At 41.9% G+C, this 71,646-nt stretch overlaps 4 protein-coding genes across 5 annotated transcripts; 2 read left to right on the top strand and 2 right to left on the bottom strand.

The window, feature by feature from the left end:
- Positions 1 to 24,429: 24,429 nt before the first annotated feature.
- On the bottom strand, positions 24,430 to 41,487 carry wdr43 (WD repeat domain 43). The gene is made up of 18 exons (XM_080480495.1): positions 41,208 to 41,487; positions 39,831 to 39,965; positions 39,279 to 39,400; positions 35,862 to 35,982; positions 34,009 to 34,127; positions 33,814 to 33,916; positions 33,335 to 33,399; positions 33,059 to 33,218; positions 32,776 to 32,862; positions 32,558 to 32,683; positions 31,349 to 31,498; positions 31,145 to 31,231; positions 30,983 to 31,014; positions 30,704 to 30,767; positions 29,189 to 29,302; positions 28,006 to 28,072; positions 26,720 to 26,778; positions 24,430 to 25,420 (listed from the first exon to the last, which is right to left on the bottom strand). Exons 1-18 carry the CDS (start codon positions 41,412 to 41,414, stop codon positions 25,292 to 25,294), a joined length of 1,947 nt encoding a protein of 648 aa, XP_080336621.1. The 5' UTR covers positions 41,415 to 41,487; the 3' UTR covers positions 24,430 to 25,291.
- Positions 41,488 to 42,964: 1,477 nt separating this feature from the next.
- Positions 42,965 to 47,259, top strand: trmt61b (tRNA methyltransferase 61B). The gene is made up of 7 exons (XM_080479663.1): positions 42,965 to 43,735; positions 43,808 to 43,910; positions 44,721 to 44,911; positions 45,005 to 45,096; positions 46,433 to 46,635; positions 46,713 to 46,790; positions 46,892 to 47,259. The coding sequence occupies exons 1-7, from the start codon at positions 43,103 to 43,105 to the stop codon at positions 46,924 to 46,926; spliced, it is 1,335 nt and encodes a 444-aa protein (XP_080335789.1). The 5' UTR covers positions 42,965 to 43,102; the 3' UTR covers positions 46,927 to 47,259.
- Positions 46,876 to 52,145, bottom strand: spdya (speedy/RINGO cell cycle regulator family member A). 2 transcript variants are annotated; one of them, XM_080479665.1, is made up of 9 exons: positions 52,010 to 52,145; positions 50,723 to 50,839; positions 50,531 to 50,588; positions 49,363 to 49,624; positions 49,229 to 49,287; positions 49,069 to 49,154; positions 48,779 to 48,950; positions 48,333 to 48,657; positions 46,876 to 47,477 (listed from the first exon to the last, which is right to left on the bottom strand). In XM_080479665.1, the coding sequence occupies exons 4-9, from the start codon at positions 49,565 to 49,567 to the stop codon at positions 47,422 to 47,424; spliced, it is 903 nt and encodes a 300-aa protein (XP_080335791.1). In that variant the 5' UTR covers positions 49,568 to 49,624; positions 50,531 to 50,588; positions 50,723 to 50,839; positions 52,010 to 52,145; the 3' UTR covers positions 46,876 to 47,421. The 2 variants fall into 2 exon arrangements, with proteins under 2 accessions (XP_080335791.1, XP_080335792.1); XM_080479666.1 differs by having other exon boundaries at positions 49,363 to 49,621; positions 52,010 to 52,126.
- pcare1 (photoreceptor cilium actin regulator 1) lies at positions 52,133 to 57,303 on the top strand. Its single transcript, XM_080479662.1, has 2 exons — positions 52,133 to 55,877; positions 56,651 to 57,303. The coding sequence occupies exons 1-2, from the start codon at positions 52,519 to 52,521 to the stop codon at positions 56,772 to 56,774; spliced, it is 3,483 nt and encodes a 1,160-aa protein (XP_080335788.1). The 5' UTR covers positions 52,133 to 52,518; the 3' UTR covers positions 56,775 to 57,303.
- The last annotated feature ends 14,343 nt before the right edge of the window (positions 57,304 to 71,646 follow it).

Here is a 71,646-nt window from a genome sequence, read left to right as displayed (position 1 = left end):
GTCATCTTCCAATCCTAATATTGCAGGTCCAATTTGTCAAACTGTCTTTGGGATAGACACTGAATCCCGTTGTGGTCCCAAATGGTGTGTGAGCACCTTGTGTGGCAACCGCCACCGTTGGTGGATTTGTCAGATTTTGTAAAAGCCCATTGGGAATCTAAAATGTGCTACGTAATTAAATTCATTTTAGAATACAAGTCTAACCCAGGAATGGCTGTGATTCAATTCAGACATCCGCAAGTGTGAATCACTTTATGAACAAGGAGTTACAGCTTGAGAAAGTATGTCCGCTTGTGAGCTGCTCTCGCACTCCGCAGCTTCTGGCCATAGAAGAACAATCCTGATGTCTAATCATTTATTGTTGAAGAGTACTTCCTGACAACTTGTTATGGCCAATAATGGTTTGTACTTATATAGAACTTTCTTAAACTGCTTCATCAAATTCACTCATTTACGTGTCATTTAGGAAAACTGCCACACAAGGTGTTCAACCTTTGGAGCAGTTCAGAGTCTGAAGAGTGAACCCGGTTTAGTCTTGGAATCAGCAACAGTTATGATTGATGTGTATGTTTACTATTAATATTTAACTGTATGAATCAGGCAGCAACTAGATTTTTCTGTCTCACAATTACACATCGAACATGTCATCATGTTGTCCCCTCCTTTGCAATTCCATGTAATAATTTGCGTATGATTGCACCAGTTATGGCCACATTATGGTTCTTGTAGTCACTTTAGGCCTTCGGCCACCATAATCTAGATGCTGACTTACAGTATCTATCCCACACGTCTCCTTCTAACCATTTCGCGATCCGTCAAATCATAGTTTACCACGTGTCAGTTTCTTTTCTGGGATACCTGTACTATCACTGTTTTTTTGTGTACTGCACCATGTTTCATCATCAATAGATGATGTGATGCGTTAGATTCCTGGTACTGTAGCCATGTCTTTTGTGAGAAATATCAAACACATGGCTCAAAGCAGAGTGTTTTTCTGTCTTTATACTGGTCAGAAGGGAATCTTAAAGAGTTGGGTTTATATCTTCTCTCCCACAATTTTCTTTTGTGACTCCCTCATTGCCTGTAGCCTTGTTTCTTCCATTTACAGGAAACATTACCTGCATTATTGAAAGATGAGTCACACTACAACATCACACATTAAATTGTATGCTGCATCATGAAGTGTCCCAAATTTGCCTCTCAAGGCATTTAAAAAACCTTAACCCTGTTTAGAACTATTTAAAAAATAAACTGTATAAGCTGAAACACACCAATAAAGGTATTCAGTGTCTGAATCCAAATGACTCAAAACGAGCATTAGATCCGGGAGGAAGCCTAAATTATAATTTTTTGGGCATCCAAACCTTAACAAACAGTGACAACCTGTGAAAGTAGCGGCTGTTCAAACATCAACCAACATTTCAAAGTAATTCTGGCAATGTCTTGAGAGCTTTCATCAGTACTCATCTGGAATGAGATGCGGTGACATGGAAGGACGTGGCCTGTAATTGACATTTTGTAACTCGCCCAAGCATTCAGTGGCCCTTCATGTGCTGTTATACAGTCGTTTATTCATATATCTCCTCTAATTCATCACTGCTGTTTACTGGATGTTGTTCAGACCAAAGCTAGGGAATGATACATGCGCTCGTACTTCCCTTCCTCAGTTGAACCTGAGTGTTTTTGTCCCTCTCACCCTTGAATCCGTCATTATCTACTCCTGTGCACCCAAACTCCTGCAAAAATCCAAACACACTTGGCAGTGTGTTATTCAATGTTGACTCCCGGTCTGTTTTGAAAAAAAAAAGAAAAAAGAAAAGAAAAATCTCATTCCATTAAAGGAGGAGGATAATGTCTTTACTTCTGCAAATTATTCACTCGTTCATTCATTCCCTCTGCTTCAGCCATCCCATCTTTGCAGAGCATGAGAGCTGTAAGCAGGTCTCCTCTGAAGTAATTTTGTTTGAACTAATGAGTGGAGAGAGAGAGAGAGGGAGGGAGAAAGTGATGGAGAGAAAGGGAGAGAGAGAGAGAGAACCAGGAACCCGCTCGCCGCTTGCTTTTAAGCGCCTTTTGATGAATGACTGCTGTCCCAGTGGCTCACGCTGTCATTAGCCTGACACCAGATAGAAGTGAAGTCCTAAAAGAAAATGGAAAATTGATTTACCTCAATTTTCATCCGGAGCAAACAGTTCATCCCCGTAATCCCACGCGACGGTGCACAGAGCGATTAGAAAACTGCCGGCGTGTGCTTCCTGCCGCGCTCATGTGGAAAGGCGCCATTCTAATCAGCAGTTATGCCATCATTTCACCGCGCTGCGCCACTATTAATGTGATAGAAAAGACAGTCACCAAAGCCTGAGTCTAATTTGAGCGACGATTCAGTGGGATTTATTTGGAAAGCTAGTTTGACTCTAATTGTATTATATTAGAGCATATGCTCTGAGCCCCAGTGAAGAAAACATTTGGCGGATTAATAAAAAAAAAATAAAAAAAAGCCCGTTACATGATTTTCTAATCACGGACTAAATGCTTGTATGATTACATGCTTGTATTTATCATTTATTAAAAGTCATGTAAACATGAATAGAAGACAGAAAGTATTATCGATTACTCACAGATGGATAGAGTTACCGTTCCAGAATGGCGCATTTTCCTTAAGGCTGCTCCAAGTACAAACTAATATTGATCTAACTCATATTTTGCGTTGCAAGTTTACAAGCCAAAACAACAAGGGAAGCGACATTCAACTTCAGAAACCCAAACAAAAACAGACACTCCCGATGTTAATTCCACTTCACAACAAGCCACTCGTCAACCACAACGCCAACAAATGCTCGTCCTCTGTATCTAATACAACCCAAGGGAGCATTGTGGCCACAGCTAAATATCTAACTATATGTGAAAATGCTGTGGTATATGTTTTCTTTTATGGGTTGACTGATGCCCAAGACGTATTTCTGATAGTTCTGACGTACTGGTTGAGGTACCAGACTTTCACCCTTTCCCATTCACCAACAATTCTTGACCGTCTGTCTTCTGGGAGCTCTATTCTGCTCAGGCGTGGTTCACACCAGACACGCCTTACTTCTTGAGAACAGCAAACTCCAAACTGTTTTTTTCTTTTTTTTATAGGGCAGGGCAGCTTTAACCAACACATCCAATCTCATCACATTGTTTGGACTCCAGGTTGGCTGAATCCCCAGCTCCAATTAGTGCTTGGAGAAATCATTAGCCTCAGGGTTCATATACCTTTTCTACCCTGCACTGTGAATGCTTACATGTTGTGCTTGATGGAAACAGGAAAACATAAAAAAATTTTGTGCAGTATTAGTTTAAGAAGTTTAATAAAGGTCTTTCATAATTCCTCTATATCAACTTCTGTTGCAGCTTCTGTCCGTCCACCAACTGGACGCCATCGAGGTGGACCCACCGACTAATGCCCCACTCATCAACCAAGGCTGTCGACCTCCTACTCATCCCCCCGGGAGGGGCTCATTGTACGACACTCACTGAACCTTCTTTGTCAACATTTCACTCCCACATTCTCTCTATAAGTTCTTTTTTTTTTTTTGGAATGCCTGGAGTGAGGCATACGTTAAAACTGAGTTGCACTTCTGTATCTTTAGAGATACTCTTCATTGTTGCTGTATATTGTTCATGTGTCTTCTCTTGCTGCCCAAAAAAAAACAGCTATTGGTTTTATTTCCATCTCCCACCCAGGCTTATGGAAAGTTTTCCACAACAAGCAACAAACAATCTGAGGGGGTCCGGGTGGACGGTCCTAACATGCAACTTTTCATTTAACTCCGTCAGCCTCTTGCCATTTTAATCACCTGCCAGTCCCTGGTCCACCCATCTGAGCAGTTCCATCTTCTTTGCCCTCCTCAAGACTCTGAACATGATTCCAGATCAACTCTTTGTTATTCTTGGACTACTACCCTCCTCCCCCAAATCTATTCAAATTGGACTTTTTCGTATTTTAGAAATGTCTTCATAGAAAGGGGATACTGTCATGGTGCTGTTGCTGGTTGTTTATAATTTGCCATGTTTTCAGTTTTTTGGGTTATTCTATGCTTCCAGATGCCATGTTGTTGCGAGTTTAAATTTGTCGTATTAGGTCCCAATTACACGATGTTTTCAAGTGAAAACAAAACCTTTTCATTGCATTTTGCGTGTCCATTTACACAGCAAAGGTGCTACCAAACAAATACCCAGGCGGTAACAGGTTCATTGGTTTTTGTCTTGACTTTATAAACACTCTCTTTAAGAGAGCCCCTACCTTTAATCATGAATCGCTTGAGAGCAACAAAACATGACAGGCTGGGCAAAACACGAAAATACCGGAGCCAAATACCCGCATTTATTTGGAATAATCTAACATGTGTTGCTTCTGTCTATATCAAAAGTAGCATATGATTAAATGCAGATTTGTTTGATTCCCGGGCTGTATAGATACCAATGTGGGCGTAACCAGCAATCACTATGGATATACAGTATGTGGAAATCATCGCAACGGCAGCAGAGAAAAACAGATGGAAAAATACAAAGAGGTTAGGCTAAACAAATGAGATTATAGCGTCAACCTAAAATATGGCAAACATTACCAATATTGTTTTTACTGCATATTGGCTGCCTTTGCCATCTGCTTCCTCTCAGTTTTGACTTTATGGATTTGGTTATCAGCCTGAGGCAAGGTGCCATTTCAATGCAGACAGCTCATCTCGAGGGGTGACAAGTGTTGAGGAGTGAATGTGCTACAGCATGAAGTTAAACTGTCACTAGAAAGAGGAGCCCAGCAGCTGAAAATCAATTTTCACAATAAATCAATCAGTTTAGCTTTCATCTTACAGATCGAGTGCTGCAGGAACTCGGCTCCCTCGTGTTTTAGATGTCCTCTCGCTTTTTCCACATCTGGATACTTTGCAAGCATATAAACTGTTCATTCATCATATAATAACTGAAAACAAAGTTCATGTGACTTATTACACATTATAATGACTACTTTGTACAGACTCTTGCTTCTTTTTAAAAAGTAGTGGAGTAACCTTGCAAGTCACTGACTGAAAAGTAGCACGATACCAGGAGAAAGTAACTCTTGCGTTGCTTCGAATAGACTCTGACAATAAGGTCAGTCTTAAAAATATATAGATGACATTGAGCGACGTATTATCCCATCGATCAACAATAGTTGGCTCAGTATTCTGGCTTTTCTTGCTGAGTTCACTCATTATGGTCGGCTAAAATCACAGACTCGCATCAACTTTAGTGGCTGTAAAACTTTTCTGCTTATAGTTTGCCTCAAAGGAAGGCTGCAGATCTCCTTGCCAATATTTCACGTTTTTTTTTTAACAAAAGCAGGAGCCTCAGCATTCAATGTCCGCTCTCGGCTCCAGAAAATATCTTCTTATGGCTGTCTTTGACGTGAGCCAATCAAATGTTCCCAACCTGAGGAGCAAATATAGCCTTAGGACCGCTTGTGATCTCTGGTGTCTCCTCAATAGGTCCCAGACGCCCGATTTGGAAACCTGCTATATTTTATGACCTGAATAGGACCCTCGATGCAGTATTTCAGACTGAGAGACAAAGGAACTGAATGTTAACAAATATTTTTCAATGGAAAGATCCGCATTAAAAAGAACTTTAATCAATGGATGAGGGACTGATATTAAGGCTGGCTTATGACTGGAGATGAGACCTGAAACACAGTCAGTGACAAAGCCAACATAAAGGCAAAAAGACCCACTCTTCAGACTCTTCAAGAACAGAGTTGTTACCACTGTGGGAAACAGACAAACACTCGGAATAGGGAAGAGACTGCCGATACCCAACAGAACCACTGGAACGTCCTCACAACTTTGACAATCTGATCAGGAAAAGTGTCTGAACTGCATGACCAATGCAGGGATTGTCCACAAAACTCCACTTACCCTTTGTTTCACGCATGCAGGGTTTTGATATGTTCTTGCCTCATGATACTTTTGGCCCCTGGGGGTTCACCGAAAAAGACTAAACTTTCTGCATCCGAGTGTAACATTAAGCCCCATTACCCTATGTCTATCGGCCTGATAAAAAAAACCCAACGATGGTCATTTCAACCCACCTGCCAACGTTAGGAACCTCTGAGCCGCTCGTCCTGCAGTCGAGGAAAACCATGTCAGCAGTCTCCACTTTTTGTAAAACTGACTGCATTGCCAGCTCAATCAGTGAACTCAAACGAGGTGATTCACACATGATGGCTTGAAAAGTTTTCAGCCACAGGTTTGCGCCATCAAGGAGAAATAGGCGACCCATTTGCTAAAGCCCCCAGCATCCCGTTCTGCTCGGTTTCACATCTTTTAACAAGCAAGAGGCCGTCTGGAAACGGAGCCCATGCTGCATCTGCTGTGTCACACGAAGAGTACATCATAGCCATCGGGAACTTTAAGATAAGTTCTGTTTTGGAGTCTCAGCAGGACGGGTAGTTAATTCACTTTTTTACCTTCTACTTTCGCTCAACATGTACACAAGTTCTTCTTGCTTTCTTGCGGTAGCCATTAAGGGAACGTTGTGTCTTCATTGCTACCATGTACGGAGGGTCTTTTGTGTGCTCTCGTCTCCATTACAATGCACCTCACCTTACACTCTGCTGCCTCAGGCCAGCAGTCATTGTCTCCGGCACACAAGGACCTCAGCTGAAGGAATCAGTGTGCATGACCGCCTGCTACTTTGACTTTAATTAAATGTCAGGGATGTAAAATATATCATTTCAACAGTTTTATACATATTAAAGCTGGTTTTGTTTGCCATCTGAACCTAAATTCCCCAAATGAGCCTCTTAAATATCAATTCAATCCATTTTTGAGATGATTTAATGGGCATTAAATAAAATGAAACAAATCAATGTTGGTTAATACCGTTCCATCACTGCTGTGAAGCTTGAAGCGATCCGTGTTTTTGTGACCTCGCAATCAGCAGTTTGAAGGGAAATCTGTACAAACAGAAGAGCTGAGAAAAGGTTCTGTCAACAAGGCTGACAGGAGACCTGGTAAATAAAAAAAACTCTGCCGTTCCACTGCTTGGATTGTTTTTTGTTTTTTTGTCGGTATTGATCAATAAATGAGTTACTGAGCAGAGAGATAGTTGGGGCAACTCAATTAATGATGTGCAGAAAAAAAAAAAGAAAAATAGTTCTTATAATCATCCATCAGTGATGGTGAATAAAATGTTGACATTTAAACTGAAAGGTGTAAATGGACTTCGCCTGTTTGGACTGTTTGGAGAGCAGTCGCCTCAACGTACACTGAAACACAAATGGACTTCACTCATGTAAAGTATGTTCACCACTTCAGCAGTCTCTAATGGCTTTACGCCGTATGTCACATTTCTCCACTCACTGGAACGGATCCGGACTGAAACCTTGACACCCAGATCACAGCTGTTGTAAAGTCCAGGTTTGTTTTTTTTCTTTGAAACCTGCGGCAGCTGGCCAGAATAAAGCCCCTGCTCTCAGTTGCAACGCTCTCTATGTGGGGGTGATTGTGGCTGGCCACCTCCAGATGATGCAGAATGCCGCTGCGGGTCTCTTTAACTGGAACACATAGCAATGACCATATCCCTCCAGTTTCAGCATCTTTGCACTGGCTGCCCGTCCATCCTAGGAAGTGATTTATTTTATTTGTTTTATCTGTATATATTTTTTTATCTAATTCAAGTAAACTATAAACTTATTTATTCTTTCTATTGAGCACTTTGGTCCATTGTGGTGTTTTTAAATTGCTTTATGAATTAAGTTGCTTGCTTGGGTACTTACACACGACGACGGGTGCCATGTGAGGCGATCAAACTCAATTTCGTTCAGTGTCTTAGCCGAGAACTCAGTGAGACGGCGGGGTTGAACCACTCCACTGAGTAACGGCTCCCACAAACAGAGCTACTTCGAGTCATCTGAGACCAAAGATCGAATCATGAGAGAATCGTTGATAAAATCCTGGTTCGCGGCTCAGGTCAGTCGGACTTTATGCTCAGTTCTAGGACGGCCAAGGCGTCAGCCGTAAGTCCGGTGCCACTATTGAACTGTGTGATATTTGTGGAGTCGTAGCGGCAGCTGCGATCACATCAGCTTGAACAAACCAATAAAAATGCAGGATGACATGACGTACTTATCGGAATGCTAAGGTAAAATACTGGCACAACGCAAGAACTTGTTCTCGTCTTCCTTTATTCGGGATTTTTCTCTGAACATAAGAATAACGCCAGGGCGAGAGTTCTGTCCATGTTTAGCGCCTTTATTTTTCCTGAATGGATGACGCAAGCTCATGACGTTTTATCTCACGCTGAGTCGGCACAGATTCAGCTCGTACAGTTTGCAGATAAGATTTTCTTAAGTCGTCTCGCACAATTCCTGAACAGTGTGAAGACTTTGACGACCCTGACGGCCGAATATCCTGCCGTTTGTAGGAGCCTTAAGGAGTAATGTAAACATGCCAAAATATGAGCTTACCAGCGTTGAGCAGGATTTAAAAAAAAAAAAAAGTCTGGAAACCGCTGTGGTTGCTTGTGGATTATCGCTACAGAAGTAAAGAAAACGCTGAATTGAAATGACCAGTGAGCAACACAGGCTGATTTGTCCAGCACTTTTTTTTTTTTTTTTTTTTTTGGGGGGGGGGGTGTTAATGTGCCAAACCATTTCTCTGATTGCTGCCTCTGCGTTTTGTTGCTTTCCCTTTGTCATTGTGCATTATCACTTTCCTTTTGGATTAATGGCATCTTGTTATTTCACAAAACACTGGCGTTTGAAGATCATTATCTCACCTCCATGGACACTGTTGTACAACAAAAGCCACAAATAAATGATTCTGATATCAGGATGAATATTGTTTGTTTTTGTGTCTCCGGCTGCTGTTCATTTATTTATTTATCTATTTTTGCTATTCAGACTGGAAGATTTAAAAAAAAAAAAAGGGTTCTCTGCCCATTGAGGTCTAACTGAACTGATGTCTGACATCTGACAGCTCCGAGAAAGGTTTGTACAAGCAAGAATCAATTTTTGGTTGTTGTTGTTGTTGTTGTTTTCCTGGATGACAACATCTGCCCGTCTCGTCTGTCTGCCGGAGAAGTGAGGTGGCACATCTAAGAGGTACCCTCAGCGCTGCAGGTACGCCGATGCGCTGTACGGGAAAAGGCCCGCACACAATAGTAAACACACCAACTCAGCGAGCCTTGGTACAATTTATTTGCACTCCTTCGTCGTCCATCGTCTGATTTCCGGAGGGAGGGCCGGAGGGTGCATCAACAGATCAGGCTGCAAGATGCTAGATCACACGAGGACCAAACAAGTCCCTTCCTTCCTCACCCTCATCTTCCATAAATCACCTCAAGTCATAAATTAGGCGACTAATTTCTTGTGGGTTTTTTTTGTTTTTTTTTAACTGTTGTTGTGCTCGCCAAGCTTTTTGTGTTCACAAACAGGTTGTTTATACGGCTTTGTCTTGTTTAATGTCCCGGGGATTGGAACAGATTCAAGCTGACTAATCAAGAAAGCTGGATGCAAAATGGACAGGTCCCCAATCCATCGCACACACACACACACACACACACACACACACACACACACACACACACACACACACACACACACACACACACACACACACACACACACACACACACACACACACACAGATTTTGTGTCATCAACTGGCTTCAAATGCATGTTTTTGTACTACGAAAGAAGAAGACATCCGTACCTATAGAAAACGGATGCATGTCCACGCCCATAATCCCGGTCTCAAATCAGGGAGATTCTCACTGTGAGGAGAGAATGCTATTCTTACATAGCGCCTATTAAGGCCACATCATGAAAGGGTTATGGCGCAGGGCGCAGATGTGTACGAACAAAAAGCAATGTTTAACGTTGGTATACCAAAAGCTGAAGTCTGAAGGACAGTGTGAGGCTGTACAGACAGAAGGAGAGCGGAGTTATGTAAAACTGCACACTATAAGGTGAGACAACAGAATCAAAAAAGAAACTGAAAATCAAACTGGGTTGCTCAGGACTGCAGTCCAGGAATAAGGGAGCCTGAAATAAGGCTGCTTGACAAAGCAACAATGCAATATGCAGTGCAAAACAAAAGGACAACAACGCGACACTATTTTGTATTGTGACGTTTGTGCATTGTTGTGCTGTGTCCCAGTGTCTTGGGGTGCTGGTCGGTTTTCTAAGATTTCAATTCCATCCCCAAATATTAATTTCCTGGATGCATAAGAAACCATTTCATACTCTGGCTTTGGGTGGAGAGAAGAATTCAGCATGCAAATTAAAGGCTACCAAAAAACACTGGCACATTTATTCTACAAAAACAACGCATTAAAACATTCAACTTGCATTGTATTAAAAATGTATAAAAGCCTACTGCTTCAGAATTGTCAGGTGAAATCAAAGCAAGCTTCCAAATTGAAGAAGAAAAGTGCATTGATGATGCGAACCCTTCGCTTCAAACCGCCATCAGTCTAAATGTGCCTCCTCGTACATTCAAGTGTGGTTTGTGAAACGTTTTCAAGTGAAAATGGAAAATTCCCATTGCATTTTGGTGTCTGTTTCCATGACAACGGTGCTCAGAGCCACAGAGAACACAACTTTTTTTTTTCAAAATGGTGGCTAACGCTCTGACTCTTGTAATGCAACTTTTTCTAAAAAAAACCCTGCTACTGTGCACGCTCACCACTGCCATAGTAAATAGTGCCTCGCAGATGGACCATAACAACAATGGAAGAAAAGAAAACCTTTGACAAAAGAGAGCGTTTTTCCAGAAGAAGAAGAAGAAGAATAACTGCATGACTCCTGCGATTTGGTAGTTTTACAGTTGAGAGTAATCTGTAATAGTAATCTAACTTTGTCATCTTGTTCATCAGGTTTTGTTCTCTGCATGCACGTGTGTGTGCAGTTTCATCACGAAAGCAAACAACAGTGCCAACTTGTGTTCAAACCGTTGCTGTGTAAACGTGAACCTTTTGTGAATGCGAAAAACAATGTGTATTCACTTGAAACCTCATTATATAAACAGGGTCCCAGTGTCAGTGTTTCTCTGCAGCGTCGCCAACATGCCAAACCTTCAGCCTCTGGATAGATTGTGTCATCTGCATGGCAAAGTGTATGTGACAGTCACAGCTGAAGGGCTGATTAGGCCTTGGCCGAGGCTCGGATTCTGCCGGGTGTTTTCCTGCTTGGCTGGTGAATTTGGATCACATCTCAGCAGTTTACGTAAGGAAAAAAAAAATAAAAGAAGAAGAAGAGTAAGAGAGAGCGAGAGAGAGAGAGAGAGAGAGAGAGAGAGAGAGAGAGAGAGAGAGAGAGAGAGAGAGAGAGAGAGAAAGCAAACACAAAACCTGGGGTCGGTGGAAAGTAGGTTCAATCAGCATTAGCGAGGAGGCACTGATGATCGCCGCCAGATTCAACATGCAGTGAGAGCCGCCATCGCTGTCTCCAGGCGGCGAGCAGGACCAACGGAGGAGCGGCTGCACAGAGAGCTGGCAAGGTTACACACACACACACACACACACACACACACACACACACACACACACACACACACACACACACACACACACACACACACACACACACACACATCAAAGGAGTGACATGTTGCCGGAGTCGTCCTCCGGCTGCCCGGGAGAAGGGGGGAGTCTTTTCATTCCGGTCACTCTGTAGCTTGACCTTCCGCTTTGTGGCAGCTGCTCTTATATTCAGATGAAGGGGCTCTGCCGGCTGCTGTGATGTAGCGCCACGGTCACGTGACGCTGCACCTGACTCACATTATTTACTGTGAAAGGTTTAGTTAAAAAAGTGCCGGGTGCATCCAAATCTTCTCGAAACGCAGCACCTTTTAAAAACTTAAACAATATTGACATCTAGTGGTTTAAATGTAATTAATATACTGTCAGGTTTCAGTGCAGGGAGGCAATACAAGTAGTAGATGCTTGGGCTCTGGTGTAGCTGCGTTCAGTGTTACAGAAACAAGACCGAAGAAGGATGATTTATTAAAAAAGACCATTTTCATCAAGTGACCTGACCTGAAGAGATCGATGAGACCTGAATGATGTAAAAGAGAGAAATACTGAAATACACTGAGAATGATAAGAAAAAGAAGGTTTCAAAATAACAAAATCTTTTCAACAAACATAGAAACTAAACCAAAATGAACTGGAAAAAAAACCCTACTTACATGAACTGTAATATTGAGTGAAATGAAAATGAAAAAAAAAAAAAAAAACAGGGATAAAATGAGTGAGGACTTAAGTTCTGTATAGCGGAAAGAAAAAGAAAAAGAAATGGAGGGGGAAAAAAGCTATGAACTGCTGTCGTAAAGTGGATAAAATAACAAGGAAAATTGGAATATGATTAAAATGAACTGTTGAAAAATTGGACAAAATGATATTTTGAAAATGAAAGAAGCTGAAGAGTGAAGAAACGGACAACAAATCTCAAGAAATCGATTCAAACAAAATGGGACAAATGCTGAAAACTGGGGGAGAAGTGAGACTTTAGTCAATTCAAAGCAGAAAAAAAGGCCTAAAATCTGTCAAGAATAAAAAAAAGATAACTGATAAAAGAGTTGAATAGACGAGAGTGGGACTGTGAGTTTACGTTGTAGGGGTCACTGCATCCTCATGAGGAAAATTAACTGCGACGGAAAACGTTCTTCCTGTGGCGTTCGCGGGTGACTAGATTGTCAAGGAAGAAGTCTTTTCAATGAAAGCTTCACTTTCATCATGAGTACAACAGATCGACTTCCCATGTCTCACAAAGCCATTCGGCGCGCAAACATCAGCCTGGTATCTGTAAAACTCCGCAACGCAAATGTGTGATTCGTGAATAAAAATGTCAAATAAGTAATGAAACGCGGGTAGGTTTCTTTTTTTAAGCCGCTGCCTGTGCACTACTATGTAAATAATGAGGATGTCGGACTCAAAGCAGAATCCGCCCGGCCCTCTCCCATTTACGAGCCTCAACGTCGGCGCTGACCGAATTACCGGAGGAATGTGATAAAAATATGAAGGGGCCTGCTCTTGTCAAAAAAAATAAAAAAATAAAAAAAGTGTACTGAAGGACTCGATGAGATAAATTTCCCAGGTAGCGGGGAGGCTCTTTCTCACATTCTGCATAATTCTCTGTGGACTCAGCGGGACGGAGCGAGCTCGCCACGGCGCCCATCGCTTGTCAAGACACTCAAGAGGCTATTTGTTATTCCCGGTCTGTGAGAGGGGGCGCTGACATCTCTCATTGGCAGTTGAGGCACATGCAGTGGTGCCCTCTGCCCCCGTCAACTCCCCGCGGCTTGTTGGGCTGAAATGGGGACGTAGCTCGCGGGGGCTTATAGAAATTCACCGGGGGGGGGGAAGAGGAAACTCCAGCAGGACCACCGTGTCCAAGGGAGGGGAGCTTCTCTGACAGGTGCGCTGTGGCATTGTGGGAACCGCCATCGCCTCGGGGAAACTGTCGGATTCACCTTATTACATTTATTTCCACAGGAAATGGAAGAGCTCGAGATAATATTTGAAGCCGGCAAGGCGAAGTTAAAAGTTCCTCATGCGTGGACACATGCTGAAGAAATCAAATACTACAGTCTGCGCTGGGCTGAGAGTCTGAGTTAAGGGTTTTCACGCTTTTCCGGTCTTCATTATGGAGAAAGACTCTTCTCCAATGGCATCATCCTCCTCAATTTACATAATTTCACTTATGTTTCAGTTCAACGCCGTGATCAGTTTAAACCACGTAACTCACCAGAACGGACATTATTTGTTCAATTCACATCAAATTCCAGTAACTAACTCGGAATATGAGATGTTTCCCTGGGGAAATTAGGAGAACTGAGTACAATCAGAGCTTCCCATAAAGAAATGTACTTGTAGATGACAGTGCTGTAAAAAAAAAAAAAAGTACTCACATACTTTGATAAAAGAACAAAGAAAAAGCAAGTAAGTACAACTTCTGAAATGTATGTGAAGGAATAAAGATCAATTCATTTTAACTATATAATGTGACACGTTATAAACAGTTGGTAACCATATATTGACCAATGACAGTCAGTTAGCGTTTCATAATTTAACTTTTGAGATCTCTTTAGATCTTTATCTATTAGATATTGACACAAAATACAATCGAGGTCACAGTAACTGAAGTCATTGACTTGTGAGACAGATCTGACTTTTTTTTATGACATTTTCACAACATTTCAATTTTAAAGTGCATAGTTTTATCATATCAGAAACCTTTTGTGTTTACGTGCCAACATCAAATGCTGAAAACAATGTAGTTGCCATGGCGCTCCACTAGTGGGTGCTGTTCTTTGGTTTTTGTAGTCAAAACCACACACATTGCGCAGGAACATCAACAAGAACGCGGACACTCGTATGTAGATGGTCGCAGCGTTTTTTTATTTGTTCATTCTCTTGTGAGTAACCTGAACCCGGACTTTTGCTTTTTCCTGAGCTGAGCTCAGTGTTTTCCTCCAGCCTTCTACAGTTTTTTTTTTTTTTCCTTATCCAAAGAAATTCTAACTGCAACCAGAAAAGGTCAACTGGTAGAAACTATACATTCACCTGCAGGGACGAGCCGCTGCGATAAGAACATCGTACAAACTGTACGCCTCGGTTCTCCCCGGGCGGGGAGAAAAAGAAAGAAGAGTGCATGGAAAGGCACTTCGCACTCGACATATTTAATAGAAGCTGCAATCCTATCCAGGAAGATTCCAGTGATTATTTTTCCAGTGATGGTGCAGTGTAATCACCGGCCACCGTTATGTACGGCAAGTCTCTGTTTATTTCTTCTTTTTTGACTGAATGAATGAGGCGTGACATTTACGAGCAGTGCTGGAGTCAGCAGGAGGTCTGCTGGAGAGGGGGGGGGGAGATGGACAATGCATAGAGGGAGGGTTGCTTTGGGAACCATTTTGTTTTTTAATTTTTTAATTTAGATGTCTTTGGCATAAAATCATCCTCTTGTCAGTTCCATGTTTCTCCAAAAAAAAAAAAAAAACTTCATGTTAAACATCTTCATTACTTGAGTCTTTAATTGTTTCAGTGCAATTTTGAATAGATCAATATCTGACGCTGACAATTTCAGAAGGATTTTATAATTAAAGGGTTATTTTGAATGTGCGCCAGCAACCTGCTTCAAGCCTCATTAAAATAAGACCTTTCTTTTTTTTGTCTACATTTCTTTTGAAAAGTAGAAATAACTGTATTTTGCCAAGATCTCACACGTTCCATGTCACATATCCAAAGAAAAATCTCTTTTATATCAGTTACAAAGTCCTGCTGGTGTCCAACAATGTACGTGACCTAAATATGCATATGTTGGAGAAATGGTGCCAAAGAGGTAAAAACACAATGGTGTTTGTTATTATGAAATTTATTATGAGAAGTGTAAAAGAGCCTGATAGTTTTAAGAATAGAGGAAGAAATGCGGAAGTTAGGAAATAAAGTCAATTGTCATTAAAAAAAAAGGTTCCATTGAAAGATTTATGTAAATATTAACTCATCACTCTGATGACACTGTGTTAACAAGAACACACAAGTCACAACGACACTAATGCCAACAAACTCAGCTCATCTTGGAATGAGCGAACACATAGATCTGATGATTTTCGGGGATTTACAAAGATATCAAAAATCTTAAGAAGCTTTCACATCAGGATAATCCCAGGAGTCATTTCGATTGATCGGAAATTTACTTTCAAGCCGCTGCTACAAGGCTGTGCGGTTAACACAGCTGCTTTATTGAGGGACTCTTGTCCTAAACTGACTCGGAATTTTAAAAAAAAGAAAAGAAAAAAAAGCACAGACAAGAGGAGAATCAGACTCATTGATTAGCCAGAAAAACGTATTTGTTGTTGTCGGTTGTTGCGTCTGCCAGATTTTAAAGGTAAACGTGTTTTACAGCCGCAGTACAATTTCATCTGGTGGGAAGCGCCAAAAACGGCTCTTTGATCATAAAGGTGGCAGACCCCAAACCTCGAATGATGTTTTTAAAGCAGTCCTATTATACAACATTAACTTTCTAATAGTTTTCCAACAGTAATATGTCCCCCGATACCTGGGAATGACGCCCCAGAAGTGAAGACAGTCTGTCCTCTCTCTCCCTGGTTTGTTTTAGTTTTTAAAAAGTGTGTTGCCCCAACCAGCCAATCAGAACTCAAACCCTATATAGTGTCATCGGGGGTTCAGCCAATCCCAATCATGGTAGGCCCTCCCTTTGACTCCTCCCACAATTAGGCAGCTCTGCTCTGGCACATGGCACCACGAGAGGAAGTACTTCCTCCTCTTCCCAAAATGGGTATGTGTGGGCGGAGCCAGTCCAGCTCACATAGACACAGCAGATTCTGAACGTAGCTCCTATGATCCAATATTCAAATGGCTGGAAAATCAAGAAAAAGTGGAATTTGGGGCAATAAAACTTTGAATACAAAGTTTTTGAACCAATGAGACCCATGTGGACGTATTGAAAAGCTTTAGAATATGACCCTTAAAGTTATGTTATCTCATGGACCATTGTAGGATCGGATGTGACCTAAAGAGAACTCTGGCCCGCATCAAACAGGAGAACGTGAACGTTCTAAGTGGACCAGAATTCGTTTGCTCGGTCTTTGCCAGAGTGCAGGTGAGCATTCCCAAAAGGGATCTGAGAAAATTAACAGAAGTAGAACCAGAAGTAAAACCTTTGAGATGCACAACAGAAGGAAAGATGTGAGAAAAAAACAACAACACCTGATTTATATCGCCTCCCAATTATCGAGCATAACAGGTTGGAAAATTGGCTGAGCATGAAAATAACATCCCAGAGAGGTTGAGTCAGAAGTGAAGATAAGAAAGGATTTTCCTCTGAAAGGCTGCAGGTGAAAAACGCATGAATAACCTCTCAAATTTAAGTCAGCATTAAAACACTGAGAGAATCTTGAGAAAACAACAATAGCTGTGATTCCCAGGTCTTCAGACAGCGCCGCAGTGCCACCGTGGAGAGGATTATTCTATAATTGCTGACTAATGAAAAGCGGGTTCAGACTAAAACTCACGCTGAGACCTTTCTGTGTTGAGTTTGCATGTTATCCTTCGCTCCTTGGTAAGTTTTCTCCAACTAATCTGGCCCCCCAAAGTAATCCGAAGACATTCATACGTGGTTAATCCAGTGTTTCTCAAAGTGTGGCGGGAAGAGCATTGAAGTGTTTGATTAATAATAATAAATAAGATGCTATGAGTGAGTGTGAGTCTGAGTGACGTATAAATGGTTAATTAGTGACTATAGCTTGGCGACAGCGAGAATCAACTCATTGTAAGCATGTCTTTCTTTGAGATATAGTTTTTCACTAAGGGCCTACGGGTTCTTTTTTTTTTTTTTTACCCGTTTAATCTGCAGATGGCTTCAAAGTGAGGGCTGATTGACTGATTTATAATTGATCTCATGGGCTTACATGGCTTTTTTAATAACAGATATAAACAAATACATAAAAAAAAAAAAAACATTTAAAAACGATGAAAGTCGAGTAGGAAAGTCATAAACAGCAGCCACATTGAAATGGATTACCTCATTAAAAGGGCAAACTCATTAAAAATCCACAGGCAACAATCTAAGTCAATCTATCTGATGGAGTAATACTCTGAGCCGGAGCACGTTCAACCAGAGGTAATTTGGGAGTGGGAGCGTTTCTGAGTCGATACCAAGTCTTTTCAAGTTCGACTTTCATCAAAGGCCGATGCTCAGAAGGCATTGCCTGCCTTTTGCCAGTCATGTCAGTAATGTACCCAAGATAGTTTCGTTATTTTTATTTGTTTTCTCCACGTCTGGATTAAGAAACGTTGAACAGCAGTCCCGGCGGGTGCAACATTTTGCAATCAATTCCGTGGCCAGTGCTACACAACATAGTGTGAACGTGTTCGCAACGATCCCAGGAGATTAGGCCGGAGGATTATCAAGGTGAGTCTTGGAGGCTTTCCGTGAGGTGACCCAACAAAGGGGACGCTACACCAACAACTCAGATAGTGCAGGCAATGTTCCAACACAGCAGAGACATTCAAGTTACTTTATCACGATCAGATTATGAACACCAATATAAACTGTAACCTTCCGCTGTTTTCCATCAAGGCAACATATGGACATAAGGACATTTCCAAACGATCAAATCAAGTGAGAAGCTCTTCAGACGGATAGTGAAGGAAAACGTTCCGTGGGACTTTAGTCTGATGTGAAGTGTTGTGTCTCAAAAAGTGCTCCTGCTGCTAAACACGTGTTTGTTGGTGTTTGACTATACCACAGACTCTAAAGCAACAATCTTTAGGCTCTCAAATCAAATGCAAATAAAATTGCATCTTTATTAAATTACTATCATTTTTACAAAGGACTTTTATCTTCAGGCTCAAAGGAGTGAACTAATCTTAAAAATCTTCAGAACCCCCTGCAAAAAGCAAAAACAGTTAAGGCCCGTTGACATGACAACGTTTCAAGAGGAAATGCATTGTTTTTGTGAATTTCACACAGAAACAGCGGAATTACTGCAAAACGGTGTCGTTTGCATTTTCGGCCACTAGTTGGCGTTGCTGTGAACAGAGAACAGTACGGTGTCACAGTGTTTTCAAAAAGTTACATTTTCCCTCGTTCCCATGGAGACGAGGTCGGATGATTTTCAGAGAGTTTCTTTCCCCCCGGTTTTCACGGAGACGGAGTTGGAGCATTTTCAAAAAGTTGCATTTTGAGTGTCTCCGTGCAGTGTTGTGTAAAAGGTACTTAAAATCATTAAAGAAACTAAAGTGGCTAAAAATAGAAAATAAAATTAATAAAAAAAATAAATTGCCACAAAAGAGGATTTTAAAAAAACACTCCAAAAATAGGTAAGATGACTATTGAAAAAAGGTAAAACAGTCGAAACAGTCAAATTGAAAACAGCTGAAAAATAGAAAACAGTTGAAAATGTTTAAAATGGCTACAATAGTTTCAGCCCCAAAACCAAGTAGAAAGGAAGAAAATGGCCAAAATGGCAAAAGTTGTAAGAAATTACAAAAAAAGAGAGAAAGAAACTGTAAAAAAATGTAAAAAATGTAAAAAAAAATTTAAATTGAACCAATGGCCAACACTTAAAACAGCTGAAAATATATGACAATATCTAATGTTCTAAATTGTATGTGTAAATCTTTATAAATACAATCCAGAATGTGAATAGCAAAACTACATATCGAACTGTGTGAGCTGTTTGATCCTCAATTTGAAGGTTTTAGCTCCAGTTTAATGATATTTGGTGGAAAATCAGCGTAAAGCAGCAAACCTCTGGTGTAATGTATCAAGTACAGGGTTAAACTCTGGAAATGACCTTTCCTGAGCTAATTAAAGTTTAATTATTTACTGTGTCACTCTTTGCCGTTTGGTTACGACACTCCTTTGCGCCTGTCATTCTTTAATATGTTGCTGTCCTGTTAAAAAAGTTTGGACTATTTTGAATTATGAATTATGGATGCCTTTTATTATTAATGCACAGGCACAAAATGCATTATTCAAAAGCCCGATGCCCGTTTACAAAATTAAAGCTTCAGTGGAGCAATGATGTTTTCTGCAGTTCAGCTGCCGATACCGGGGATTCTGGGTAACGGTGGCTTCTGACTCCCGTTGGAAAAAATCAAAAATAAAGACGGCCTTTTCCTCTTCCCTCAGATGAACCTGCCTCACGCCACAAGCTCTTTTAATGAGCTCACCCTTCCCCTCTGAATTATCTCCACTCTTCTGGCCCACAAGTGGTGTCAATAGTGTGATGGGAGGACATCTCTCTCGGGAGCTTTAATGAACAGACTGGACAGCGCTCTTACGTTTTAGAGACCCCCGGGGGCGAACCCAAGGACAAACACAATGCGGCCCCACCAGCCAGTAAATGTGACGACGGAAGAGTCCCATCATGATTTACACACCGAGGTGAGATTATTGCTTTCGGAGGCCGGGGCAAAGGCTGGGACAAAGAGGGTCTTACATGTGGACTGCCGGAGCCGTCAGCGGCGGGGTCAGAAGTGTAGAGAAGTGACGTGTAGGGCGCCTTTAATGAAAGCGCAGCTTTAACAAGAGCCTCGGCCATTTAGGCTTGTTGGCCCAAATAGGTTATCTTCTTCTGTCGGAAGCACCGCACGGGTTCAGGCTGTGCCATTAACGGCACGTTGTGAGGCAGCAGCATCACGCAGCTTCTCTCCAGCTGAACTTATGGCGCAGGCATTAGTCGTTACTTTAAATTAACTCTGCTGTTATTAGTGGGGAAGCCATCAGGAGTCATTCAGGGAGCAAATAGGAAAAATCCTCATGTCGGAGAGGAATGCAAGTCCTTCGGTATGTCCTACCAACACTCTTGATATTAAAAAAGGACACCTGTGGTAGCCCTATATATAAACAACAATGACCCAAAATGTTATAAAATATAATGTCAAACCCAAATTGTTATAACTGGTTGATAATGTAAAAACAGTGCTGAGCCTGAAGTGTAATAAAACATTTTTTTTAATAAAACCAGAACTGTAATAACCAGTCAATGACATAACAAGACACTCAACCCAAAACTTAAAACCTTTTTATTATTACATTATGGGGCAGGCAAAATATTTTCCCCCTAATAGAGTAATAATCTTATTACAACATAAAGTGAGTCAAGGGTTTCATGGACGTGAGCTACTTCAGTTTGAATAACACTGAAAGAATGAGTTCTAAAAATGTTGACTATTTGTTTATACTTATATCTTTATACAGTTTGTGGTATTTATTTATGATTGCTTTTGCCCAAGTCATTTCTAATTTTCTGTTCTCTATTGTGATCTATTTCTCTAATCATCAGAACAAAATAATGTATAATAATCAAACACATTATGATCACATTTAATTTCTTGTTAAATCTTTTTACATTATTGACCAGTTATTACATTTTGGGCTTTTTTACATTCCATTTTATAACAATTCGGGTCAGTGTTACATTTGGATCCTTCTGACTTTTGGTGGTTTAAGCAAGAGGTGGGAACGTGAGCACTTTTACACCGCCGTGAGACATGTTAGTTTTACCCTATGTGTCGTTGCAATAGTATTTGTGTGTGTGTAGTTTCATTACAAAAACAATCAACAGCACCCACTAGTGGTCTGGCATGCCAACTACATTGATTTCAGTGTGTCTGCCGTTTCCATGTGAACGGACATCGTTTTCAAAACGTTGTTGTGTAAACAGACCTTGTGTGTGTTTCAGGAGTAAAAAAAATGAAAATAAAAGCAGAAATTGTCCAAACTGATCATCAGCAACCTTCAGGGTGACGGGAGTCCCATTGTAAATTCAGCTCTCCTGGAAACCTTCTAGTATGTTTGGTATAGAGAGGGTTTTGCGGACCGTGCATTTGTGTGTTCACATACAAGAAAAGATAAGAGGGATTTTATTTTCTCGACAACTCTAAAAATGTTGTCCTTCTCAAAATGTAATCACAGTACATAAAGGTTTTATTTTTCATCGCTTTTCACGAGAATTATTTGGAAATATGTCATTCCAGACCCCCTCTGGTCTCTCCTCCTGCATGCGGCTATAGCAACCTCGAATACAAAAAAATAAAATAAAAATAGGTCATCATATAGGTGGTTTGACCTCGACCCTTTGGTAGAGCTCATATAGGAGTGCTCCAACAGCGGGAGACTTACTGCAGGCAAAAGTGAAAAAGAGGAAAAAGGATGGCACACAATTTAACAGCATGAGACGCTGTTGGTCTGAAGGATCACAATGGGCTTTGTCAGAGTCAGATGACCTTTTGATGAACAGAGAGAGAGAGAGAGAGAGAGAGAGAGAGAGAGAGAGAGAGAGGAGGGAGAGGGAGAGTCTGTCTGTCTTTGAATCTTTCCGATGTCTGATTTGTAATTGTGTAACAGAATTTGTCGACGCGAACTGGAATCAGCAAAAGTCATCTCAAAATTTGTCTGTAAGTAGGTTTTCAAAAAGATCTGCTAATCTGTGTAACAATGTGTAGGTGTAATAAGATTTCATCAACGCGTATGAAGGTATTCAAAGTCGAACAGTCTACTTATTTGGCTGCGAGTGTCAAAAACAGAACAGAGGATATGCTGGAACCAGCAGATGGCGGTAGAACAACATCACAGATGCCAACTGCCTTTGAACCCAAGAGAAGAGAAAGAAAAAGGGAAACAGTCATCAGGGATGAAAAGGGTGCTGATAAGAGAGAGGGGGAAACAGTCATCAGGGATGACGAGAGCAGTGGGAAACGTAGATATATTGAACCAGCAGATGGCGGTAATGCGACTAAAACCAGAAGAAGCAGCAGAAGACGACAGCCAAGACAACCCTCCATACGCACTGACAAATAGTTTTATATGTTCATCCTCAGACTTGACAAGTCAGTGCGAGTTCTTCACCGTTTTCCCTTTTTGCAGAAATGAACTCGTGAAACTTCAGTTGCTTCTGGCTTTTGTACAACAACTTTGAGAGGTTAAATCCTGGGGCAGACGGCACATTAAACCAGCAGCGGCTGCAATCGGCTTTCTCTTCAGTTGCGGCGAACCGGGTTCGAGTCCCCGCTCTGCAGCGGGTTCCTCTGACAGACAATGGAACATCAAACATGCCGTGACTGCACCCTCCCTCGCTTCCCGTTACACACTCCTGACATGTTGGTATGCAGCCCGAGCTCCTTCGGAGGACAAAGAGCGAGTGGCGAGCGAGCGAGCGTGATGGATCGTCCTCCCACACTGTCCAAGACAGTGGGGACACTTTGTGGGACAGTAGGAGCGTCCCGTCCGTGTCCTCGGCCTAAATCACAAAGAGCGACGGGAGTACGGTTCTGACATCATAAATTCCCTCCATTTTCCAAATTGAACTCTGGATACATTTGATCGCTAACAGGATTGTCCACTTGGAGGAAATGAAGCTTTTTCTCTGCAGGTAAAAGGTGAAGCACACCGTCAGAAGACTGGATGTTTAACCGAGTCCAGACCCGTCTTTGAATGAGTGGTGGTGGTACATCTTTGCCAAACTAAGACTTTTTGATTGCTGTTAACGAAAAGCAAAAAAAGATTGACAATGCAAGCAAGAGTCACCGGCACCCATGAATTTTAAGGAGTTTCCAATTTCCTATCCGTAGTGGTGCAGAAGCTGGAATGCATCAACTCTAAAGATGACAAGGTAATCAGCAAAGGCCCTGGAAAAGCTGTCAATGTTTGAAGACTGAACCGGGATCAAAAGCTTTGTGTCAATTTAGCGGTGGTGTTAGAGAACATGCATAATACAGCAACTCCAGGATTGCAGTGAAATTGTATTAAAATTCAATTGTGTGGTGTGATTTGTTAGTTGCAAAACTTTTTAAAAGTAGTTCCTCCTCGAAATGAAGCATAAAGACACCGTCTTTTGCCCCAATGTAGCAAATAGTGCAGTTATTTCATTTTTTACCATCTTAGATGATGTAACCACATCAAGTCAATGTTTAGCTATTTAGAGTGAAAACGCGTGCTTTAAAAAAAGTTTTGAAAACAATTTCTAATACATAAAAGCGAGTGAGCACGTCAGGCTACGAGTGGCCGCGGTTTGTTTTTGTAACGAAACCACAAACATGCAGAGAATACACTAACAACAATGGCGAGGACACAATTTTGCATGGACAGATGAAGTCTGATTACTATCCTGGTGATTCAACTACAAAACTACCGAGTCCCAGAAGACTATGGACTGGGAGTCACGGCTCTAGAGGAAAACATTGTCCACTGACTCGAGCATGAGTAGTAGCAGTTATTCAGAAACGCTGATTTGCCTCATTTATATAGTCGGGAGCATTTCCCGTTTCCATGGAGACGGACTGCGCTTTTTTTTTTAAACGTTCCACTGCGGGAAAGCAGCGCTTTCAGTCATGTGTAGGCGGAGTCAAAATATTGATTGAATCACTGAAGACACACTGGCGGTGGTACATTTACATACTTGGTGATATCGCTTCAGAAAATGTCTTTTTCGCAAATTTAGACTTTAAGGGATTTATCTCATATTTGTGAAGTTCATTTTGCTTCTGCTTCCAGTATCAACGTATTCCGACATCATCTGAAAATACATGAAAGTTTTCCTTTCAGAACTTTGTGGTCTAACGTGAACCGAACTTTAAGGTTGCAATTTACGGCTAAAAGGCATAAAAACATTCCTCGTTAGAGATTTTTACCACTTGATGAAACGTCGGCGGTAATATCGCGTTGCTTCGGACGGCGGTGTAACTCCCTGCTTTAATGCCATCTTGCAATTTTTATGGGAAATGTGCAATTAAACCAGTCTGCTGGGCATCTCATGGAGTGGATGACTGCTAATAATTTCTTGGAATATCACACAGCCGGCTGCTGCGGCTGGCAGGGAACAACACTGACTTGCAGAACATCTTCAAACTCCCATAAACCGTTTTTTTTCCTTTTCTTTTCCAAAACCCATTTATTCACCTATTTGAGCACAGTTCACAATTTGTTTTTACTCCGTCAGTCTCTGTGACCGTGTGTTAAAGGCAGCGGGCAACAAGACATGCCCGGAAAGTCTCACACACACACAAAAAAAAGAAAAGAACAACTTAAGACAAGAAAGGCTGCCTGGAAATGGAAAAAAAACTAAACAAAACATACCAGCATTCAGAAGACTTTACAGGAGTTCATTTAATCCCAAGGATTTTAGGGAGGGGAGCTGTAGAAGGAAGAGCTTGTACAAACACTTCACTGTACATACAGATTTACATTATGTGGCCATGAGATGTTCCGTCTTGCAGGGGGAACCGCGCTATGGAGGTGGAGGTGGGTGCACTGGGGGGGTGGAGGCCGCATCCCGACTCCACTGCTGCGTTGTGCTAGTATCTCAGCAACAACCGATGGTGAATAAGGCCTACAGAGCCGAGTTAGGAAGAAAATTAAAAAAAAAAAAAAACTACTGTTAAGATGGACACGGACTTCTACTTGTGACGAGCGGACCAGCGGTTTGGAATGCAGACTGCGGTGTAGGCCGGCCGGACGCTCGCGCTGGATGCTAGCTGGTCAGGCCGCGGAGCCGGGACGCACACGGGGCAATGGGCCAGAAGTCTCGCCAGTCATTTATGCAGAAACTTAATGAGGCGGCACATTGAGAGGGAGGGATGAGAGCGACGTTTCAGCGCGTGTCCCTTGATTTTGTAAAACTTTGTTCTGTTCTGATTATTAAAATCAAAAGTTGTGAAAATAAAATGAAAGTATATATATCTATATATAACTCTTTCAAGTCCATTTCTCCCCCCCCCCCAGGTACAATTGGCATCTTTTCTCTCATTCTTCCTCGCTCTCGTTCTCCATGTCGTCGTCCTCTCCGTTGGCTTTGGATTCTGTTCTGCTGTCGGGGTCTTTGTCGTGGTCTTCTGCCGTCTCCTCCATCGCCTCGTCCTCTTCCTCCCAGTGCTGAGGACACAAATGGACAAACTAAGAAAGTGGAAGCGGCAGCGTTGCTCAAGCAGCTGAAAAAATTGCCTTGTTGGAAACCAATAATCGTGACATTGATTTTATTTTTATCTTTCATAATGTTCGACAGCCCGGCTCTCATGACTCAGTTAGTAGAAAGATGCTCTTTCATCAGGTTACAGCTTATAAAATACATTGAAGGATCCTAATGCTTCAGAAACACTGGATTAAATCTACCGCTGCTAATCTTAGTCAGAATTTTTCAACATGGCCGTCAGGTGGACTCAGATGAGGATTGAATTTATGAAATAACTTTATATAGCATTTTCAAAATGTTGTTGCACAAAGTGCTTTAAAGTAAATTAGTCAAATAGTCACACAGCTCAGCCAACAACTTTACAGAGCTGCTGTCTCGCTCTCTTACTGAGTTAGTATTATAACTCAGGAAGAGAGCGAGAGACAGCAGCTCTGGTACAGAAGTAAATAATAAAAGTGGAACTTCTGCAGTCACAAGCCTGTCATTTATGTTTCATTCCATTCTGCTCACGCCATCTCTTTTATACTCTAGACACTTCTGATGACTTTACTTAAACTGAGCGATCAGATTCACCACCTGGACAATGAAAACAGACCATTATCAGCCATTAATTATTAACAATCTGCTGTATCCACAAGAGGCCCGAGCTGATTCCAGGGCTTTCTGCTGTGCCGTTTAATTGCCCCTTGAGGATAAATAAAGTTCTTCTGAGTTGGTGTTTTCATCACGAGCCTATCAAACTGCAGAGAACTCACGCACGCTCAATAAATGGGGCCACTGGTGGATGCCGCTTGTTTTAGCAATGAAAACACGTGTGTATAGAAGAAAACACTATAAACACTAACAATGGAGAACAGACATTTGTATGGAAGCAGACGACCAAGTTAAGATTGGGTGAATATAAAACTTTCAAGTCCCAGGAGATTATCAACTGAGCGCCATTGTTGTTATTGTCCATCGACTCGCTCATGTGCAGAAGAACTATTGACTATGGCGGTGGTGTGCATCTGCAGTCGCAGCATTTCAGAGAAGCATTCCCCCGTTTGCACGGAGACCCGGAGTTGTTTTCAAACAGTTCCCCTTTGGGAGCGGTTTTCAAAAAGTTGCGACTTCAGTGGCTCCGAGCACCGTTGTCATAGAACCGCACACTCAAAATGCAATGGAAGCTTATAATTTCCCCCTTGAATCAGCCAGATGTGATTCATTCATTGCTGTTGGCTGTGCGTCGAAAAGAATCCTTTTGACTGATCTGTCGAACTCACGTCAGAGTCTTCGTCGGGAAGTCCTTCATCTCCAGAGGCGTCGTCTTCGTCAGATGATTCTGTTAAGAGATCGAGAAGAAGCTTGAAAATCTAAACCCACCAACACATCTTCACAGGTCCGAGACTTTAGGGAAGTTGATCTAAGAGGTTGACTGTACGTTAGAAAACCACCGAGCGGCGTCTCTGCATGTCGTGTGCAGTGACCTGTATGCTGCAGCCCTGGATGTCACCTCCTGCTGCTGACTGACATTTCTGTGCCTCAGTCTAATGAATATACACTGTATTGTGAATGTATTTGTTCATCTCTCCAAAGCACTGAATTCAGGTGTTCTCATCACTTCCTTGGCCACAAGGTGTATAAAGAGCGTCAGGATAAGATGACGTTTTGGACAATATCACGCGGCAAACTTTGTAGAAACACTTTGTCGATGGCTCTTTCCTGCTCCAACACGACTGCACACCACCGCTCAAAAGCAATGCCCATCAAGACATAGAGGAGCCATTTTGGTGTTGAAGATCTTAACTGGAATTCGCCTGACGAGTTTGAAACAAGAGGCCTGCAGGAAGGCGGCGTGTTGTCCTGGGAGGAATCGACTCACAGGAACAAACTTGTGCTTCCCGCACACCATTAGCCTCTCTTTCATCAACTTTCACTCCTCTTTGTTCAGTGAACCCTCACATCCTGAACCTGAGTGTGTATGTGGCTGAGGGCTATTAGAACTCGAGGTGCAGGTTAATTATTTCATGAAAGCCAATTTTCTATGTGGTTCAATAAAGCGTTTTACACAGTACCGTAATGAGAAATGAGAGTGAACAGTGCAGGGCCTTGTTGTTCCCCCCCAAAGGGGGTGTGGGGGTCTGAATGCTACCCGTCAGGTTGCCAGGCAACAGGAGTTGTGTTTTCTTTTTTCCCCTTCACCCCACAACGTGCGGTGCATCCCTAAAAGTGGCTGCTGTTGACGGGTAACAGTGTGGTAGTTGGTCTGAGATGGTCCCCGGTGACTTTGACAAGATAATGAACGGGACTCAGAGTAACAGGAGGAACATTCAGAGGCTCCTGTGTTTGTGTGCCGACGCTGCCACAGGTGATGTGGTTGCACTTTTTGTTCAAAGATCATGAGCTCGCTCAAACTTTCTGAGCAGTCTATGGAAGCTCGAAGGTCAAGCATGTGGGAAGATCTGTTGAAGGGGAATGACGAGGTTTTTTCCAAAGAGGTAAAGGAGGACGGTCTGTAACCGGCAGCTTGACACAACTGAGTGTAGCCAGACTGAGGAAGGAGACTCACCCTCTTCATACACCAGCTTTGCTGTGTGGTCGACATCTGTTCCTGTGTTGCTGTCACTTGTCGCCACCTAGTGGATGAAATATAAAAAGGACAATCAATGTGGGGATTCTGTGATCATTTCTCTTCGAATCTGTACATTCGTCTCATTTTGCTCCACTGACTAGCTCAGATTTGTATCCCATTATAAAGACATAACAATAATGTGTCGACAATAAGTGTAGAAAGCATTCAAATTCTGTCTAGCTCAGTTTCTGCATTCGTCTTTACTTTTGTAAGTGTCAGTGCCAGATGTTTGAAACCTACAGAGATTGCAGTGATTAGGTCTACAGTCAAACCAGGTACTTTAAATGACGGATGATAAAATATTCTGGCTGAGATAACCAGGTCTCCCTTGCAGGGTGTATATCCACCTTTGTTTGTGTGGAGGTTAGTTTCTAGCTGTGATCACACAAACTACACATGAATGGCGTGTTTTTACACATTAACAAAAGCACTAACCTGCATTCACCCTTTGAAACAAATAAAATAAAGATCCTGACAAATTCCACTCTATTCACAGCTTTTTCCCTTCTTTGTTTTGTTGCACAGTTCAAGGAAACGTTTCAGAAATTCAATTAGATGAGTTCCATCAGCACATTTGTACGAATACAAAAAAAAAAAGAAGAAAAAAAAGATGCATGTTCTAATAATTACAACAGAGGATGATCAGGCTTGTGTGCAACATTCAAAGGTTTGATTATCAATCAACACAAACCACTTTGTTTTATAATCTTCCAAATGGATGAGATCTACACTACATGTCTTATTTAAAGCCGGTGTGAAGCAGATATTTCTTTTGGAACAGCAGGAGTTGATTTCGGTGTGTGTGTGTGTGTGTGTGTGTGTGTGTGGGGAGCTTTAAAACTGACCATGTCCATCCTTTCTTGACCCCGTTTACACTTTATACTCTGATTTCAAACAGGAGGAGCAGATATGTGACAAATGTCTGAAAACTGACACCAAGATTTGAGGCAGACCGAGTACCTGTGGAGCAATTTGCATACATTTGTCCTTTCAGCTCAATTTGAGCCTCATTTTGTGCAGACATAGTGCACTTTGACACCCTGAGTGTATTTGGGAGGCTTTTCAGGAAGCATTGAAGTGCATCAATTTCAGATCTTCAAGGTGATGTAATGGCACCTACCTGTGTAATAAGAAGGTTGAGCTTCCCGTGCAGTTTGGTCAGCTTGTGGAACATCCGAACTCTGCTCTCGATCATGTGATAGAGGACGCCCAGCTGGTTGACCAGGTCCGGTAGCTGTTTGAAGCATGATCAGTTGAAGATAAAAACATCTTGGCGGAAAAATTACGGCACAAATGAGGGAGCCACTGCATAATGACAGCTCCAGTCGGCCACGGCGCAAACTAAAGGCTTGCTGTGACACAGGAGCTCACATTTAGGAACGCCACGTTTTATGTGAAAGTAGAAAGAGCCGAAAAAAAAATAATAAAAAATCAAGTTTGAAATGTTTTCACCACTTTGGCTCAATCAGAGATCAATACGGGATGCGAATCAGGGGAGAATCGAAACGCTCGTCTGCCGACAGTCATGTGAAATAAGTGACACAAAGGCCCAAAATCCGGACCGAGGATACATACAAATAAACAAAATTAAAACTACGATTTCCCTGCTCTGCACTGCAGGGCACCAATGTCACACTCAATGAAATTGTTCAGAAATGCTGACAATGCAGGGGATTTTGTAACTTTTGAATTATGTGTCCTCTCGAATGGATTCCTCCAATCAGAGCTGCGATACCTTGGAAGAAGCTTCGCTCCATTTACGACACGAGAGAGGTTAAAGAGCAGTTACTGGGGCTGTATATCAGCATCACTTGCGAGATAAGGTTTGTCATCACAGTACAGGGGTTAAGATATTTAAAACAAAGACAAATGTAAAGATTCCTGGGGGCACGTCTTTTTAGTGCAGCAAATTAAGTCGCCTATGAGGGAATTAAATTTAAATGAAAGATGTGCAATAAAGATTCTGACAGAATTTTTACAATGTGGTCAAATATGACAAATGACAGCAGAGCACAACCTCTGGATGCAATATATCAAAGCAGATCCTAATAAAAAAAATTATTGGGAAACGTTAACGTAAAGAAAAATGTCACATAAAATCTATTTAATCTTCTTTTGATGTTTTTCTCCCAACTCAGTAAGGTTCCACGTTCAAGGTGACATTGTGGAGTCTTTGTCACTTGATACAGTGAAATTTCATTTTATTCTGATTTTGTTAGGTAATCTGCTCCTAGAACAATTAACAGCAGGGCAATGAGGATGTGTGAAATGCACCGTATGTAGCAAGAGAGGCTATATACAAGATACAAGTAATCAGCAGCCAACAATACAAGGGTGGAGTCAAATTGTAAGGAGTTCTTGCTGCATGTGAGCAGGCCGATTGATTTCTAAAGAGACTTTCTAGAATCTAACAAGTCAGAAGCCAAACACTGAAGAAGCAAAAGCTAAGATTAGAGTTTCAACGGAAAAAAAAGAACCTAATGACTTTAATTTGTCATTTTTACCACTGTAAGATTTTGATGATGCAAAATAAACACAAAACATGAAGTGAACGTTGCACTAGAATAGTGAAAATCACAGCTGAAATATTCTAGATTGTTGCCTCAGTCTCATGTCTTTCTGTAGGCGGACTCACCGATGCCAGGTATGATGTGTGATGCATGAGCACCGCCTTGAGCCATCGGACCATTAGAACTGCCCTGCGGGGGGAAGACCAAAGGAGACGCTGTCAAGCAACGAACAAACAGTTGCATCGACACGTCAGCGGTAGGTGCTGTTTTTTTCTTCTTTTTTTAATAATCCAACTGGAATAAACAGCAGCAGATCTAACGTCACAGGCTAATTGGCCACTACTCTTTACTGCAAACAGCACAAGTTTAATAATAGCTAGGAGATGATTAAAGTGTTTACTTACATAAAAGGGTGTCCTTGGAGCCTGTTTGTGAGCTGCACAGGAGACATAGCAGTGAGTAAAAACACCACAGACACCGATCATGCTTCAGCATATCTCCAGAGGTTAATGGAGCTGAATGGAGGCGTCTGGAAACACGTTTTAATGCTGAACTCTCATACTTACTTCTTCCACTAAAGGCAGAACAGCAGGGAGGGGTAACCGTGCGACCGTCTTCTTTATTACCATTTCTTTTCTAGTTTGGAAAACTTTCTGTTGGGGGAGACAAATTCAAGCCGAATGAGTCTCAAATTCTGCATCTCAGTAAAAACTATTTTGCTATTGTCGAATAAACATATCTGCTCTCGCCATGCCAAACGGGGAACGTACATTTAGGATGTTGGCGTCGTTGCTCTCCAGGCCCTGGACCAGCAGCACCGCAAAATTGTCCGTCTGTAATGAGGCCGTTCCTTTCGGGGCTCCTTTCTCTGCGGGGGCCGTGGACAGATCGATCTCGCCCAGTCGCTCCGCTATTGACATCTACAGAAAAATGATTCAAGTTATTTACAACCATAGTACATCATTCAAACGTTGATAGAACATCTTGGTCAAAGAGAAAACATCTTCCGAGTTGATTACTTTATTAAAGTGGTCGTTCCGAGGGTCCCTCAGTTCATACAGGCTGCTTGGTGAGACAACAATTGAGTGGGTGTAATTTGACCCAAGCCTCGTTGTCCTTTCGACAGTGATGGGTTGTCGTCATCAGTTAAGAGCATTTATCAGAAGCTATTTTTAAGGATACTCAAACTAAAAAACTAATTTCTCTGCTCTTTATCCGGTGTTGGCTGTTGTACAAAGTCGATGCAGCTTCGGGGCAAACTGTGTGATGATGCTATTGACCTTAATTCCGTGCATTTTGCCTGACTGCCGTTCACCACAATGTAATTTGCCAGTAACGGGAAAAGCCAAGACAAAATAAGGAAGGATGGCGAATTGAAAGTGGGCAGAGGGTAATAAGGTCAATAAAACACCCCCCACTCTGGAAGGCTGCAGAGAATATCCATCCAATTTTGATCAAATCAAAAAGTGTGTTTTATTGAGTTTTCAAAATATCAAGGCGCTTATGATTTGACATCAGCATCTATGCTTTTCTAGTTAGTGCAGCCAACAGATGACCATTTAAGGAATTATTGACATATGTTGACCTCTTTTTTTGGATGGAGAATTTACGCATACATGATTCCTTTACTCTGTAAACATGTTGCTTCATTTTTCAATTATAGAAGGAGGATATTTTAAAGTTAGTTAATCTGTTTCACCAAAGCTCTGGGAAAATGCAAACAAACGTACAAAAGAAAAAAAATATTTTTTCCACCGTTGAAGGTTTCAGAAGAGAATACGACTTGTCAATTTAGTCGTGTCTTTTAAATCACTTTTATCTCATTATAGCCCGTTAAGGCTGCTCATCACCATTTAGAAACAGCATTAAAACACAATTTCACTGGTTAAGACGTTTTGAGATCGCAGCCAAAGAGCTGTCAGACCCGCCAGGGTGACGAATGCAGCAACCCGGTGTCAAGGTGTGTGGACGAGCCTTACCTCTTTGGTGTCTGTGTCTTTTTTCCTCTTCTCTGATCCTTTGGGGGCTCCCTTCACTGGGGCTTGGTGACCAGGAAGTCCAGGTATCAGCACTTTGCTCTTGTCATTGACCAGTGGCGTTTTCACCTGGAAGAAGACGTTTCAGTATTTTATGTCTGCGAAAACAGTGCAGAGTCACGGGACGAATGCACAATGTGGCAAGTCTCCTGTCCTCATACCTTGGAGACCGTGGTGTCCATGGAAAGGGACAAGCTGGTCTGGACATCCCTGGTCAAACACACGTGCCGCTCTGCTGTGTTGACCTCCTGTGCAAGTGGGAGAGAAAATAAAAAAACTGGACGGCGGCTGAGCCGAGGCTTTGACCAACACTGGTATTACACAGTAGGGTGTTCCCACACACTATCAAGACAATTACTGCTGTCAAAGCAAAAAGCTGCCCAATACAACAGACACTGGAGGTTCGTACACGTGTGATGCGTTTCACTGGCTTTGTGTACGCACCACTCTCTCCATGACTGGCTGCAGGTGGTTTCCGTAGGCCAGCAGCACCGTCTGGGTGTCAGCCACCAGTGCGGCCGCCAGCAGAGGGATCGGCATCGGGGAGTCCTTTGTGTCCGACATCTGCACCGAACACGATGGTGACAGGGGCTTCTTACACGGCCTGCGGGGATGAGGTGTGTGACGGGCATAACTAACAGGCCGGGAACACACAACTTGCCAGAGTACTTCATGCCGTTACATTTCAGGTTCGATTTAAGTGAAACTTTGAGCACTCACCCATTTAAAAAGTGCTCAAAGAGATGCAGCTGCCCGTCTTTACACACCACTGCCAGCCTCACCGCCTGGGAAAATCAAACCAGAGGGGGGAGTAAGACTGTAGTTGGTAATATCTGACAGACATTCAATACTTGACAGCCACAGCTATCGACACTTTTTCAGCACAATATGGTCTGTGGGAGATTTAAGTGGCACACGGAAAAAGCCTTGTTACTTACTATGTTAAACATTAAAAACTCAAACAATTTATTTATATATATTTTCTTTTCAACTAAAATCTGAGACCACTTGTGCAAAAACGCCACAAGCATGACTGGCCTGTGAAAAACATTTTTGATTTTAATTACCTGACAAATTAGTCCACCATTAATCAGGGTCTTATTCTTTCGGTGCTTTTTGACTTTCAATACACTCATGAAATATCTGCTGCTATACGCGGAAACTGTCACAGCAACTCTCTTCACTGAAACTTCTCTGACCTCATCTTTGCTGTTGGACGTGACGAGGTCGACGTGTTGTGGCTCGTCCGTCAGCGTGAAGGACACCACCGAATTCTTGTCTTTCCCATCTTCTCGTACTTGCCTGCAATGAGGGCAGAGCTGCGTTATCAATGTTCACACCGCGAGCCGTGTTGCTGCCGGTGACCAACGAGCATCTCCGGCTGCGGCACTCACCACACGCCGAGCAGGCGATCGTGCGCGGCGCCCGACAGGAAGTAGAGGCCGTTACTGTCGGGAGGTCGCGAGGTGGCAAAGCGCAGGGTCGTCACAGCCGTGGAGTGGCCTGTGAATTTCTGTGGAGAAAGGTTGAATAATTACGAGTTATTAAAAACGACTGACTGGATAGACGAAAACACTTTCCCTGTCTGCTGAATACATGTACGATCCTTCTCAAATTTAAAGTTCTGCTTCTGGTTTTATCCACCAAAAGCAGGTTGCAGAATGCAGGAACACAGTACTGCTCCAAAGACTCACTTTGTCTGAATTCTGTTAATTTGATACCAAAAAAACAAAAAGAAAGAGACAATGACACCAATGTTTTGGCTAAACTCTCACCATTGACCTCACTGAATAAAAAGCCTTTGTTGGCCTCAAAGAGAATATTGTATTTCAATGACCAACTAAAAATTGACTGAACTTTAATAAAGGAACATCAGAAATAATCATCCGAAAGTTTTTTGTGCAATCGTATATAACTATTGTCACGTGAGCGCTCTACTTTGGGGAAGTGTGGCATTGATGTGCCTCTTCACAGACGTTCCATTGTGTCCTGAAGAGTCACGTCTACCCTCTCGCTGCCGGCAGCTGCATATGTTCAATGTTTCCATTTCTTGCAAACAGTCGACTTTGAAGGGTTACACATGTACACCTCCCATCTTAACCTTCTCTGCATTAGATCTTCTCACCCACTGTCGTGTGCTTCATGTGAAACCTTGTTTGTCACCTCGTATACGAGCAGTTTGACAGCTTGGGCGTCTCCGTTTCAGCACGACAGAAGCAAAATCTCCACACGTTACTCACAGCTATAGATTAGCAGTGCATTTGTTTTGTACCATCAAACTTTCAATATGTAAAAAAATTAATTGTTACTGCACATTTACTTTCTCAACTTTGCCGTTTACAAATTTAATGAGACTGAACTTTTATCTACGAGTTGTCAACATTTTGAGACCATCGTATAAAATAACCTGCCATCCACAGGCTCCAATCCAGACCAGAAAAAAAAAAAAAAAACCCCAAGCAAAATGGAAAAATTGCCATGAACAGATGAACTTTTTAACAGTTTTCCCAAGAGTAGCTGACATAACAAGACTCCAGAGGAAATATCAGTGACGTTGCGATAGAATCTAGCAAATGAGCATTAGCCTGAAAGTAATGCCGTCATTGTGAGTTTGTAAAATCATGCATGCAAAATAAAATATTTTTGGACATTTCACAATATTTTGCGGTGGATGATTTAATTAAATTGTCTTTATGTTGAGATTGGAGTGCTCACTGCATGATGTTTTGTAAAAACAGTTTTTCAAATCTTATTCTTGGCGCCACAAAAAATGAAAAACTTAAAATTAAGTTTCAAGGTTATTATGCCACTATTTTAAAAGTCCGGCCCACTCACGGGGAATACATCGTTTGTTGTCCCTGAAATGGGTGGAGGTTTATTTCTCCATTAAGGCGACAAACAAGACATTTCAATCACTGATATGTGCTTCATGGCATTCATCTGCAATGGGACTTTTTGTTTGGTTTATAATTGCAGAATAAAAAAATAAATAAAAAAAATCCAGAAAGACAATTAACACCTGACTATTTCCTATTTCAATCTGGCGATCTTTATGTAGTGGCAGCTTTGAGTCTCATAATGCAAACTATTACCCTCGAGGGAATGTCTGTCGTGCAGCCACATGCCAAGAAAGGTCACACAGAGCTACAAATTCATACATTCACTGAAGTTTGTCCTCAACATGGTCCGTGCGAGCCATTAATTAAATTTTTTAATGTATGGATTAGCTTAACGATGGAACACTCACCCTGTAAACCTCCTTGGTGTCCAAGTCCCACATCTTGATGATGTGTCCAGCCGACAGCAGCAGTTTTCCATCAGGGCTCACACACAGACTGGTCACTGCTGCGCGGTCCGCCTTCCACTTACTGTACAACACAACAATAAACAATATCAACATCAAGATGCCACAATCTCCATGAAGTATCTTCATGCGATTCCACCTCAGGTTTTGGTGACACTGACAGAATGACGACACTTTCCCCGCATTCATGGCGAGCCACAAGCGGGCAGCGGTGAGATTCGACTCGGGACTCATGGCGACATTAACGTTGGCGACTGCAGCGGTTTACTGTGCCTCAATGCAGCACTCAAGTCTGTGTCAAATCGAAGTTATTTTAGGGTTGGCCAAGAGGGATGTGGAGAACATTGAAGTGGCAGCTTGTGCCTTTTTAGCCGAGCCTGAAAGCTGCTTTTAAGCGGACAAAAAGATAAACGATTTGGGGGGGGGGGGGGGGTGCAGTCAGAAAAACGCCGCCGTTGTCTGGTTGATATGTTCTGCTCAAAGTGTCAGCGTTTAACTGTGTGCAACTTGATGACCACGTCACGCCCATGGGGGACGCATTTGGGGACAACTCGTCTCCTCCTACTCAGTTTTCCTGTATAAACTTTACAGCTACACTGTCAGTTGCATATTGCAGTAAACTGTACTCCAGAGGCAGAGACAGATAGAATGTCAATGCTTTAATAAACAATGTTTATTCCTAGCAATGGGAGAGTTCAGATAATTAACATTAGGTGACAGTGCAGCGATATTCTGAAAACACTTTGGAATTTATTCCCTGGAGCTTTAAAGTTAATAAGTTGAGTTGCTGGTGCAGAGAAACATGGAAATACATCCACTTCAGATTTCTCAAGATAAAATAAAATGACATATTAGAAATAAAAAAATTTTTTTTAACATGTTTGAAATAAAAATAAAAAAAACTTAAAATATATAAAATTTAATAAAATGTTTGCTTAGGTATAATTTAGTGGAGGCTTCAAGGAGACACTGCAAAAGGGCCAAAGAGCCACAAGTTGTAGGCCCCTGGTGGTTTCAGATTGAGAAGATGAGGAAAACATTACAACACCGCCACCCAGAGGCTGACCACGGGTATTTTTTTCCAGACACAACCCACCCACCTTAAAACTCAACAAGCATGCACCCGGGTTGCTTCTGAGACAGTCAGAATGTAAGACATTTTGGTGAAGCTGCAGCTTAGAAATGTTTGTCAGATCGACGACACGATGCTTTGTTGTTAAACTGTGATTTTGAAGGATGTCTGTCAGTCGTGTCGAAGCGGGTTTTCCACCTCCATGTGGATTCTAATCCTGTGCTGCATGATTAGAGTGCAGCATAACAGAAATATATATATATATATTTTTTTTTTAATGAGCCGGCAGGTTCAGGCTCTGCCAGGCTGAGCGGAGTTAGTAAAGCTGCTTAGGCTTTAAAGAAAATATACTTGGACTTTTGTAGTTTTTGCACGTTTCACAGAGAGGTCTCCTAAATCAGGTCCTGACCAACACTCCCTCACGCCTACACCACAGTACACAGTGCTCCTTCACTGGTGGTGCTGCCCACAGAGCAGCATATCAATATATACATTTAAAAGGCGCTCAATGAACTGTAAATAACTCAACAGTGGCACAGCAAAGACTATGTATTTTATGGCATGGGGCTTATCAACTGGTCGAGCTGCAATTAACAAGAAACTGCTGAAAACAAGGAGGGGTCAGAGCAAGTGGCTTTATTACAATCAGAATGTTAAAGGTTCCTGCTGAATCGCCTCTATCTTAAGGTCAGCAGAATGACGCCGAAAAGGTTGTCCACATGGACACAAAGTCAATTTCACCATCAAAACGTGTCAAGTCACAGACCGAGGGTCACTAACTAATGGCTCTGCTACAATGGATAAACTCAGCTGTCTAATTGAAATTTTGGAAGAATGTTTGCATTTCTGTATTCCGACCAGATCCACACACAGGGACTGGAAAATGTTAACGCAAAGCCAGTGACTGAGTGTTCGACGAATGCTGTTCCCAGTGATATCACAGAAAGTGCAGCAAACTTGCAAATACCCATGAACAACATCTTCAGCTCGTAAGGCGCACACACACACACACACACACACACACACACACACACACACACACACACACACACACACACACACACACACACACACACACACACACACACACACACACACACACACACACACACACACACACACACACACACACACACACACACACACACACACACACACACACACACACACACACACACACACACACACACACACACACACACACACACACACACACACACACACACACGTAATGCCATAAAGCATGAAAGATCTCTATTAATGAAGAGGCTGGAAGTCGTGACGCGGTCAAAACAAACAATCGCCCACTACAGGGCAGAGCAGCCTGTGATTTGCATGGAGGCTCTACCGCCTCCTTTCTTCAGCGGAATTATATTCCCCGAGGGGGAGATAAAATCTCTTTCTTCTACAGTAATTAAAAGCTATTTCACCAGCAGACCGGACAAAACACAACGGCTAAAGTAAGCCCACATCGGAACTAAAACTCAGAGTAGATCATGTTATTTGACTTCCGGCAGAATTTCAAATTAAAAGATTTTGGAAACATAAGCGGCCTGCTAGTCTTTATGCAAACCTGGTTCAGTGTATCTTACAAGACACAGAACTTTTGGTTGGATAAAAATTTCAAACTGCACTCATTCCTTCCTCTGGATTATTGGTAAACTGATAGCGCATATATCGTGTTTTGCGAGTCTGCAAACATATAAACCAAACCGGATTAAAAGACGTGGTGACACGGGACAGTCCAATCCATCCCTGGAGGAAAATCCGAAAACGTAACCACTGACACAGGAGTGGATAAATACTTTCTGAAGGTCACTGGGCACAATATTTACAATATCACAATATTTAGCAAATACACAAATCGATACAAGGGTTTGACACAGAGTCTTTATCCAAGTACTTTTGTTAAATGTGCAATTCAAAATTGACTCAGAAGATCAAATTTTAATTCTGGAACAACAGACAATATACTTGGCAAATTTATATTGAGTTTGAGCATTTCAAATGGTACCAAACCTTCTATTTACCTTTGCCAATGAAAGTTGGGGTGAAGGTTATGTTTTTTATTTATTTATTAGTTTGTATGTATTTGACCAACTTTTTGAAAAAAACCATTAACCCGAATTGGAGAAAATCTTTAGGGATGATTTGTCATCATCCAAGGACCAATCGAATAAATTTTGCGATGTTAACGGTGAAGCGTTTCCGAATACTACTGACTGTATGGCTGGATTGTTCATGAAGCCAGAACACAATGAGGTTTTGACCAAACGGAGAAAACTGACCTTCGCGTCTTGCCGGTCTGAAGGTCCCACTCAACGATGTAGGTGTCGTCTGAGCCGCTGTATAATAAGCTATCCTCAGGATGCCACTGCACGCAGTTCACTCCTGCGCTGTGGCCGCCGTCCTGCCGGAGGAGAGGAAGCATCACAGTGAGCAGCGACAAACTCCATGTGCAGCAGTTAAAATGCTAATAAAGAACATTAGTTTGCAGCTTCCAACTATGCCCATCAGGTAATGGACAGAAATATTTACATTTACCAAATAAAATTACAATTCAAATACATCTAAAATCAACACGTTTAGGCAAAAAATAAACATAATACTCAAATAAACCTATCTAACCATCTATCTATATAACAAAAAAGCTCCTGTATATGATGTATATTTCTGTTTACCACAAGCAAAAGTTCAGGTCAGGGGTCTCTAACCCAGGTGTTGGTTATGATACAATTGTCACATTCAAGTAGGCGAGACCAAAAACATGCAGGGGAGGAGGCCTCCTGGATTTGACTGCCCTGGTTTAGTTATCTTTTTTGAATACAACACAGACTCACCAGGGTGCAGTGCAGCGCCCCTTTCACTGTACTGTATATGAGCACGGTGCCAGCGGCTGTGCCCATCGCCAACAGATCTGCCTTCTCCTCCACCGGCACCGCCTCCGATTTCCTCTTCTTCCTCTGAGGTCCCTCCTGGAAAACATGCGACACCTCTATTACATTCTGAGTTATAAAATCCATAAAACTGTCCAATTAGTTAATTTACAAGGCGACAATCAGTTAGACTGCCGAACCCACAGGTGACCAGAACATCTTCACATTCGGGAAACAGAATGTGACGCAACAACGGAGAAATGACCAATCCAACTGGCTTCAAGCTCAGTGTCAAATTAAGTAAATGAGGCTTCTAAGTTGTATTGACACTTCACTGTATTTTATCACGTTCAAAGCAGAATGCTTCAGGTTGAGGAGATGTTGGCATATATTTATAAGTTACATTGCTGAAACTTATAACTGCTTAGCTGGCCACAACATTTTTGAACTGGACTTAAATCTGTGAACTGTCACTCAGAGGAAGATCCAGGATGCCAGAAACACAAAAGATGAGCTGAAGGCCATGATCAAATACATATGGGCTTCATAACACACTGGTGCCAGGATTGTTCGAGTGTATTCATTTATAAATCAGCTTATCTTGTAGATTTATGATTGACAGTGAAAAGTGAACAAGAATTCAAAGAGAAAAAAAGATTCGCCATTTTTTTTGTGGAATGAAACCGGTGAACCAAAAGTGTGAACCTCGACTCAAAGTAACGCAAGTACTGACTTCTGTTGCTTTCCAGCATACTTGAAGGTGATGTGTAACATATAATAAAGGCGTATTATTCATTCAAATAATATACTGTGTTGGATGTATGTGGGAATCGAGTTGACCTGGTTGACTGGGGTCAGAATAGTGGACCTCTCCTTTCAGTGTCATGGAAGCACACGTTTAAAACAGCGTCTCTGGGCTAAAGCTCGCTCAAATAATGTTAAAGAGTACGACGCGCCTTAAAAATACCAGCAAGTATGCAAACCACTCAAACATGGCTCGTATAAGTGTTTGTCCGTTAGATTCCGCCAGCTGATATTAAAATAAAACTCTGCGCGTGCTGCCTTGAACTACCATGTGGGGCTAACATGTGCGTCCTGCGTAGCTCGAGGCTAACGCGGCTAGCCTGCTAACCCGGAGTGCGTGTCAGCGAAGCAAAACGTCCCGGATTAAATTTGAAGACCCGGACACTCCGGAGGGTCGTAAGGACGTCCTCGGAGGGGATTGCAAACGGTGTGGTTCTTGTAGCGTGTGCGCTACTGTGCGAGAATTGAACGCCTCCAGCCCGCTCGGGCCTCGGCTAGCCGCGGAGGCTAACAGCGGGTGGATGCCACGGCACATACCTTCACCGTCCGGCATGGTCCCCAAGCTATGCACGTACAGGTGGCACTCAGGTGGGCTGAAGGCACGTATTCTTGGTGGAGCGTCTTGCTGTCCGTGTTCCACACGCGGAGTCTGCCGTCCTGGGCACATAGCGCTAAGTACTGTCGGGATTTCGGGGAGAAAACGCAGGGAAGCTGCAGCGCAGAGCTGCCACCGTCCGCCGCCATTTCTGAGCGCTGCGTAAGTCTGCGCGTGAGCGTGCGCGTGGTTTACACCAACCACGTGTGGCTCCTTCTCTGCACATGCGCAGTAACGAGCGGGCGGCCTCCTCGTCACTCGTGTTGCCAGGTTGGTCGGCCTTGTTTTCTTTTCTTTCTTTTTTTATAATTGACACATTGAGCATCGTAATTGAATATTTTTATATTTTTAAATTCTTGTTCCTGAGAGAAAAACGTAACGTAGGATCTTAAAAAATATATTACTTAATGAGATTACTGAGCCATGATAGAAACGCTCTGTGTTGGATAATTGGTTGCAAGACTACTGTCTTTGTGGCAAACATGTTTGTGCTTCCTTTAATTTTCAATTATCTTTGCTATTTTCAGTTTTATATGCCCATAAAGTGCCTCTGTGATACATTTTGTTCGTGTTTTGTGTTGGTGTTCATTAAATTGGACACATTTTAGCTTGAAAGTGTTAGTATGATCTGGCAACCCTTGTTTCCGCACACGACGTAGAACAAGCGCCGACTCGTGTTGCATTCAGGGCCCCCGAAAACATCGACACATAACTGTGGTCATTTGATCAGATCTGATCATCACTGTGTTTGCAGATTTTAAAACAGCTTAGATTACTTTGCGACACTGCAATCATATTTATGACGTGTTTAAAATCCAATGAAATACATTTGGAAAACAATAAAAGACTTATATTGATTCAGTAACAGTGAGACGTTGCTCTACCTTCTTCCTGTACTACCTAACATTTTATGGCTGTGCTGAAAATGATATACAGAATCTCAAAATTTAGAGAATCGGATGAAACTAATCCTGTTTGTCTATACCAGTGAGTTGGTAAACAGTGTTAGTATCTTTAATTTCCTTCAACATCAACATGATTACATTCGTTTTCTCTAATGTGCTTTTTAAAAAAAACAACATATTTATACATTATATTACCATCTTCATATCTTCCTTCCTTTTTTTTTTTTTTGCTATAACTCACTAATAAACAAAGGGTGATAGAGTGTGTTTACCAATCGCTGTGATGGACTGGTGACTTGTCCAGGGTGTCACTTGTGCATAATTGTTGATTACTTATATTTTCTATTTATTCATGTACATAGTTTTAAGCGATTTATAGCACACACAGGGAGAATATGCAAATTAAAGGCCCAGTCAGTGTTTGAACCCATGACTTTGTTGCTGTGAGACAAGGCAAGGCAAATTTATTTAGAGAGCACCATTCAGACAAAAGGCAACTACAGTGGTTTACCAAGAAATAAATACATTAAAGGTTTACACAGAAATAAAGGAAATACATTAAAGTAAGCAATAAATAATCTTAAATATTAGATCCTTGCCTGAGTGAGTCAAGACTAACAACTGTTTGTTTTGTTTATGAAGAAAATCAATGAAACGTCAAGTTAAATAAAGAAAACATAGATTGAAAATGTGTCTGTTCAACACGTGATATTTAGTCGTTTGTGCACTTGTTACAGTAGGTCACCGCGCCATATTGTCGCCCCCTGCTGGTGGACTCCAATTACTACAAAAGTCGCTTGGTGATGATGTCATCCAGCATGGTGACCCCGTTCACATGTCTGTAAACAACACAGATAAAGTCAGACAAATCAGTCAAGGTGAAACCGCTGAAGTAAGTTAACTATTTCTGTTTTGTGTAACGAGCTGCGGTCATGACCGTGCACGTGCCGTTCAAACTCGTGTCCTGGCACAGACTGGTGACGTTATGCAGACGCAGAGACTCGCTGCATAAACTCAGATTGTTTTCCACTGCTCGTGTGAACCTCGACGAGAGCGATGAGAGTTCCTCGGGCACCGGGTCGGCATTCAGACAGGCTCTGCTCTCCAGGAGCCGGCGGCACCTGTCTCCTCTGGAGCGGGTCAGCAGCATGCTGCCCCGGGACGCCCTGAGCCCCGAGGTGCTGCAGCTGAGGGAGCAGACCCGGCCGGAGGAGGAGGCAGGTGACCCGGAGGAGACCGGCGATCCAGAGGACCACCCTCGGCCTGATGCAGCGGAGGAAAGCCGGCTGCCGCGCACCCTTCCCGGGGAAAGCCTGCTCGCCTTCGGGGAGCTGCTCGTCGCAGAGTACCGCCGGAAGCGTGTGGAGTTCAGGAAGATGTTCCAGCTGCAGCCCGGTGCTCGGCTGGAGAGCGGCTGGGGGGTCGTACCGCACGACCACGTGGTCGGTCAGCCCGCTGGCCGGTTCTTCGAGACCCACACAGGGGTCCCCTTCCTCATACATCGGGCCAGTCTGGAGGATTACGTGCTGTATATGAAACGGGGTCCTGCCATTGCCTACCCCAAGGTAAGCCCCGCGGTTTATCTCCCAGCTTCAGGGGGAGTCGCGGCTCTCACTGGTGTCTCCTCGCTCCTTCAGGATGCTGCCGCGATGCTGATGATGATGGACGTCACAGAGGGAGACTGTGTGCTGGAGTCCGGCTCTGGCTCGGGGGGTATGTCGCTGTTCCTGTCCAGAGCAGGTATGTATACACACCTCCATCATACTGCCACTTCAAGATGCTTCACACTGATGCCAAGAGTAGCTGCGTGCAGACAAACCAGCAGTCTGAATAATCCAATCATTAGGTTGGAAGCTTAAAGAATATGAGAGAAGATTTAGATTGAAGGAGCCCATCAAATTCTGTCCCCATCTATTCTAACCTCTATTTCACAGTGTATTCTTCTTCTTCCCCCAAACAGTGTTGATGAAACCATGTGCAGTTCTCAGAATGCATGTTACTTCTCTCTTATACATAAAGTTTATAATGAATGTTTTCATTACCAGAAAAAAACATTTGGCTCAAGGTAATTTAATTGTGCCTTTCAGATTGTTCCTAAATACATGTTTCAACAGAGTTCATCGGTGAATTCTGTTCATTTTGTCGATTCTCACAGGATAGCGTTACTTTTTAAGTGACATATGATTAAGGAAAGGAGGTCTTTGCCTTGTTTCAACTGCGTCTGTAGTTTTCCTGAGTGTCATGATATATAAAACGACACAGCAAAAACCCTACTTACCTAAATATACGTCTATTTTCAAGAATGGTTGGAGAACACATAAAAAATAGGGACAATGTAATGATACAATACGTTTTCTTCTGTGTAGAAAATCAAAATGACAAATGGAGGATGTATTTTTCTTCAGTTCTCTTAAGAGCAGCAGATGTACATTGACATTTTGTGGGCAGATTAGAAGCGATAAATCCCTTCAGTCCGGACGTCCGGTCAGTCGTACGTACAGGACATGTCGTACAATAAGAATCGTTTCTGTCGCTGTCTTCCCCACTCAGTGGGTTCTCGGGGCAGCGTGCTGAGCGTGGAGGTGAGAGACGACCACCACAAGAGAGCCGTGCTGAACTTCCAGCGCTGGAGGGCGTCGTGGTGTCTGAGACGAGGGCAGGAGTGGCCCGACAACGTCCAGTTCTGTAACGCCAACCTCCGCACGGCCTCGTCGCTCCTCGCCGGTCGGGGGTTTCACGCGGTCAGCGGATGACTCCAGGTTTTTTTGTTTTTGGTCATCAACGGTACCGTGAAATGAGAAGACTTCACTAAGTACATCCTTCCTCTTTTGCAGGTTGCTCTCGACATGATCAACCCCCAGATGGTCCTTCCTACGGTCATCGACCACCTGCACCCCGGAGCTGTGTGCGCCGTCTACCTCGCCAAGTGAGTTCATCTGCTCATTCTTCATCCAGATTCAGAATACAGGTCGTGAAGACTTCCGACAAACGTGTCACGTGATACATTAGTTAGGGATGTCCCGATCCGATCGGTAGATATCGGATCGGAGCAGATATTGGTGATTTGTGAGTGATCGGGAATCGGCAAATCCAGCCGATCACCCCGCCGATCTAAAAAAAACCCAAAACACGGCGGTCCGCAACGTCCCCCAATAACCACAACAATCACGGACTAGAAGCTCCGGTCGAGCTGCAGAAGCTAGAAGCAGGCGGAGCGGGGCCATAGACCTATAAAACTAGAGTTAAATTAGTGGTTTATGTGTTTAGTTTGTGTTTTTATAGTGTTTTGGTGAGTCACAGCGCCCCATAAGGCCTGGCATGTGTACTACATGTCTTGAAGCCTCATGTTGAGCCGTGTTCATAGTGAGGTGTGGACGGTTTTTTCGGAGCAGGCCAGGGAGAAAAAAGATCGTTTTTTTCGTCGTGTGGATGTTCCCTCAGTTCACAACAACAACTAAAGAGAAAAAGAATTTTGATTCATTTAATAATTTCTCGCTAAACAAAGCTTCTGCCAATTGTGCTCCAAAAATAGACTATTGAGTATATTTGCAATAGCAATGTAAGTATCGGATCGGGAAAGTATCGGTATCGGCCGATACTCAATTCTGAAAAATCGGATCGTATCGGGGGCAAAAAAGTGTGCTCGGGACATCCCTAATATTAGTGTTCACTCTAGGATTGTTGTCTGCAGGTGGGAGCAAGCTCTCCCGAGCGTGTCTGTAGTTGACTTACTTTAGTACTTGAAGCATTTGAGCAGCAACCACTGCTGGTCAAATACATCTTTTTTTTTGTTATTACCATACAATCGAAACATCAAGTAAATATTAAATAAATATATTGTACACAGAATAAATATTCCAAATGTTCGTTCAGGGGCCACATACAGTCCAGTTTAATCTCGAGTGGACCAGACTGGTAAAAAAATAGCTAAAATAACCTTTTAAATTCACGCCTGAAACTTTTACTCTGTGGTGGCGCACAGTGCACGTGATGAAACCGTCTATAATTTTGCAAGATCAAACAATTGGTACTGAAAATGACGATAACACATTTTAATCTAGGCTTAGTACTAAGTACCTGGCAAGGCTTAAAATATCATTAACTTCAATCACCAGAAAATCAATCGTGACTTTGCCAATGGGAATAAAGTTACTATTCAAGGTTCTATTTTCACTGTAAGGTTCAGAAAATCACCTGAAAATAAAAGGAAATAGAGCTTTTTAATCAAAAGTGGTGAAATCCTCCTTCCCCCTACAACTCAGTATAACACAGGTAGTCGACCTGCTGGAAGGCCTCCGATGGTCGACGCTCCCGCTGCTGTGTGAACGCATCATAGAACTTCCGGCCCGTGATTGGCTGGTGGCCCCGGCCCGGGAGAAAGACGGGCGGTACCGCGTCAGAGAAGCTCCGACCCCGATGGAAAACCTGAGGCACCAAGCGGCGACGTCGGACGGGGCTGACAAAGGTGTTTTTTTAAAGTCATACAACAGGACAATATGGAGGTTTTGAATCATTTCTACTCAAGTTTCTTTATCATTTCAGAAGACAAATCTCACCCACCAGCATTTGGGTCTGTTCCTTACATCGCCAGGCCTCATCCTGAACAGGCGGCCCACACAGGTGAGATGGTACCACAGGTTGATTTCTGTATCGTTTGTCTGGTTGTATCGTAAGTGAATGTTCACTGCTCCTTTTTTCTTTTTTTGTGTGTGTGTTTTCAGCATTCCTGGTGAAACTGAGGAAGTGTGTGCGGTAGCTGGGCGGCCTCTAAATAACACTGAAAGCTATTTAAAAAATAAATTATTGAAGGTGTTTCTTGATGAGGAGTTTGTCCAAACATCGGCACACAAGAGGTGACGAGGTGCGAAGTCGCGGGAGGGAAAGGTGCGGCGCAAAGCTAATGAAACCGGGAGATAGAAAGTTTACGACACAACTTCAAGCTTGTATTTCAAACTCATGAGGCAGCATTGAGTTATCAAACAGACCCCGGCCACCGAAACTAATGGGACGCACCCAGCACGAAACAAGTGCGTCGTCTGAACTCCGGCAGATTTCATGAACATTATAAATAAATGGCAAACGCATCTGTACAGCGGTATTCTTACAATAACTCGTAAAAACGTCCATGAAGGATGAAATTGCAGGAGGGAGGTCGATACGAACTTGGGAGATTCTTTCAGCGGAACGGTGCTATTGAGGCGTGAAGGCGGAACAGCTCGGCTGGAAAGAAGAGGGAAGAGTCGTGAAGCTGCTACTCCTCGTTGATCCAGTCCATGAAGAGGTCGTAAGTCGACTCGGAAATGTTCCCTAGGAGCGAGAAGAGGACAGAAACGCCGTTCATCAAAGTGAACCACAGGAATTAATACAAAACGACCATCTTAACAGTTTCCGGAGTCGGGTTACATTCATCTATCTTGTGTCTATTTTTTTCTTCTTCCTGTAAACATCTGACACATCAGGCTCTGACAAAAAAAAGTTTTATAAAAAATACTTGTAAACGGCTTTCAGCCATCTGAATTTTACATCACAAGCATTTTCACGTGGAGAAAAGCATGCGAGACGAGCAGAAGCAGCCAGAAAGTGTTTTTTTTTTTTTTATTTATCTAAGATTTATTTTTATACAAAAGTTTATCTTCTGCCTATTTATTGGCTGATTGAAGAAGTCTGAACGCAACTGACAAAGTTTCCTCGTTTTATACCAATGTCAAAGTTTTCTGAAACAAACAAGGATAAAGCTAAAACTATTTCTAATCCAGGATTTTAAAACGGGAATGAAAATGTTGACAAAGACACAAACTTTAACGTTTGTAAATTAATTCTGAATGTTTTAACCTCATTCCCACTTATCTGTTTTGTTTTGCCTTTATTCAACTTTTTTTAATTTGCTGGGAAAATACATTTTTAATCAAAATATATTAGCTGTCCGATATTTTATGCTGAAGATTGTTGAGGTTTCAACAAAAATTTTTTAATCTATACAGTATATTAACATTATTAATTTCTCCTTAAAAATGTGCCTTGACGTCTTTTGTAAATCTTCTAAATTTTGAATTTTTTTTTTTGATTCCCAAAATACACCTCTTATGCCAAATACAAAAGTGAAAGCAGTAATCCATCCATGTAAGTGTAGACAGACATTACATCTGTATTATTGATACTTACTGGGAGCCTCTTCTGGATAGCGTGCCTTGCAATGCCTTGCCCGGCTTTTTGTAGGCCTCGGTGGGGTGACCTCCAAACTTCGCGGGGAGGTCAACGGGTGGGTGTTGGGAGATGCCTGTGCGTTTCCTTTGGAGGAGGAGGAGGAGGAGGCCGGGTGGTGAGGTCGCTTGCTGTTCCGCGTACACTGGGCGCAGGAGACCGGTGAGGCGGAGGGCCCGCGAGGAAAAATGGAATAGTCCTCGTCGCCATATTCCCGTTGGGCACCGCTGTGGTGCTCGGACCTCTGCCGCTGCCACACGGAGTGAGAGGACTTGATGGCCATCACCTTGGACGAGAGAGTCGCCAGGAATGAATTTACCCCCGGCATTTGAACACAGAGGTGGAATGTCAGGCACGTGGCCGAAACACCACGTCTTGTTTACGAGCACAAATGAGCTTGTGCGTACCTCGTCACAGCAGCGCCTGCTGACCGCCGCCCTGTACTCGATGCGACCCCACAGCTCGTCCCGCTGTTGCAGGAAACCGGGAAACCGCTTCCTCCAGCTCTTGCCCAGAGCCCAGGGGAAAATTTCATACTTACTCTTTTCCTCATCCTCCTCCATGGTGTTGGCCAAATAACTGAAGATGGAAAGCAGAAGAGCAAAAGCCATCAAAGCCACGACTCAGGAAGTTCACTTTTTAAGACGAGCCGCGACTCGTGCGGCAGGATTGGCCGGGTTTTTTTTCCTGAGCCTACAGCGCGATGAAGAAATTCCTCCTGGTGAATTCGGCAGTCGTGAAGCAGGCCCTCTTGAAGTAGACGAAGGTCATGGCTAGAAGGTACTGATGAATTAAGAGGGAAAAGACAAGAGTCAACGCAGCATGAACATAAGTCTGCTTAACTGTGACGGATTTACCTTGTCTGTCATCTTATAGCAACAGTCCACCGTCAGAAAGTCTTGGATGAGGTCATCCTCTAAAGGCAAACACAACACACAAGATCACTTCATATTCGCAGGCCGAAACTTAACGAAGTTTCCGAGCTATTCACCAAAAAGCCTCAAGAAAGAATCCATTTCCCGATGCTGGATGACCCACGACGAAGAGCTGCCCATCCTGGTGCGATTGGCGCCCTGCTGCCTCGGGGGGCCCCGTTTGTCCTCACCGTTTGCGCCGTTCAGGCAGTGGCGTCGTCTGCTCAGTCGACCGTCTTTGCGTTTCACCCGCAGGGTTACGGGAAGGGGTGACTTTATCATGCTGCGACTTGAATCGTGCGTTCGTGTGAACCGTGGATGGACCAAGAAACCAGTCTACTGCACGGTAAGTGGATCAAAACATGGTCAGAAACGAGATACCCGGCGCAAATCAAAGCAGAAAAACACAAGACGTGCAAATTCATGATCAAAGGGGATCACTTGAGATGACGGACGTGTGAAAGAAAACTTTGTTTTAACTCTATTATTAGTCATTCATGTGCTTTTTGTCATCGCTTACTTCCTAGTTTAGTTCATTTCTCAAAGACGCTGGTGTCACGAATGTAAATGAACTTTTAATTGTTCGCCAGGTGTTGTACATAGGAGTGAACACATTTTGACGTCTGGATGTTTGGAAATACGAGCGCGAGTTTAATGGAAACTGCAGGTTGTGAATGTTAATAAGGAACAAGGTGTTAAAATAGAAATAAAGACTCAGACTTTCATGTGACATGCAATTCGGCATCTCGGGGCTTTAAAGCGTTGACTCTGCCTCTACACACACATTTTTACAATGATTTCAGTGTGTTTTATTGCACCAAGGGAGCTGGTCGATAGTAAGATCATTTCAATCCCCTGTATGTCATTTATACATTGTAGAATTAGTAATAATTCTTGTGGAGATCATGTAAAACGTTTGACCAAACACATGAGAAACAGTCATTTCACCTACATATACTTCTTAAAAATAATAGAACCCAGAACAACACCTCAGAAATTCTGCATTTAAGTGTATGCAAAGTATTACATCCTTGTAAAGCAGCAAATCAATCTCAATCGGATTACATAGACAATGTCATTATCTTCAACAGTTTTCATACTTTTGTAGCTTCACATGGTAGAATCTGCTGGGAGGTGTGAACTTCACCATAATCAAAGATATTTCACAGTTTATTGACGTGTGCCTTCTATTTTAATGGTAAAATATAATTGCTGTTGAAAATACAGGGAGGTCATTTTCTTCACCTGTACTGATGGCTCGGCTAGCTTCACCACGATCACGGAATCGCCGGTGAAACGTCCACTACAGAGGAGAAAAACGACGATTTGAACCCGTGACACACTCCGACAGAGAGTTAAACATGTTCTTTTGACAAAAGGTGAAGCCTGGAGGGAATTTTGAGGCAGAAAAGCTGCATTTACTTGCGGGATACTGACCGTAGAAAGAGAGATTTTTTTGGCTTCTACTGCCACAGGTGTGGAACGCGCATTGGAAACGCGCCAAAGAGGCGGGGGCGCGGACGGCAGAAGGTTGAGTGACATCCAGGCCGCCATCTTGGATGAGGACAGGGTCAAACTAGGGTCAATTCATTTTCAACAACTTTCTTTTTCTTTCTTTGTTTTCACAAAATAAGAATATGATATTAGTATTACAAGAAATAAAACCTGACTGTGCAAAACAGGAAAGAAGCCCAAGGGGCTTATATGAAATCATTTCAATCAATAAACATTACCCTGATGAAAATAAAAACATAAAAGGATCAAGCAACAACAAGCAGAGAAAACTAACAAAGGGATCAATAAAAACGGTCACATAGCCCACACAACATATCAACTCAGAATCAGTGGGACACTATTATTAGTAAAAGTTTTAGTATAAGTGTATTGCATTACATAATCTCTTTTCCCGCAGCAAAATACAAACATAATCTTTTTGAAGTTAACTATTGCTATTATGTTCTTCATCTTATATGTTGTAATGTTCAGTTGCATGTTTAAAGTTTGGCTCTTCTATGAAATCTTTTATGCTACTAACCAAAATTGTAAGAAATATATGTCTATTTCTGACCATTCTCCAGGCATGAAAATTCTTGGATTGATCAGGTAGGTCTTAATAGCTTCACAGCCTTGAAAAAACAAACAAATATAAAATTATAATAATAATTCATAATAACAACAATAATTTAGTATTGTCACAGTTTCTCCAGCTGACCAAGTGACCACTACAATGAGTGAGGGTGTAATAAATAATCTTATCACGCTATTTTCCAGTCAAACTCCTTTCAATTCTGTGAACATCCCTTATCTGAGTTGGCGTTCAAACTAAAGTATATTTTACACAAGTATCTGTACAACTACCTAAGTAAATATTTGAAGTACTTGTGTAAACTCTAGTCTCAAAAGTATTTTATTATGCCACATTTCCTTTTCATTTTGTGTACATTGAAATCATTTACCATTTCTTGTGTTTCAGCTCAAACACTCAAATAAAGCAAGAAACGTTTTTATTGGCTGCAACAAAAGGGCAGAAACAGTTCAAGTTATCTAAAGGCTCCTCGTGTTCCACTATAACAGAAGCTTAAAATACCTGTCACCTGAAGATTTTTAAATTGTGAAAAATAAGTTTTCCTAAAACTGTTCTTGAAATAGTGAAAGTGTTAGGCATTATCTAAATTGACACAAAAACATAATACTACTTTATTAATTAGCTGTTTTTGTACTTACTGTGCTGCCCAGAGGCTAAATCGAGAGATATTGTCTTGCAGGCTATTAAAAGCCACCTGATGCCAGTCCTCATTACCTAAATAAGCTTACGGTCTTACAAGTAGGTGCGTTTTATATGCTTTAACGTGACATATGTGCAGGCTGGGGAGTCGGCTGAAAGCTCTGCTAATCCTCTCAGCTGCGTGTCCTTTGTGAGACACAGAAGGATGCATTTCTGCACACGCTACGGTGTTGTTTTAATGAATATTGTCACTGGACTATGGATTTATTTTGCCTGTTGATGCTGACGGCAACTGGAGGACCAAATTTGTAACATGGATATGTTAATTTTGGGATTTTTGGAGGAGGATATTATCAGGCTCCTTGACCTAAGCCGTCTCAAAATGACAGATACAGCAGGTGGCTAAGGACATTGGCTGTTTGTGTTACCAATCACTGCAGTGTCAGCAGGGCTTTCTTGGAATTTCCAAGGAGATACAAAAATTACAGAATTTCTGAAACCATCAGATATGGGCTGCTCACCATCCAAAGGAAATAATTTTGGTGCTCTGGGTGCCATGAGGAAAGGGAGAATGCTACCCGCTCCACCTCAAGAAAGCCCCAGGGATGTTCAGTTTGAAGACGGAAAGAGTAACAGTGCCACAGCATCAACAAATTGTGATATCAAGGAGAAGAAAGCATCTGGACAAAACCAGGTATTTCAAAGAGATCTCCATACAACACCACAAAAAAAGAAATCTGTCACGGAGCAAGTGAATACGGAAGCAGTGCACATGGATAAATTGGGGTACCAAAACAGGGAAAACAGCACAGTGATACAGAAGAAAGAAAAGACCCTTGACAAGCAGGACCTGGCTGACAAAAAGACAAGCAGAAAACCAAAGAAAACTACCAAAGGTGCAAAAGCTCTTAAGAAGAAGGACAAGGACAAAGACAAACTTTTAGCAGAACAAAAAGTGGACTTTCCGGAACCTCTGGTGAAGGCTCACCAAGCTACTTATGCCTTTTTGAATCCCAGCATGAACAAATATGATATTTTGCTTGGACTTTTGGAACAAGCAACAAATACTCAGAGTTCTGTTCAGCCAATGGTTGCCTTCATGGCTCTCCGCTATGAGGAAATAATACAGGGGCTGGAAGAAATGACAGACGAGGGAGAAAAAGTTTTAAAAGAAAACGGAGAACATCTTGCATGGCCAAGCCAAATGAAAAACCTCTCATCTTCTCCGCCTCTGAAGTCTGGCTCTGCTAATACTGAACCCCCACCGGATTTGTTGCAACAGCTGCTTCAGTACACCACACAGAGAATGCGAAATGTGAGTCAGACGGTAGGTAGAATTGGGGACTGTGCATTGGAAGAGGCGGTGGAATATTTTGCTTCAGTTTCTGAGCTTTTAGAGGAGAAACTCAAAGTCAAACGTGCAGTAGAGTCTCGGCTAATGCAACTCTTATCCCGCATTGAAATGGCGTCTTTGCGCAAGCCTGGGCCAGAAGATTCTGCTCTCTTCAGTGAAGACAGCGGGATTGGCGGTGAGAATGAATCCCTTGCTGGATCTGTGCGACGTCTCAGACGAGAGAGTTGTGAGTCCTTAGGGACAGACAGAACCACTCCTGTCAGTCCAATGGGACACCCAACCATGAACGTTCGACGAGGCATGTTAAAACAAAAGCTTGTGAGTCAAATAAGTCCCAGTGTTTCCCTCACCTCACTTAACTCACTTAGTTCAACATGTACCCTAATGGCTAATGACCAAAGAGACTCCCTGCTGGGATCGGTCTCTTTGGACGATGGAGAGGATGAAGATGAAGAAGAACTAGATAGAGGCATGGTCGCGGTGGAAGTAGCATTTAGACAGAGATCAAATTCTTCACCTGTTGAATGTGCACATCAACATCCCAGACGTTTGCCTCCGAAACGTATTGAGAATCCTAAAAATGTAGAAATGACGCTCAGAATGAAAAATGCCATCAGTGGTAAAATACAATTTGTCCCATCACAGAACTCAAGTGCCAAAACCAAAGTGACAGGTAGCCCAAAAACCAGCAGACGTGAATGGTCGGATGAGCAAGCATCATCTATAAAGCGACCTCAAACAGCAGCACCTATTAGGAGGGCAGCTGTGAAAAAAACTGCAGTGACAAGAGAGCAGCGTTCCAGATCAGCAGAATCCCTGCGGAGTAAAGGAGAAGATCCAACTCTGCTTGAACTAGAAAGGACACAGAAAGATTTGAACCAGAGGCTGCAAAAGATGAATAGAGGAAAAGGCGGAGGAAACACAAAAAATGCCTTGATCAAGCAAAAACAAGGAACTTCAGCAACACAATCTCCTGCGGTGAACCGTAAAAACGCCACACCGGACAAAAACAACAATGCCCAATTACTTAAAGAAAAACTGGGCCCGACAAAGAGCCACAATAAAAAGCAGGAGGTCACCACTGGAGCAGAGGAAGATACAAAGAAAGACATCAAAATGTTCAAGAGTCCTATGAAAGCCACTCCACCACCAAGTCCTCCTCCTTCACCACTGCCTTCATCTGGCTTTCAAAGAGGCAGGAATTCGGTCAAAAAATTAATTGATACTTTCAGTCAAGGAATAGAGGAGCTAGAAGGTCCGAAAGTACTTGGTCCTCTGAGAGGTGTACGGAAGTGTGGCGTTCCAGTGCTGCCTGGCATAGGCAATATGGAAGCTGTGCTTAGTGGAGGGATAACAAGCTGTCGACCTGACTCCACTTCTGCTGGCAAGACCGATGATTTAGATCTGGATAGTCTTCCACCACCTCCATTGGAAGTATTACTGGACAATTCCTTTGAGGGTGCTCGAAGTCTTCTAACTGGCAATGCAGTGGATGGGTCTGCAAAGGTGGGAAAGTCACCTGTCTTAAAAAGAACCGGGGTATCACATCGACTCAGAGCCTCAGTTCAGTCAGTGCTGCCAAGCAAAGGAGGCCTTCCACAAACCTCAAAGTTTAATTCAATTACAAATGCTGATCAACAAGACACATGGGCCCTACAAAAGGTCAGCCTGCCAGATGTTGAAGGCATTCCTAGCGTGGAAAAAGGTTCCTCTGATGAGCAACCTGAAAAGATCTTACAACAAAAACACTCATCAATTTCTCAGTCGGAGAGGTTGACAAGAAATGGTGTAGCAACAAATGGAGCAGAATCAAAAGACATTCAAGCTGATGGCAGCCTCTCAGTGCCCGGACTGACCCCTGCTGCATCTGCAGTGTCACCATCATCAGTGGTCACTAACCAGCCGCCTTCCACACCACCCGTTTCTAGGGTAAGAATGTTACCCTCGACTCCCTCTACGCCAGGCAGCGTCCATCGAAGACTCCCAAGTCCCCAGACTGGTAAAAAAACATGTACCCCACCCACTCCAGCAAGCCCTACTGTTAATAGGGTGCTTCCAACAACACCAGCTACACAGAGAAGACTCCCAAGTCCACCTGTTGCAATGCAAAACATTTCAAATACCACCTCAGGCTCTTTATATTCCTTCAAAGCCCCATCTCCACCAGCCTCACCCAAAATACAAAGATGGTCAAGGGAAAGCAGCAGTGAAGACCAATCAAGTGTCCGAATGAGTAATGCACGTTCAGTCTTTTGTCCAGTGTCTCCGTCGTTGTTTGAGGCTCAGCCTTGTGCAGCTCCCCAACCTCCTCAGACATGGGCCTCCACCAGAGTGTCTTTTCTCTCGCGCACTTGGGAAGGTCGTGGGAGGTTTCCTGTATCCGCCCAAGGACCTCGACCCTACATCCGTCGCAGCCAGTCAGACCGAAGGCCGAGTCTGAGTCTACCGACGCGATCCCAAGGCATCTCAGTGGCTGAAACGTGTGGAAGCGAGCCAACAATATGCTCGCAAGGGTGAGAGTTGATTGTTTTTCAAAACTTTTTTTTTTATACTACCTACTATAAATCCTTTAAATGGCTATATTCGAGAAATATCTTCTCTTGTGTTTCCCTTAATTTTATACATTCTAGTGGGAAAGTTGTATATAAAACATGAATGACCTTATACAGTTTCTTTTGTAATGTTTGTAGGTAGTATGATGTACGATGAAAAAGACAATTTGTTGGAGCAGAACTACCACAGAGGTTCACACATGAATGTGCACATTAATAGGCAAACATTGACAAATAAATAGACGCCCTTGGTAAATCATTTGAGAAGACTAAATTATATAATCCATATGATAATGTGATGATGAGCATGTGTGCAAAAAGAATTTACACAAATTAATACAATTACAAATACATGGAACTTATATAAACTATATTTATCAAACTTAAATTTTTTTTTAATGGAGCCGACCTCAAGTTGCATATTATATCTTCCCAAACTGTGCATTGCCAATTTCATCAATATAGAACTTTCCTACATCGACACATGTATGTCCGTGAAACCTCATCTGCTTATCAGAAAGTCTTTTTAAAACTCAAAACAAGCTGTTATCATAAGCTTTCTGTAATGCTTCAGGTTCGTCAGAAAAATTATGTGTAAAAATACAAATTTGAAACCTCTACAAAATACGTTTTTTACCAAAAATTCATCTTTCCTGTTTATTTATTACGAAGTCAAACCCACCTGACCCACTTTACCACATGCTTACGACAACATCTTCTGTTTATTCCCGCAGCCTTGATGATGAACCAACCAGGGAGGAAGACCTTTGGAGTAGCCAATCCGACCTCAGAACAACAACACGCTCTACGTCACACCCGGACTTGTGTGTTGTTGGTCAGGCCTTGCACAGGAGATAATGTGGCTGAAGCAGGGCCAGTGGGATTATGGATTAGCAGGCCTGACCAAGGACTTAAGGTTATGGAGGTTTACTCCACTGGGAAGAGAAAAGGGGCTAATTGTAGCTCCTCTGATCTGGTAACACACCTCCGCAATGTTTATATGTGTTTCAGTGGTTATATACTGGATTCATATTATGCACGGTGTATACGTACATAAATGTTTACAATGTGAAGAGCTTATTTGCTGGCTCTAGAAGGATATTAGGAATGGTTTAGTTATCTCATCACCTTGAAAAGTAATCTTGTCTTATACAAGGCTGCACGTTTAAAAATCAGTTGACTGACATCAGATGTTACATCACATCGACATTTCAAATATTGGCTTAACAGTTACTTTGTCTCATTATCAATTAATTCAACTTGTCATTGACAGAGCATATGTCCACACTTGTCATTCAGAAACATAATTGTTTTTCTACTCAGTTGTTACTTTTTCCATTTCATTTTTCCTTTTTAATAATAAAAAGAAATGTTGAATTTGTAATCCTGCCTTTGCATCTGTAATCATTTATTATGGTTGCAGTAAAGAGGATACTGTAATTCCTCGTGTGCCACTTTCGGTGTTTTTTAAATATTTATTAATTAATCAATTAATTTAATATCTAATATTTTAATTTAATTAAATTTATTTATTATATATTATTTATTATTATTGTTTGTTTTTATTTATTTTTATTCTGAAACTTTTAGAGTGTGTACTGCCTCAGAAAGTGTTAAAACTCTTAAGTGCCACCACTATGACCAACCTGAACAGATTATATTTTAAAGATTTGCACTACTCTGATATTGTTAGACATTTTAAAATACTTTCAGAAGAGATGAACTAAAGGTGATGAACGATCCCCGTGCACATACACACGAGGAACTGGCTCATCTTTTCAAAATTATTAAATTGTTGGGCTAAATAGTTTGGACTGTGGTGTAGTGGTTAGCTGGGCCATTTTGTATGGTTTGCATGTTCTTCCTCAGTCCGCATAGATTTTCTCCAGGGACTGCACTTTCTTCCAATATTCCAAAAACATGTTTTTGAAGCTACTTGGTAAGCCTGAACTGCCTGACAACCTGTCCACTGTATACCCTGCTTGGTTATCCATGGTTACCTGGGATTTAATCTAGCACCCCACCACTCTAAGTTATATAATGGTAAACAGGTAAGCAGCAGAGGACAGAATGATAGTCCAGGTATCAACTGAAATCACTCCAAATTACTGTGTGATTGAGTTAATTTGAAGTTTAAAGTAATTTGGTGCATGTTTAATAAAAACAAAGCTGTATGATTTGTCTTGTTTATTCATTTAGATTCACTCAATCATCATTTAGCCTGTTGGTAATGAGGATGGATTTTTGTTGCCTTCACTATGAATTTCAGAGCTTGAATTGGTGCCTATCAACTCTCCAAAAAAACTAAATACAAAGTCATTGCAGCATAGGATTTTCGACCAGTCCCCCCTCTTCCATTACACATTATCTTGAAATCACAGTTGTAAGTACTTTAGGCACACTGGTGATTGGCAGAGGGCAGGTTGAATGATTGAAGGTGGGATTGTTGCCTTCCAGAAACTGTGCATATTTTTGTGTTAGCTAATATTCCATTAGTTTGGTGATTGGAGTTTTGAATAGGGATAAGGAACACATGCTATTGTTCATTGTTCAGTACCATAGTCAATCCACTTCTTTTCCAGGGGATTTGGCCAAGCACAAGGAGAACATGCAAACTCCACACAGAAAGGCAGTTACCTGGCATGAATCATCATTGATTGGTTGAAGCTGTTTGTTGTACAAAAGCTCACTTATGAAGTGAAGAGTAAAACTGACAGTATTTCAAAATTTGGACTCCGCAATGACACGATCACAAATCTTGTGATTAGGATAAATACATAATGGTTATCACTATTGCTACACATTGCAGCCTGGATATCCTCACATTCTTGCCTGACTTTGGTACTTTATGAACCTATATATATGCCAGCTTAGGTGTTAAAAACATTTCTTTTGGCTCTGGGTCTTGTTTATCACAGCTGAAATGTATCCCCTGTGTCAGTCTGCACGCTTCTGAGTATGCCTTCAGATGCAGTCATACCTTGAAATGTTCACATATCATCTTTTTCCCCCTCAAACAAATAATAAATCAGCTATGTACATTCGACAACCCAAAAACCTTGACTTCTACTTGGGCGGTACTTTGAAGTTAGCATTAGAGAAAATATTTACATGCTGATGTTCACCACCCGAGTCAATATTTTGGTTTCAAATTAATTATACAGTCATATTTGAACCAGTGCAGCCATCTTTTTTTCCCCTTTTTTAAGCAATTTTGTCGACATGCAGCTATATCAAAAGAGACAAAAACTATACGTTTGTATTAAATGAGGCTTGAAGAGTTTACATTCATTAGATGTGTGGCCCAAACTGGCAAGTAACTAATTATCTTCTTGGGTCTGAAGAAATAAGCTGACAAATGTCCCTTAATGGGAAAACAAATGCTTCACACCAAAGAAGTTGGAGGTAGGTGGTGAAGGGGAACTTGCTTTCCGGGAAGTTCCTTGGTCCAGATCATTCATTCATTCATTCATTCATTCATTCATTCATTCATTCATTCATTCATTCATTCATTCATTCATTCATCCATCCATCCATCCATCCATCCATACATCCATTATAATGCTTCATCCTGTTCAGGGTTGTAAATTAGGTTTGTTTGTTGTATCTTCATTTGGAAGACAATGATTTTTCCGAACAACTTAAGCAGTCAGTAAGCTTATTTAAGCTCATTCAATGTAAACCAATGATGCAGTTATTATCCAAACAGCTCCATCACCAGAAAAGCGGATGACTCATCTCTGTATACACAGACACAGAAAGAGAAAATATACAATACATGTCACTGCTGCGAATATATATATGACACTGCAGAGCAGGTTGCTATGTTTTCAGTGCTTGCATGAAGAAACTGCACTGTGGCGCAGTTATATCATCGTAACCGATGGTCCCCAAGTCTTTCTTGAAGAAATCGTGCATGGATTCCGCAGTGCAGCTCGTCCTCCACCAGAGGAGTCTCTTGCCCCACACAAAGTCTCCCATCAGCCCTCCACTGTCGAACCCAAAGGCCGATTAGGATTCAGAGGCGCAGGCCGAAGGCAAATAAAATGCAGCCCGATCTCACTTTGCTGGTTTTCCTCAGCTTATGAATTATCAGTAAAATTCTCTGATGTGTCAGACAATACACTGAGTGAGATACACAGGCGCAGGGAAAAGTAGGAAATGGATGACACGGAGAGAGATGATGAATCTGCTCCATTCCAGTCCTCTCCTGAGGGACATGAATACAAACGTGGAGATTATAGCAGAGGAATAAAACAATCTTCATGGTGATAAGGGGAAGCTGACATACAAATAATCAGTTTATTCATAAGGGCGTTAGTCACAATACTGTATTGTGCTGTATTGTTTTCCCATTCTGTATCTGGAAATATTCCTTTGGAGAGTTTGAGAAAGCGCTTTTACATTCATGTCAAGCACCATTTGTGTGCAACATTATGCTTTATTATGAGATTTTTAAAACTGTTTTTCCACCAGCATCATGTAGGGGATGCATATACGCAAAGGGGCATCGAAAACAACGGGGATTCATGACAACCATGCTCTCATGAACTGATTTTCAGAATATTTTTTCGTGTTTCCATCCGGTCCTTAAGCTCACATGTTTCTGTGCAAATTGCCCTCAACGTCCTTTATTTTCCGCTGATTGCCACAAAACGAAAAGAGTTTGTTGGAGTTGTCGCAAGTGTCCTACAGTTTGTGTGCTTGAGCCGATTCAAAGACGCCTCTTTTTATAACCACACATTTATAGCCAACGTGAAATAACAATTGTTAAACAAAAGTTATTTGAATACTTGCTAATACAGGTTTGCTCATAGCTTGATAATCTACAGCCATATTAGTCTGTGTAAGAGGCACCTTTCAATAAAGTTTAGGCGACATTTATTGTCATTGTGGTAACTGTCTGATATATTGATGTGTGACGTTATCTTGGTGTATAACTTTGGAGATCTAATTCATTCACGATAAAAGAGAAATGTACATTTCCAGAGACTGAGTGGGAGTGACACTGATCTGAGATAAATGCTACTTCCAACCCACCGGAATGCTTGTTTACTATGGTAACCATTATTAGCAAGAAAGCATACTAACACATCTAAGACGTCATTCAGAATTACAGCCTGAGCCGTTCAGGAATGTGTTTCATTGGTATTTTTCAACGTTAGTATGCTGGCATGTCGTAATTAACACGAAACACATCACAAATGAGGTGACAAGCATAAAAAGAACAAAAATAAAACTTCCTCACAAAGTGATCTAATCTAATCTAATGTAACCCTTTTATCTTTTCCAAGAAGCCTATATTTACACATACACATTGGATAAAATAGAGATTCACACAATTAGTGTTATATTGTATATTGCTATGTCGACAACACCCAGGCCCACAATGTTTTCAACTGAATATAAAAAACTTTCGTTGCCTTGTGGGTGTCCGCTTACATGACAACGGTGTTCAACGGCGCTCCGAAGGTGGAACTTTTTGACAAAGGTCAGACTCCATCTGCATGTCAAGGGGAAAAACGAAACTTTTCTGAAATGCTGCTATAAACATTTGCTCCACGGCTGCAGTAAATAATTATTCTGCGAATTGATTGACAACAACAATGTTTGGTTTTATAGTTGAGAATCACCCGCAATAGTAATCCAACTTTGTCGTCTGTCCATATGAATATCTGTGTACTCGCTATTGTTCATCCAAGTGTATTGTTCTCTGTGCATATGTGTGGTTTCATGACATAAACAACCAATACGCCAACCCGTGGTCTGGCAGGCTAACGACATCAGTTTTAAATTTTCCTGCAATTTCTGTGGAAATAGAAATTTTCATAATGTTGTATAAATGAGACCTCGGGTTTACCGACCAGTGTTGCCCAGTCTAAGCAAAACATTTAACCCTGAACCAAAGTGGATAGCACAGAATGTTCTTTATTTAAATGAAGAAAAAACTCTATGTATTATGTTTGATTCACTTTAACCTGACCTTTGAAAGTCTGTTGAAATCAGATAAAGAAATTGACTCAGTTGTAGGAGTAAGACTTTTCTGATTTCACCTTTTATCCAGAGGTATTGGAGGTGTGATTATCCCTGAATCAGCTCAAGGTCAATGTAACGCTCTGTATGTTGGTTTCAGCCAGTCTTCAATCTCAGGCCTGAAACTCTCCCACAATGCTGCTGCTCTCCTTGTAACGAGTACTTCAATTTATCCATTGATTCTCAGTTCATTTAGAATAGATTTTCTGCACACACAAACACACACACACACACACACAAAAAAAATCATTAAAGTAAGGTTTGTGTGTACTCTCACTAATAGTGGTGATAATTAGGAGAATATTGACCTGATTTTGCATCATTAACCATGGTAACTACATGGTAAGGCCGCACTCAGTTAAATACCATTATTATATCTCAGGTATTTATCAACATTGTTGCTTTATCAAAAAATTAATAATGCAAATGGTAGAAACACCTGCGATTTCTGCACAGTAGAAAAACATCTCTGGATTGGAGGTGTGATATTTAGGTTAAAAGGCAGCCATGATTAATATGAGTGGTATTTACAAGTGTTATTTTTTTGTTTCTTTTAATTTTTAACATTTTTCTTTTAGCAGTTCCACTCACACTTAGTATTGGCACCATAACCCTGAGCCTCTGAGTGTACTGAGTTATCGCGTCATTGACTTGATTTGTGTGTGTGTGCTGATGCAATGCTCTGAAATTACAGGTCAAAGTAAAAGTGAACTTGTTGCTTTGCCAGTGACCTGGGTGACTGTGTGAGAGTATACCGTCATCATGTTAACGCACAAGGCTTCTGATTTTGATCCTTGGTTTGAATATCAATGCTGATTCAAAGAGAAGACATGACGTGATTATTTGCCATGCCTCAGAAGAATGGTCTTCAAGGTGTCTGTGTTACTCTGAAGGTAAGAGTATCGACCACAGCTGCTGTACAAACCCAAAGACTTTGACATGTTGAAAGTATATTTTACACACAGGAGTCAGATGACATTTTTAACCTCAGTTGAGAATTACTACCAGCTCCTCGGACATTGGAATGATAAGAACTTTTAAGATTTGTCACATAATATACAACAAAAAGCAAACTTTGAAAGACTTAACCCCTTCTCTCTTGCATGTAAAGAAAAACTGAATAGAGGCACTTAGAAACACACTATCATCAATGACATTTTTATTTATTTATCATTATCAGTAAAATAGACCAATGTCAGCTCACAAAGTCTCTCATATGTTCTTTCATTTTAGGCACATTTTTTAAGAGGATAAATGTGGTGCCAAATTACCAAGAATCCAAGTCTTGAAGATATTTAAAGAGGATTTTCTAGTAAGGTCTGCCCAGCTCAGGTTGATGGACTTCCAGAAAATGAGGGGCCTTAAAAAAAAGAAAAAGGAACTAAGGGGGTTCATTTCAGGAGGGGGGCATATTGAGAGGGTTTGGATCATTTTAAAGGTCCCCTGTTATGCACAATTTCACTTTATCATGGTTTAACAACAATAATGATTCTAACAGTAATTATATGTGAAAAAAGGAAATAAGTCTGTCATCTTCATCAGTGGCCTGCTCCACTTTTTAGCAAACGCTTGTTCATTCAAGCGAATCAGACATTTGTTGCTTCATGACGTCATGCAGGGAATTAACCACTCCCTCTGGAAGCGGATACTCACTTTGACCCTCCCACAGGTAGATGAGGCCCGCCCTCTAAAATTGTGTGGGTGCCATTTTTTTCACCTCGCACATGCTACTGGAAATGTCCGGCAGCAGCCACAGAGTCTGAACTTCTTCAGGAGCTCCTCTTTCTGGGTCAGATTCTGGTTCAAACTGGTAGAACAACGAGCATTTCTACGAGACATAGTGATAAATCCACTGTAAATACTAGCGCATGGTACTGCAAGTGAACGCTACATCTTCTCACCGAGAGTGGCGTAGAGTAGGCTTGGACAGACACAACTCATTAGTATTTAAAGGAACAGACACAGAAACAGCCTGTTCTCAGTAGAGCTCACTAGAGGGGCTTTTGGACTGGATGGAATTCAGGACCAAGGCTGGGTTTTGGGCAATACACTTTGAATACAATGTTGTTGGACCTCCAACTACAAGGTGAAGTTGTTGAAATACTGTACAATATGGGACATTTAAAGGGCCACACATGAAATCGGAAACCTTTCATTCGATACATTGTAATATAGGAGTGTTTGCATCTTTATTTAAATTCACACCCTGATCTTTATTCCAAAAGAGGATCGGTGCAATGGTTAACACAGTTGTGGGTTGTGGGTGAGCCTTAATTGTGAATGTGTGTGTGATTGTTTGAAGTGAGATATGATCGGCTCCAGCAGCTTGTGCTATGTGATTGAAGTTGAGCGGACGGATACTGAAGACAACAGGAGATAAGCTTAGTATACCTCACCAATCACACGAGCGCTCTCCCTTAAGCTTCTGCGGTCGTGGCAGCGAGAAAGACGGATAATTGTACTTTTAACTCAAACCAAAACGTTCAAGAAAACAAATGTCAGATAGGTGTATTTAATGAATACGCACTGTACTCGCAGGCTGATCATTTAGCCAGACTAAAAGGCCAAATGGAGCACCTGATAGTTGAGAACCGCTTATGTTTCCGTGGGCACAGACAGCGAGTGGATGTTAAACACACACTGCCACAGCTACCCTGTGTTTTCTCGATCTCAAAATAAATACGCAGGCACTCTCTCTCTGCTGAGAAACCCAGGTACACCTGCTGCACCTGTTCTCGCAGACGCTGCTACACTCAAAGTTAACAATGAGATTTCTCCCACATCTGCTCAAATCCGAAAAAAAATAAAAATAATAAAACGTGCCATGTTAAGCACTGGAGGTTAATGATGAGGTAAACAATCTATTAATGTTCTTCATTATTTTGGTTTATTTCCCTGCTGATGAGATGAAGCTAAAGTGATATTTACTGAATGGGTTCCTCTCATAATTACCTACTCCACAGTGTTATTGCATGTTTGCACGGCCCGTCAGGAGGGGAAATCAACATTTGCCTTGCTCTCCAGCTCTGCGGCGGATGTCACGCTTCCAACAATGCCATTTGTTTTCTGGATCCGTCTGGCTCCCATTGGTATACATGGGACAGTGTCAACACTGGCAAAAACTGTTAGAGGACAGACAGTAACTGGACAAGCAGATTATTAATGCCATACATCTGACAATTAATTGTAATCCTTGTACAACCTAATGCAAATGTGAGTCACTTATGTACAATAAACAAGCTGTTCAGTGATTAACTGCCGTCTGGCTACTGTGATGGAAGGTCCTTCATGAATGTAAATTGACAATAATGTCAAATTGTCCAATTGATTCATTAAAAGCATCGCAGCATCAAGCTATCCAACTTATATACTAAAACGTATTATTTTACATTGCCTCCTGACATGACCTTTATGAGCAACTTTGGGCAAAACTTATCTGTAACTCAATTGTAAAAAACCTGGGCTCAGCCAAACGTTGAGAAAAAGCAGGTTTCCCAAAAGAACTGTAGAGTATAATTGTATGTTTGGATCCTATATTACACATTTCAATAAAGCTTCCTGCAGCATAATAAACTATAATGTGAAAAAAAAAGTGCAGTACAAGACAATACAATGCGATGCAATACAATACAACAGAATGAACATATATGTGAAAAAAAGTACAATATAGTTTAATACATTGTAATATTACTATAGATAGAAGTATGGTTGTACACATCTTGATTTTTTAAATAATTGTACGTCTGCAGATAGAATCACTGCAAGGATTCCAAGCTTCCTGGAGGTCTCCTCTGTCATTAAAGCCGAGTAACCTTGCTCCAAAATGCCCCCAATATGACCCTATCTACCCTTATAACCAGGCTGCCAGTGAACAGTTCTCTTTCATCCTCCTTGTGTTCAGACCTTATTAGGAAGATCCTCATTTGGCAACAGCATGGAGACTTTGCAACATCAAAGGGACGTACAAACATTTGCAGGTCCTTTACCTGGCTTCCAAACAGCAGCCGGGTCGGTTTGGAACTGTTATTTTTAATGCATTTGCAATGTCACATACAGTAGTGGACAGCCAAGCTGCACCCATTTTGCTCAACTGGCTCCAGATTCCATTCATTACACAAAACCCAAGACCAAAACAAACACATTAAGTCCACAGTGTCTCTCTTTATCCCGCTTACACAGCTCAACTCTTCCGGCTGAAACTCTCCGGTCCGGTGGGGCTGCAGGAAAACACGGGCCGCCAGCTGCCATGGATGCCTCTTATCTGGCCCCAGTGTGTGCCCAGCAATGGTCCGGACATGGCAGCGGGCTGATAATGCGAGCTGATAACCGTCTGTGTCAAATGGCCCTCACCTGAAGGTGAACTCCAGCTGGGCGGCGCCGATGCGGACACAGAGATGGAGGAAAAACACGGTCTGATGGGAATTGGAGCGTGACGAGCATGCAGAGGTCCTTGGCGAGAGGGATCACTGAGATGCATCATCTGCATGTAAGCAGTGACTGATAACAGGAAATCTGATGGTCAGTCACATCACTGTCTTCATATTCTAAAGAACTGGTGTCATGTTATCAGTGTGATGATGATGTCTTGATATGGGTTTGTTTCGAAGTGGATTCATTTCTTTTCATATAAGATGTTTTAAAAAAAAAAAATCTGAAATTGTCCTTAACTTTTTATTGGGCATGTTTCTTCCTTCCTTCCTTCCTTCCTTCCTTCCTTCCTTCCTTCCTTCCTTCCTTCCTTCCTTCCTTCCTGACACTTCTGCTTTGACACTTGTCATAAAGTTACCAGAAGAGGTGAAAAATGGCAACACCAAATTCAATAAAATCAGGAAGAAAGCAAATAAAAACAGATGAGCAACATTTGTCCCAAACAACACGTTACATTGTAGGACACTATTATGTATTCCTACTATTAAAATTTCAAGGTACAAGATATAAATCCAAAATATGTGCAAATTTGGTGCATTTTTATTATAGATGAAAGGTAAATAGTTATGTTTGTTTTTATTTTTAGACCTCTGAAATGTCCCTCATAAAGTCCCTTGGGTTGGAACTGTCAAATTTCACATATTGCAGTGAATGAACTGGCCATTTGTTATAACCATTTGGTAGTAAAAATGAATCCTGAGGGAACATTGGGGCTCTCAAACCAGAAAATATGACGACAAGACGATACAGAAGCTCCAACTTCTGTACAGATAAGGTGATGCAGCCTTAGTTATGGTAGTTTGTGAATGTTCAAGCTCGATTGTGTTTCCCTGTTAAACCCATTATAAAATAGCCAACCCCAGCCCTTTAAATAAAAGATAATATCCACCCGCCTTATGGTTTACAATGGTTTGGTCATGAAGCTTCCTTTGGATTGTGGTAGTGATGAGGTGGACAAAGGTTTTAGACAGTATAATTGTCAAGTTGGCAGAAGTTAATGCATGTAAGAGCAGTGAGCGGGGCAAATTACTGTGTTGTATTCGGTGCTATATAAATAAAGTTCAATTGAATTTGTCGTTTTCTAGATGACAGTCTAAGACTAATAGCAGTCCAACTTGGTCGTCTGTCTATATGGATATTGCGTACTCGCCAATGTTCACAGGTATTGTTCTCTGCATGTATTTGTATGGTTTCATTACAAAAACACAGCACCCACTAGTGGCCTTGAATGCTAATTGCATCATTTTCAAACTGAAAAATGTTCTGAAATGAAAACACAACATGATGTGTTCTCACTTAAAATGTTGTGTAAATGGGGCTTACTTGACCATATTCAAATACTTATTCATAAATTACACAATATGCAGTTGTACTAAATCCATTTACACATTTTATACCAGTAGATTTGTTTCCCTTCATGCATTTTTCGATCTATTTTCTCGTCACACGGAGTCTGTTTCTGGGTGCAAGTAAGGACCGGTTCATATCCACCAATTAAATGTTGTCTGCTCTGCACTTGTTAGACGTCCTAGTTTTTATCACATGGTCCCATCACTGAGGTGACTGACTGGTCCTAAACTCATTCAGCAGCATGGCGTCGACCCCAAACACGCAGCCGGAGTCAGAACTAACTAAGACTCCTTCAGCAGATGGCCCGGCCCCCGCAGAGACCCGACCTGGGATTACACGAAGGCACTGAGATTCTACAAACACACACACACACACAAACTGCCGCTGGCTTGACGGCAAGACGTTCACAACAATTTACCTGCCAAGCGCCTTGAAATTGTTCTTACACTACTTGGCACCGATTCACGGAAGAAGACGCTTTCTTGTTCTCTGTATGCCTGAAATGTTGAAAATGCAAACAACGTTGTTGTATCAAATATGGTAGCGACGAAGCAGCTTTCACATCTGACTTCTGCTGATGAAGACTGGAAGACTTGTTGTAAAATCAAATGTGAATCATGTTTTCAAACCGCTCTCAGACACCAGAGTATTGAGTTTATCTTGTGAGTTATTTCATAAAAAAACCTGAGCAAGATATCTGCAAATTCCAAGCTCGGGATTCTAGCGTTGAAAAATGAGGCTGGGCCATTTTCACAGAGAACCGGAGAGAGGAGAAGAAAATGAGCCGCTATGAAACAAAATCTCCAGCTATCCCGAAGATATAAAGATATACAATACGCAGACTTCGAGAAGACCTTATATATTTTACATGAATGTGCTCTATGCTAATGAAATCTCAAGAGGCATCTTCATACGACTTGCATTTCATCTTGCTACTGCAGACTAACGGCTCCTTCTCACGTTATCAGTGCGCCCTGCCACTCTCTCATCTCCGTGTAATGTTCCTCTCACTGAGGCCTGGAGTGCTAATTTTTTGCTGATCGCTTTCTTGGGAACATTCAAATTGGTTACCCCATGAGCTGATTGTTATATAAATGACTAAATTATCAATTCATTTCGAGTAAGTGTCAGGTATTGTGGGGGATAAAAAAAGAAAAAAAGAAAAAAGGTGCAAAGAAAATGAGTTATTGTGACATTGGGGCTGCAGATAAATGAATAGAAGAGAAGATTAAAAAATCAAGGGTGTACTCAAGCAGGCCTGCAATAAGGTAGATAAACAAACATAAATGCTTGTGAAGACAAACATTATAATTATAAGAAACCAAATCCTGGTGGAGGGCAAATTCAGAACACACACCCGTGCTTTTCTGTTTGCTAATGAGAAGATACAATGAGTTTTTTACTTTAAAAACGAGACATGACATTGGCCATCATACTTTATTCCACCAATATAATGCAGGTCTCATTGTCTGATTGGCTGAAGATGGAACAGGACAACTGCTTCCCATAGTCTTTGGGGGCAGTCCTATTAGCCCCAATAGGGATCGGTAAGCTCTTATACAACAGTAACCCGATTATACATTGCATGATTCGCATTTGGAACGCAATCAAGTGAAATCTGAACCTAAAACAGATTTCCCTTTTTCCCCTTTTAGAAATCCAACTTTTGCCGCGTCCTATCTGGATAGAGCTTTCTCGACTTGGAATGAGAAAGGGATTAATTGTGTCAGAGATTTATATATAGATGGTGTCTTCGCTATGAGACCGAAACACAATCGATACTGGATGAATGTTTAAAACTCTCCCCAAATGAAAAAAGGTTGACCTCCATCATCTATAATAACCTTTTATCATTCGGCTCCCCCTCCTCTGAAAATTACAAACACAAGTGGGAAGAGGAGTTTGGCAACCTTAATCCAGATGATTTGTGGGAAAAGAGCATCTAGAATATTCACACCTGTTGAGATTATTGTCATTTTTAGTACTAACGGTGTGATCTTGCAAAAGTCACCCCGTACACTGTGGCCACAACAAAGAAACACTTTCAAGTTTAAATCTTATACGTTATCATCACATTATTTTACCAATCCAGCCCACTCGAGATGAAACTGGACTGTATGTGGCTTCTGAAATAAATATTTGATTTAGTATTTATTTTGTATACCTCTTTGTATATATTATATCCATGTATATATATATATATATATATATATATATTGTATACATCTTTATATTGGTGCAGTTATGTGCTTTCAAATAAATATGTTTGTTCCATAACATATTATTTGGTTCATTCAATATCACGTCACAATGTAGTATTTAGTTGTGTTGAAAATATTTGCTATTTTGTACCAGAAAACAAGAGAAAGAAGTCTTGAAGGGACTGATTAAGTTAATATCTTAACTGTTTTAATTATTACCAAGTTTGAGGCACAAACTGCCCTGCTGGATGGTATAAAGAACCCAGAAACTCAGGCTAACAGGCACTTTGGGGATTTGTTTTAAAAATATAATAGGTCTTTCTTGTAGCAAACAACAGGCCAGTAAGGTTTAAAAAGAAGGGAGAAAAAAATACGCTCATTGAAATTTTGGAGTGAATGCCCAATAAACTGAGGAGATGTGAACCAATTACCGCACTCAGCTGCCTCCTAAAAAATGGCGTTGGGTTACATTTGAAATAACATCCAGTCTGGTTCCCTCGGTTTATGGGCCTCTGGGGCAGCAATAACACCAAAGCTTTTTTTTTAATTAAACACAGGGAGTGTACATTAAGCTGTCATCTGCGATTCCACGGCGCGTTTTGCGTCTCTGGAAATGAGCATCACTTACATGTAACATTAATGTAGTTGTTTGTGTGAAGACTTGAGAGCCAAACACTACATCACATGAAATGAGTATCAGAGCCTGATATGAGCTGCGGCGGCACTGACAGCTTGGAGTGGAGAAAGCAAGGCTTTGCACATACTGCAACTAGGCAACTGTAAGCATGTGCGCACACACACACACACACACACACACACACACACACACACACACACACACACACACACACACACACACACACACACACACACACACACACACACACACGCACACACGCACACACGCACACACACAGACACACACACACACACGCACAGGCACTGTGTTGACTAGACTGTATAGCTAAAAATTTGTTATTACAGTTATCCGAGGCTGAGCAAATAAATATGAATCCGACCTCACAAAGCTTCTTTGGAACTTATTGAATATGTGACTGGGTTTTCTAATAGACGACGTGGAGCAGTGCGTCAGGCTTGCTGTAGCTCGGCTCCCCCCCTCGACAAAAGTGTGCCGAGGCGCTGCCGACTTTCGCCCATCATTTGCATATAGATAGCACAATCAGAGCCCAAGCGATGACACGCAAGTTTCCATTTTTTAAGAATTGCTTAAGTGTCCGAGAGATGATTGGATGAAAAGTGATGATTAGGAGGAACAGGTTCAATCAGTTGGCTGTGTGATAATGAACCGTAATGAAAATAAATACCAGAGACCAGCAGACCAGTGCTATTGGTATGCAGGGCATGCTGTTTGGATTGGATCTTTAAGCTCAAAGATACACTGACATCCTTCAGGACAAATGGTGTGTTTATGCCGTGTAGGATAATCTATTAGTGGTTGAGCGTGTGTGTGCATGTCCGGGATTCTTTTCCTCGCCGCAAAGAAGGCAGGCGTCCCTGCTCACTGCTCGCACGCACTGCATCTTAATAATGCCATCAGCATTCAAGGTCTGTAAACTGTGCTGGACTTAAAAGTCCGGAAAACTAAATGCAGTCGTGATTAGGTAAACTGCAGTTAAAACTCTCCCTTGCTTCCATGTTTCCCTTTATTGGAGAGTGTCGGTAGTTCCACTAGCATGTGGGAGAATAGAGTGGATTGA

This window comes from Lipophrys pholis (assembly GCF_963383615.2).
Source record: "Lipophrys pholis genome assembly, chromosome: 14".
NCBI classification, from domain to species: Eukaryota; Metazoa; Chordata; class Actinopteri; order Blenniiformes; family Blenniidae; genus Lipophrys; species Lipophrys pholis.
This window is presented reverse-complemented; position numbering and strand designations above follow the sequence as displayed.

Coding starts and splice junctions, on each gene's coding strand:
- wdr43 (XM_080480495.1), bottom strand. CDS start 41,414: ATGGCGGCGGACGGTGGCAGCTCTGCGCTGCAGCTTCCCTGCGTTTTC. Junction 31,015..31,144: donor TTCTGCCTTTAGTGGAAGAA/GTAAGTATGAGA, acceptor TCTCCTGTGCAG/CTCACAAACAGGCTCCAAGG. Junction 30,768..30,982: donor CTCCAAGGACACCCTTTTAT/GTAAGTAAACAC, acceptor TTCCCCCCGCAG/GGCAGTTCTAATGGTCCGAT.
- trmt61b (XM_080479663.1), top strand. CDS start 43,103: ATGACCGTGCACGTGCCGTTCAAACTCGTGTCCTGGCACAGACTGGTG. Junction 44,912..45,004: donor CCGGTCGGGGGTTTCACGCG/GTCAGCGGATGA, acceptor CCTCTTTTGCAG/GTTGCTCTCGACATGATCAA. Junction 45,097..46,432: donor TGCGCCGTCTACCTCGCCAA/GTGAGTTCATCT, acceptor CCTACAACTCAG/TATAACACAGGTAGTCGACC.
- spdya (XM_080479665.1), bottom strand. CDS start 49,567: ATGATAAAGTCACCCCTTCCCGTAACCCTGCGGGTGAAACGCAAAGAC. Junction 49,288..49,362: donor TTCTTTCTTGAGGCTTTTTG/GTGAATAGCTCG, acceptor GTTTGCCTTTAG/AGGATGACCTCATCCAAGAC. Junction 48,658..48,778: donor GCAGGCGCTGCTGTGACGAG/GTACGCACAAGC, acceptor CTCTCGTCCAAG/GTGATGGCCATCAAGTCCTC.
- pcare1 (XM_080479662.1), top strand. CDS start 52,519: ATGGGCTGCTCACCATCCAAAGGAAATAATTTTGGTGCTCTGGGTGCC. Junction 55,878..56,650: donor CCAACAATATGCTCGCAAGG/GTGAGAGTTGAT, acceptor TTATTCCCGCAG/CCTTGATGATGAACCAACCA.